General features: G+C 36.2%; 2 protein-coding genes and 1 long non-coding RNA gene across 7 annotated transcripts; 2 read left to right on the top strand and 1 right to left on the bottom strand.

Moving 5' to 3' along the window:
• Positions 1 to 1925: 1925 nt before the first annotated feature.
• Positions 1926 to 3155, top strand: GPR151 (G protein-coupled receptor 151). Its single transcript, XM_058167866.1, has one exon. The coding sequence runs from the start codon at positions 1926 to 1928 to the stop codon at positions 3153 to 3155; it is 1230 nt and encodes a 409-aa protein (XP_058023849.1).
• Positions 3156 to 6837: 3682 nt separating this feature from the next.
• Positions 6838 to 54087, bottom strand: TCERG1 (transcription elongation regulator 1). 5 transcript variants are annotated; one of them, XM_058168421.1, is made up of 21 exons: positions 53929 to 54087; positions 49919 to 50144; positions 45946 to 46089; positions 43343 to 43622; positions 39948 to 40190; positions 35582 to 35644; positions 34072 to 34272; positions 31349 to 31464; positions 29911 to 29999; positions 29465 to 29625; positions 27476 to 27542; positions 27111 to 27246; positions 25015 to 25104; positions 23097 to 23215; positions 20974 to 21124; positions 15546 to 15710; positions 11036 to 11218; positions 10622 to 10801; positions 9535 to 9618; positions 9280 to 9380; positions 6838 to 8108 (listed from the first exon to the last, which is right to left on the bottom strand). In XM_058168421.1, the coding sequence occupies exons 1-21, from the start codon at positions 54033 to 54035 to the stop codon at positions 7907 to 7909; spliced, it is 3108 nt and encodes a 1035-aa protein (XP_058024404.1). In that variant the 5' UTR covers positions 54036 to 54087; the 3' UTR covers positions 6838 to 7906. The 5 variants fall into 5 exon arrangements, with proteins under 5 accessions (XP_058024404.1, XP_058024405.1, XP_058024406.1 ...); XM_058168422.1 differs by lacking the exon at positions 35582 to 35644; XM_058168423.1 differs by lacking the exon at positions 39948 to 40190.
• A 301-nt stretch (positions 54088 to 54388) lies between these two features.
• LOC131193384 (uncharacterized) lies at positions 54389 to 59807 on the top strand. Its single transcript, XR_009153907.1, has 3 exons — positions 54389 to 55120; positions 58299 to 58433; positions 59166 to 59807. It is a non-coding gene; the product is annotated as an uncharacterized LOC131193384 (long non-coding RNA).
• Positions 59808 to 62058: the final 2251 nt, after the last annotated feature.

Here is a 62058-nt window from a genome sequence, read left to right as displayed (position 1 = left end):
GACCAAATGATTTAGGAGAGCAGAAAAGAAGTGAGGTAAATGACTGTCACTTATAAATCTCCCATAAGCTCTGGAAATCTTTCCGATACAGAACAGAGATGAAATCTTCAGAAAAGCAGTTGCTCTTTGTTCTTTATACACCTTGTATTTTCCATCTTAAGTCTAACCACATTCAAGTATACACAACCTGATAATGCCCAATAGGTGAGTGGCCAGGGGAAGTTCTGTTCCCTCTGGTGATGTCCTTGTAATATTACTTATGAGAAGGCATCTCACATATGGTACGTCCATACATGTGCCCTATAGATGTCTACTGAGAAGTCTTCATGCATCCAAGTATATAGCTACTGTCTACTGACTATCAATAAGTGTTGTAACTTATGATTCTTGATGAACGTATCTTTCCCTTTATGTACACTGAGAGCATATGTACCAAGACAAATTCCTTGGGTGCCCAATCACGCTTGGCCAATAAAAAATTCTATTCTATTCTATTCTATTCTATTCTATTCTATTCTATTCTATTCTATTCTATTCTATTCTACTGGCTTCTGCATCCTCCGAAAAGATAATGACTTTGAACAGTCAATATACATTGAAGTACAGGTTTCACTACAGACACCCATCAGCTCACAGCGCTTTTTAAATGACATCATGGTGGACAAAATCACTCATGATGATGTAGAGAGTTTTGCCCTTTTTGAAATGAATACCTGACCAAAGCTTTTGCCTAATAGTATTAAGTTAATATTGTGTTATGGAAATCAGCAAATAAAGAAGATGAAAATGAACGTCTTCAAAAGGTTCTAGAGTTGGAGTTCAGATCCTGGAAGGCTTCTTTATCCCTCAGAATGCTGAAATAGCAGTACAACTAAGAGGAACAAGCTGTAGAATGGGAAATCTCATCTGAAATTTCATCATATGGAATTCACTATAGGTAAGCCCCTTAGCCTTATTTTGCAGGATAGGGATATCAAAGCTACAAGAGTCTTATCATAATTAATTGGATCTTCAAGCATCACTTTTTGTAAAGCAACGTAAACATATTCAAGTTCGCAAGATTTCTGCAATGTTTCTTTTTTAACACTCTTTAAAATCTCAAAACTCCAGCTAGAAATTAGACATTTTCAGACAACCACTTCTAGCCTCTGACTGTATCTCTGCCTAACAAAACAACTCTATATCCTGTTATAATGATCTCCATTCTTCAATTCTTTTTTTTCACTGGACACAGAATTTTGAGGAATAGCAAGCAAGTGTTGCAATTAAAATATACACATCAAACTCCCCCCAAAGATGGATGAAAACATACCTCTAAGTCACAGAAATCTGTGTTAAAGGGATTTTGTACAATAAAGTTCCAAATGCTAAGGCTAATTTCTGCAAAGCTGGATGGTTTGCACATGTAGAATTGGAATGGAGCTGTGCTTTTTTGCTGTACGTTTTATACTTGCGTACAGTTACTTTAAGCCTGCCCCTAATTCAGAATATCACCAAAATTATAGATCTTCTGAGCTTTGATGCTTGCTTCAATCAATATCTAGAATAGATTTCCAAATGATGTTGTTGTTTTTTAAGGATAAAAATCAAGCACTGTAATTCTGGATTTTATGCCAGTTATGGAAGGATGGTTTTAATTACTCCACAGGGTTGCTGTACTGGTTGTCAGACTCACTAATAAGCAGCTGGCTTTGTGCTCCCACCCACTGGGAGACTGTCAGTCAAAGCTTGTAGCAGTTATATAGCAATGAGATGCTCAGTTAAGATCCATATGTAGCAAATTGAGACACCTCGCAGAGGTTCTGTATTATATACAGCATTACCGATTTATCTTAGCCGCAGTTGAACAGAAGAGGCAGAGCAAAACAAGAAGAGACACATCAGGAACCACCAACGCTTACCAGCACAAGGCTGCTTTCAACATCATGAACAGCTCTCTTGCTGAACCTCTCCATTATGCGGGGGGCTACCAACCCCATGACTCCAAGGAATGGAAGGTGATCATTCCCGCTTTCTTGGGGATGATTTGCCTGGCAGGCTTTGCCGGGAATGTGTGTGTAATTGGAATCTTAATGTACAATACAAAGAAAGGGAAGCCTTCGATGATTCATTCTTTGATCTTCAACCTCAGCCTGGCAGATCTGCTCCTCGTTCTTTTTGTCCTGCCCTTCAGGGCAGCGGCTTATTCTCAAGGAGTCTGGTACTTGGGTTGGTTTCTTTGCAAAGCTTCTGACTGGTTCCAACAAGCTTGCATGACAGTGAAGAGTCTAACTATTGCTGTGGTGGCCAAGACATGCTTCATGTATGCAAATAATCCAGCGAAACAAGTGAATATTAAATGGCACGCCATCTGTGCAGTGCTGATGGTTATTTGGCTGGTCGCCTTGGGAATCCCACTACCTTTGTGGTTCTTCAGCAGCCTTTGGGAGCCAGAGATAGGCTCATCTTCGTGCATTGTTATTATTCCAGCCCAAGCTCATGAGTTTATGTCAGCCTTTGTCAAATTTTACCCCTTCCTGGTGTTTTGTGCCCCTCTCACCTTTGCTTTCTTTTATTTCTGGAGGGCGTATGGTAGATGCCAGAGGAGGGGGACCAAGACTCAAAACCTAAGGAATCAGATTCGATCCAGGTGTTTGACAATGATGCTTCTGAGCGTTACCGTTACTTCTGCTGTGATGTGGTTTCCTGATTGGATATCTTGGTTCTGGCTCTGGCACCAGAAGAAGAATAGACCTGCTCTCCCACAAGGTTTCATGGCCACTACCCAGGTTTTGATGTTTGCCATCTCTTCAGCAAATCCTGTTATCTTTGTACTCATGTCTGAAGAATTCAGAGAGGGTTTTAAAGGTCTATGGAAATGGTTTACACTGAAAAAGCCTCTACCTCCTACAGAAGATCTGGAGGAAACAGCAGTTGATAACTTGGAGGGAATCCCGAGCAATGCTCCTTCACCAGAGGCAATGACTCCTAATCAAGAGGAAGAGCCCCCCTCTGTCCCTGCTACCTCAGAAGACTTGGAGATGCCCATTTTGCCAGATGTTGAGCAATTCTGGCATGACAGGGAAGCTCTTCCTGATGCTCAAGAGAATGATCCTGTTCCTTGGGAACATGATGGACGAGAGATACCAGGCTGTGATCAACAAAAGTGCAATTAGGAAGCTGGAAACCAAATTTTACTAGATTGGATTCAGGCATAGTCATGTTTAGGGTAGATTCACTGAAGATCATGGGATGTTCCTTGGATAAGACTAATTTTAAAAATCTATTAATGTTAACATGCTTAAATCTGATTACACCAGATTTCTTATTAGGTGATGTTGAACTGGCAAGTTGTAGCATATAGAAGTTATTTTTATTACTCTACTTAGTTTTTGTCTTAATTGTCTTCATATTTGTAAGTTACTTCTTAAATTATTATGTGATGCACGGATGCAGCTCTCATTCTCATTACTCTTCTGTTAAAGAGTTTATTATTTAAAAATTACATTGCACTTCTGGATGCTAATTGAAAATTTCAAAACATTTTTTTTTAAAAAGGTGTTAAATTTGCAAAATAATATTGCTTATGAGCTGGTTCTATGTGATCTATGTTTAAACTTTAAATATTGGAACAAAGAATTGCAAAGGAAAAGGTATAATATGATTTTCAGTAGTGAAAGTATTCATTATAGATTTTATCAGTACTACAGAAAATGTATATTAAATATGCTGAAAGGTGGATTTAGTTATTATATTAACTGATAAGCTTTCAAATTGGTATTTTCCATTGGTGAACTTCAGTAATGGAACTGAATTTATATTTTAGTGTTCCAAGGAAGTCAATTCCTATGTACTACATTAAGATCATTTAGTAATATAAAGGTTGCAGCTGGCAGTATTCTATTAACTTGTATTTTAGTCATATCAGTATTTTAGTCATTTAGTCAAATAGATAAGGATTTCATATTATGCAATTTAGAAGTTTTTTCCAAAGCTGTATGAGTTACTGATGTATAGAAAATATATTGACTGTATGCTGTTGGCATTTTCATCTTACAGTTTTTATAACTTTTGAAACAAGTTAACTGATTATTATTCAGATATGACAAGCTGTGATATGCCCGTTTGTGACTTAGCAAAACTTCAAGTGGAAACTAATTTCACACACAAATATATAACAGCTGTGGAGTCATATAAATACAGACAGAAAAATTAACAATCTACTTTTGTTTCCTAAACTGTTTAATGGAATCCCCCCCTCAAAATGAACTCAGAGTTGTGTATTTCATAATTTGGAAAATAATTAAATGAAAAGCAGGCGGTTGTTAAAGACATCAACTCCATCAGCAGTTTAAAAATCACTGGCCCTTTTGGTTTATGGTCAACTGTGTGTAGAGGGTGGCATCTTTGTCCTTTTTTTGATTACCCAGTGTTTTTTTTTCTCCATCAGTACTAAAAATTGAGAGAAAAGGCAGTAGTCTGTAGCATCCAAAAACAATATTTGTCCTATGCTTTATCCAGCTATTGTACTGCGTTGCTCTAGCAGCTTGTGTGTGTGTGCATGCGGCACTAGCAGCATTGCATTTGCCACTAAAGCTTTTTTACTAGATAAAAGGTTAGGCAAGAATGTGCCCAGTAAAAAACCACACACACACAAAAACTGGGAGTGGGGGGGAAAGCACTTTGGCATCTTCCGTGACACTGCTGATGAAACGGCTCGACTCATGTGCCATTGTTTTATGAAAGAAAAAAGAATACTATGCCAAGAAGTAAACTGGATTGAACAGCATGCCAATTAAGATAACTTCCGGACACACAGGTAGGGATGTATGCACATTTATTTCATTTCAGATAAAACTCCCCCTTCCCCTCAGGAAACTTTTACCTTAATATTCTGATTTCATCTGTGTTGGTCATTTATTTGTGCAAAGCTTTGTAATTCAAGATGCTAAATTCGAATAGCTACCACATGCTTGTGTTGTATTTTGAAATTCATTTTCTGTGCAAATGTCATGGAACCACAGCAACAACTTGTCATTTATTTTCTATTTAAAGATAATATTACCCAGTCATGCCTTAATTTAACTTCTATGAGCATTAATTGTGTTGTATAAAAATGCCCTCACCATTTATATTAGAATTTTGTTGGCCAATACAATTAATTTAAGGTTAAATTTACAAGATATTAGTCAGGTTAGTTAGATTTTTTTTAAGAGAAAAGAAAACTATGGTCAAGCAATTATATGTGTTATATAAATCACATAAACATATAAACTCACATATAAGCCCATCCACGATAAGCTGACCCACACTTTTCATGGTATTCTGGTTAAAATTATTTGAGGGTTTGCTTAGCCATGAGTACTGCAATAAACGCACGAGGACGAGTTCATCTGTGGATAAGCTGTACCCAATTTTTAAGCTTTATTTTAGCACCCAAATTCTTGGTTTATTTCCAAGTTATACGGTTTTTAATATTTTAAAATATTTTTAAAAATATTTTTTTCTAAGACTATAAATTTGCATTGAGAAGCATCTAAACTGAACATTACCCATAGCCCTTTACACACACACACATCATTTTGAGATAGCATATTATAAAATAATTGAAAAACAATGTTATTGCCATGATTAACAGCTCATTAAGAATCAAAAATTGTTGATGTATTGCAAATTATGTGTTGTTCCACCTGTGAAATTCACGATATAAATGTATTCTGATTCATTTCGAATTCAAAGATGTGGTGAAATTAAATTACAATTTTGGACTATTTGAATTTCTTTCTTTGTCCAGGCCCCAAGATACTTAGAATTAGCACTTTGAACTTTCACTGAAATTAGTGAAGCTGATAACAAAACAGTTCTATTCAGTGGTGGGATTCAGCCAGTTCGCACCACTTCGGGAGAACCGGTTGTTAACTTTGTGAGCAGTTTGGCAAACTGGTTGTTGGAAGAAATCATTAGGGCAGAACTGGTTGTTAAATTACTTGAATCCCACCACTGGTTCTATTCACCAACAAATGAATTCCTGTTGGAACTTTAAACGCTGTTTGTATCAAGTATTTTTCAAATATAGTCCCATATCTTGCAAATGAAGTATCACAATCTTCAGAAATGGACGTAGTTCCAACCTAAGCACACATAGTCTAAACAAAAGTATAGCCTAACTATCCTGGAATATAGACACTGTCCACAAACAACTCTTGAGTGCTTATGGGATTCCTTTTAGAGGTACAGTGGCACTCAAAACTTGTGGGACTCTTCAACAATGCAAATAAATAAGAGAATTTTGTGTGGTTGGTATTGGATTTCAGTCTTCTGACATCCAATTTACTACTGGTCTCAGACACAAAATAAAAATGGAGTGGAGAGGACAGGAGAGAAAACAAAGCCAAAAAGAAAAAGAAAAAGAGAGATGAGGGTGATTTTATTGAATGACATCCACTACCAAACATGTGGATAATTTCATCAATTATTTTCTGAAGTAATGTGGAGCAGTATGGGGGACAAAAACATTGAAGATAAACGGCAAACTAAAATTGGAAATATGGTGAAATGCTCAGTAATTGTTTTATGAAACTACTGTTCGGGAAGAACTAAAAAGACCAAGAAGCATCTTTCCAAAGTTCATTCTGGTTAGAAACATGAGAATATTGATTATTTGTACCAAAAGTCATAAGGATGGCTAGCCAAATCCAAGCACATATATGCACATAAAAAAAGGTCTCAAGCATTTATCAACTGTTTTAAAATGTTCAGAGACAAAATTAAATAGAAAGCTTTACAGCTATACTATTAGTATTAATATAAGGATTGCATGATCTGTAAAGCAAAAATGAGTATATACATGCACAGCAGTTTCAAATATAACTGATTTCCTCCATTTTTAATGGAATTTCAGATGATTATATAATTATATCTTTAGAATGTAACACACAATTACTAATATGTACAATGCATATATAAAAAGGGTTGGTTTATTGTCGTTCAAATACATAAACTGAACAATCCCAACATTTCAAAATTAAACTATAGAAACACAAGTTTAACATTCAAAACAGAAACATAGTTTACAAGAAATAACCAGAAAAAAAAATCCATATGCTAATCCAAAGCAGATAAGAAGACATTTTAATAGTAAATAAAAATGTTTTTGTACAACCATGCTGTCCTGGCAACTTTTTTACCCCTGTATTTTCATTTCAAAGCAAAACATTACCAAACTACCAGGCAAAGCCACTTGATTGTGCCTAACCAGGGATGGGGGGTGGAGGAAGGGAAAGGTGGACAGGAGAGAGAGCAGCCCTCAAGGCAGGTTTGTTAACTAGATCAAATTGTGTTTATATAATTTGGTGGTTGCACTTTTATTTTCCTCTCATGCTGGATTGGACATTAATGAAGTTAGTCCTGATTTATGCAGGAAAAATCACACGAGTAAAAGATTAGGCCCTATCTTTCTAGGTTCACCAAAGGGCATTATCTCTCTATGGTCTTCTGCACTCAATAGATTAATCCACAGAGTGCATTACCTTAGCTCTCCTGTTAGGACATGTGGGGTATTTTTACAGTTCTCAACTTCAAGTCATATGTCAATCTTCCCATGGCTTTGACATGTAACACTGTCAGGAAGAACACTTCCAAATGCTACCAATATCCAAGCCTTGTACATAGATATTGTATTGTTCTAGGATTGAAAAATCACTGGAAATAGTTGCATGGTTAGAATATTTGTCAGTCATGCAACAAAGAGAAAAAGCATAAATAATGCAAATATTCTCTCTGTACAGAGACTGCTTAATGTTCATAAATGTTGCTTCCTGGATGGTTTTGCAATAGGTTCATGGTAATGCATATGATTAGACCTGACAGATGGCTCATGCAATTTTCTTGATTTAACATAAATCTTTTGCTCAAGAATATTTTATAATTATTTTGTTGTTCGCCTTGTAGGTTCTGAAGCTGTAGGAGGTGGAGGGGGACCTCTGCGATCTAAGTCATCAACATAGGATACGATGAGTTTTCGCCTTTCCTCTGGCACACAGTCTAGTACCAGATAACGTTTGTCATTCTGTAATATCTTTTCTATATCTTTCAGGTGTTGGTCAGATTCCTGGATTAACTTTTTGGATCTGCAATTAAGTATAAAGATTATCATTATCATCAAATTAGTGGATGTTACACAAATGAACTAGACTTTTGGTAATACTCATGGACAAGCATCCAGTTAACAAAGCTAGAAACTAGGAAACAGTATTTTACTCCCATCTTAGACATGTAAGCCAACAGAGCAACTTTGGACCAGTTACTCTCCCTTGGTCTAATTTACCTCACAGGGTGGTTGTTGTTGGGAAAACAGGAGGGGGAAGGAATATTAGGTGGGTTCACTGCCTTGAGTTATTTATAAAAATAAAAACATGAGGATTAAAAAATTCTCCGAGTTACCTGTTCAGGCCTGAAGTGAAACAAAAAATTAGGAGGGTAGAACTGTTAAAAAAATTGCTCTGTTATTGCTTATGCTCTATATACAGGGTTAGGCTTCAGTTTTGAGAGCTATAAGGTTTAAAATTAGCACTAATTTAAGCTGTAAAAATGTAAATAGGGAAAAGATTTGTCACTTTGTAATCAAAAAAACACTATAGGAAACATATTGCCATAACCTAATGGTAGTCCAGGTTAATCTTTAGGATCAAATTAATCTCATTAACATTTAGGCAGCATTAGGTTGATTTTTAGGACTGCTGATCTCTTAAACTTGAATGAAAGCAGGAGGAAGCGAATATAATTTATCTTGAGAAAGAAATTGTGTACTGCCATACCATGATGTCATAAGGAAGGTTTAAGAATCTTAACACTTGAAGAAACTCTTTAGGTTTGGGGCCATTTTTTACTTACAAGACTGCTCTTCAGGAAGCAGAACATCTAGATCTAATATTCAGTGGCCACATATAAAGTACCTGCCTTTCCTCATTTATTAAGAAATAAATCCATATCATGCTGAATATATATTCCTAAACTTGTGTATAATTAAAAATGATTTAGTCCCCACAATACACACAAATAAATTTCCCTGTGGATTAAATAAAGTATTCAATTCAATTACCTGAAATATCAATGTTAAACAATATCAATAGTGAATCACTATCACTAACTCATAATCTGGTACATCTATAATTTTTGGAAAAGAGGATAAACCAAAAGTCCTTTCCCCAAAACTACAATATTAGCTAAGTATAATCCCATATTAGTCATTTAAGATAAATTACAGAAATGAAGAAAGCCATTCGTGTACTGATACCATACCTGTATGTTATAAATTTGGTCTCTTTCAAAAGTGTTCTGAAATCAGCTTTGGCTGTAATATATTTGTCTCTGATATATTCTTCAAACTCCCTTTGCTTTTTCTGCATTTAAAGAAATAGAAATAATCACTAGAAATTCCTGCCAGGTTATATATATTTTTTTTCTTGAGGGAAAAAACATATAAAGAGGAGGTTGTTATATTTACTTTTAAACAGTAAGACAAAAAGCCAGAGCAAACCAGTACAAGTTTCTTACTCTGTCACTGGAAGAGAATTTAATGCATCTCGGATCTTCTTTAATTATCTTCTTTACTTCTTTCCATGTTGATGTTAAGGTAATCTTTGAAAGAAAAAAACAGAAAAATTGAAGGTTTAATAAATGAAGTATCCACATTTTAAGTGTACAGGGCCATGAATAAAGGATTATCTGCAATTTAAAGCAGCTGCATCCCCATCTACCCATAATCACAAACCTGTCATGCATCCCAGGAAAAGGCATGGCTCTTTTTTTTAGAGAGTTGTGCACAGGCACTACACTATTTCCAAGTCCTTTTAGACTTAAGTCCGAACTAGCACTATTCAGTGACTAATGAATAGTGACTATAGTGTCACAATAATAGAATATTGAAATAGTGCAAGATACAAGAACTCTCTGCTATGCGAGGCCAGCTTCCACTGCATGGCTTTTACATACACATATTTTATTACCCAATGTTCCCTTTCTATCTCTCCTCACTCCTTCATTGATAGAAAAGCATAGATGGTTCTATTTCATTCAGGAAGAAATTACAGAAGGTACTAATGGAGCTCACAGATCTATGAATCAGGTAATTTGCATGTTGAGCTGAATTTTATTTTACTGTCCAAACCTTTTTAAAAGGATGATAATCTGAGATTATTCATTAACAGTATTTAAAATAAATAAAATGTGAGGCATTTACCTTGATACTATTTATATTAGTATATGCCACTGCACCTATTGGTAAGTTGTTTTAAGTATAGCGATACATACAGGATCAAATCTATTCCCTCTCTTGCCAGTGATTGGTTCATACATTCCTGAGATCTCCAGCCCTTAAAACACTAAAAGGGAACAAAAAAATGTTTACACAAATCCCTCAACTACCTTTTTCCTATGGTTTAGCTCTAGAAGTAGAAGTGCAGTATAGGCTTGCTGTAATCCATCACCAATGGTTTCCAGATTTTGTGAATCTTAAAATGGATAATTGGAAGACACTAATTTCTCTGAAGACTGTCATTAAGATACAAACATAAATTGAGCTAAGGAACCATAAAATTATGACATTAACGTCCGGAGAAAATATAAGACGTATTAGCCTTACTGATGAAGTTTCATCTAGAAGTTGCCGGAAATGTTCTTTTTTCTTCTTTGTAAGTGCCTCAATGTGTTCATTAAAAAGTTTTTCCTTCTCTTCTCTTTCCAAAAGGGAGCCAGATTCCCAACGATGATCTTTTCGGAGTGTCCTCCTCGTATCAGACCATGACACATCTGAAGATCGTACCTAGCAGAGGAAAACAAATATTTCATTACCATATACTGAAAAGTGCTGATACTATATACTAAAGCAGCAGCTAATCTAGATTTGTCCTCCATGCTATGCGATTGAGGAATCCATGTTAACACCAATGTTGCCAGCACTTCATAAATTACTTTCAGTTAAAATTACACAATCAATTTTAATACAAAGAAACCTCACCATATCAGGTAAGTGCGCTTCAACACAAAGAAACCTCACCATATCAGATAAGAGTGCTTTGAAATTCTGGATCGCCTCTTCCCGTTTGTGCTGTTCTCGTTCTCTATCAATCTCTTTTGTCTGCTCTGAACGAGCTTTTTGAACTTCTCTCTCTCGTTCACGCAAGCTTGCCTCAATTCGTGCTTGTCTTTCCAGTTCTTTTTCTTTTTCAGAGTCTACATTCTGAAATGCAATCCAAAGCACATATACTGCATTTGTATTAGGCTAATAGATAAAAGTACTAACAAAAGTAAATTCAAGCAAAAAACCCAATATACTTAAAGTATGATCCACAATGACAGAATTATATTTGTGTTGCATCTTCTACAGTCTTTTTCTGACTAAAAAAAATACAAAGAAAACAGAAAAACCTCTAACATTAATATACTACATTGATACAAATATATACTATTCATTAAATCATATCATAATAAAAATGTCAGCAACACGTATCAACTATCAGAGCCAGTCAATGATATATGTGATACATTTTTAAATGTTCAGTTGACTGAATTTCATGTTTAATGAATAAAAGTTTATAATCGACCGCGAGGCACCTTACTTGTGGGGTGCCACAGGGGTCGATTCTCTCGCCCCTCCTGTTCAACATCTATATGAAGCCGTTGGGCGAGATCATCAGTGGCTTCGGGGTGAGATACCAGCTGTACGCTGATGATACTCAGCTGTACTTTTCCACCCCGGGCCACCCCAACGAAGCTGTCGAGGTGCTGTCCCGGTGTTTGGAGGCTGTATGGGTCTGGTTGGGGAGAAACAGGCTCAGGCTCAATCCCTTCAAGACCGAGTGGCTGTGGATGCCGGCACCCCGATACAGTCAGCTGCAGCCACAGCTGACTTTTGGGGGCGAGTTATTGGCCCCAAAGGAGGGAGTGCACAACTTGGGTGTTCTCCTGGATGCACGGCTATCGCTTGAAGATCATTTGGCGGCCGTCTCCAGGAGAGCCTTTCACCAGGTTCGCCTGGTTCGCCAGTTGCGCCCCTTCCTTGATCGGGATGCCCTATGCACAGTCACTCATGCTCTCGTTACTTCTCGCCTGGATTATTGCAATGCTCTCTACATGGGGCTCCCCTTGAGATGCACTCGGAGGCTTCAGTTGGTCCAGAATGCAGCTGCGCGGGTGATAGAGGGAGCTCCACGTAGCTCCCATGTAACATCTCTCCTGTGCAGACTGCACTGGCTACCTGTTGCCTTTCGGGTGCATTTCAAGGTTCTGGTTACCACCTTTAAAGCGCTCCATGGCTTGGGGCCTGGGTACTTACGGGACCGCCTGCTGTTACCTCATGCCTCCCACCGACCCGTATGCTCACAGAGAGGGACTTCTCAGGGTGCCGTCCGCCAAACAATGTCGGCTGGTGGCCCCCAGGGGAAGATCCTTCTCTGTGGGGGCTCCTACTCTCTGGAATGAACTTCCCCCCCGGTTTACGCCAAATATCTGACCTTCGGACCTTTCGCCGCGAACTGAAAACATATTTGTTTGTTCGCGCGGGGCTTTCTTAAATTGGGTAGATTTTAAATTTAATTGTTATTTAGTTTTAAATTGGGTTTTTTTTTAGATTATATATTTTAATTTATCGGCCTAACTGTATAATAAGTTTTTAAATTTATTTTTAATTGTACATTGTTTATTTTTATCTTGGCTGTACACCGCCCTGAGTCCTTCGGGAGAAGGGCGGTTTAGAAATCTAATAAAATAAAATAAATAATAAAATAAATAAATAATAATAAAATCAAAAATGCAGAATCATATACATATTAGGTTAGTTACATAAACTATATAGAGAGATGTATTAAAAACTGTATTTGGTATTATCAAGCATTTTGATAATCATAAATCCATGAGTAAGGAACCATTTATTCCATCAAAATAGTTAAATAATTATAAATTGTCTAATGCATGTAAGACAGTACTAGGGTTGTAGTTCAGGGTGAGCTAAGTAGAAAATACCATCATATAGCTACAATATGTTCCTGAAGCCAGGATAAGTAGAGCATCACTTCATCAAAGTATATGAAAAATGGTATGAAGACTAGGAGATAACCAAAAAGCCGTTCTCAATCCCAACTGAACATACTGTCTATTTACATAAAATAAGATTATACAGGAGAACTAAAGTGTATATATATATATATATCCCGAAGGACTCAGGGCGGTTTACAGCCGTATTAAAAACACAAAAGTACACATAATATAAATAACAAATTTAAAACACATTTAAAATGAATATTTAATTGGCCAATTTACTAAAACGGTCAAAACCGACATAAAACCCTTTAAAATTTAAAAACTATAATTAAAATGCATTTAGGCTAGCACGATTAAATAATCAAGTTTTCAATTCCCGCTTGAAGGTTCGGAGGTCGGGGAGTTGGCGTAACCCCGGAGGTAACTCGTTCCAAAGGGCCGGTGCTGCCACAGAGAAGGCTCTCCCTCTGGGGGCCGCCAACTGACATTGTTTGGTCGACGGCACCCTGAGCAGGCCCACTCTGTGGGAGCACACAGGTCATTGGGAGGCTATCGGTGGCAGAAGGCGGTCTCGTAGATACCCCGGTCCTAAGCCATGGAGCGCTTTGAAGGTGGTCACTAACACATTGAATTGCACCCGGAAGGCTACCGGCAGCCAGTGCAGGCCACACAGGATGGGTGTTATATGGGAGCAGCGTGGTGCTCCCTCTATTACCCGCGCAGCCGCATTCTGGACTAGCTGGAGCCTCCTGGTGCTCTTCAAGGGGAGCCCCATGTAGAGAGCATTGCAATAGTCCAGGCGAGAGGTAACGAGGGCGTGAGTGACCGTGCGTAAGGCGTCCCGGTCAAGGAAGGGGCACAACTGGCGAATCAGGCGAACCTGATAAAATGTTCCCCTGGCGACGGCCGTCAGGTGTTCCTCTAAAGACAGCCGATCGTCCAGGAGAATGCCCAAGTTGCGCACCCTTCCCCTGGGGGCCAATACTTCACCCCCAACAGTCAGCGAAGGCGAAAGCTGGCTGTACCGGGACGCCGGAACCCACAGCCACTCTGTCTTGGTGGGGTTGAGCTGGAGCCTGTTCCTCCCCATCCAGACCCGCACGGCCTCAAGACACCGGGCCATCATCTCGACAGCTTCGTTGGGGTGGTTTGGAGTGGAAATGTACAGCTGAGTATCATCAGCGTACAGATGATAATCCACCCCAAAACCACGGATAACCTCACCCAGCGGCTTCATGTAGATGTTGAACAGGAGAGGCGAGAGAACTGACCCCTGAGGCACCCCACAAGTGAGGCTCCTAGAAGTCGATCTCTGCCCCCCTGCCAACACCGTCTGCGAACGGTCAGAGAGATAGGAGGAGAACCACCGATGAACGGTGCCTCCCACTCCCAATCCCTCCAACCGCCGCAGCAGGATAGCAGCAGGATACCATGGTCGATGGTTCAGCAAATTATACAACATGGTATCGGAAATAAGAAATATCATATTTTTCGGAGTATAAGATGCACCTTTTCCTCCCAAAAAAGAGGGTGAAAATCTGGGTGCATCTCATACTCCAAATGTAGCCCCACCCAGCTTCTCAAACGGAGGTTTAGAGGCTGAAAAAAGCTCCAAACGGAGGTTCACAGAGCTTAGGAAAAAAGCTCCAAACGGAGCTTCAGAAAAAAAAGCTCCAAATGGAGCTCCAAGGAGCTTAGAAAAAAAGCTCCAAACAGAGCTTCAGAGGCTTTTTTTCGGAAGTTCTATTTTAGGCTTTCAGAGGCAGAAAAAAGTTTTTTTTTCTGAAATGGAGTTTCAGAGGCAGGAAAAAAAAGCCAAAAAAAGCAAGGCACAGAGCTCACAACCAAGGAACCTGTTGCTAAAATTCACCTCTGGGAACAGCGTCTTATACTCTGGTGCATCTTATACTTTGAAAAATACGGTAGTTTGAAGAAGCAGGGATTTCCAAATTGGAGAAATGCCAGAACTCTTATTTCCAGAGGAAGCACTAGTCAGCATAATTAATAGCCTTTAGGACACAATGCTTAGGATGAAAGTTTTTGGCTGCTAGATCACTGATAGGTATCACAGAAGGATCTTTTGTGTTTGAATTAATTTGACATTGCTTCAGGGATTACGCTGATATAATTTACGATTACTGTAACCTTGCAAGAATTTATTCTGCTGACTACTCAAACTATAATTGCAAGTTTGAGGACTTAACTCAAAATCTTTTTAGAAAGTGTCAGAGCATAAAGAAATCCTTGAATCACTATATGAGGGTTAGGCAAAGATCTTCCTCTATATAGGCCCACAAGTGTTCCTAATTATTGCTTTTCCCTTTCAGAATGCATTCTTTCATTTGAAATTGTTATTCTAGCAAAAATAGGATAAAAACACTAGTCTGAGAATACAAACAATGCTTACCACTAATCAATTGAATTCTAAAAACAGCATTCCACAAAACAGTACTTCAAATTCTATACCAATTGATCCAACAGTAAAATACTAAAAAAAATGGAAATAGTGTTGTCACCGGCACACATACTTTGGCTATTTTTTCAATATATTGCTTAAAAAGATCCTCCCTTTGCGAAGAGCTATCCACGGCTTTGTAGCGAGGGTCAGTCTCTACTTTGTCCTTCACTTTACTCCAGCGAGACTGACTATCCAAGTGGTGATTAGATAACAGTTCAAAGAAGTCCATTTTAATCTATGATTTTAAATAAAAGACAAAAGAAAAAGGGAAAATAAAGTTACTTTGCTTTCCAAATATTCCAAAATTTAAAAAAGCAATAAACTTACTGCAATGAAAAATTAGTTTAATTAGAAGCTGGGTCATTAGAGTATTAAGGAACAGTAGTAAAGGCTATGTTTACATGTATGTCAGAGAACTGCTTCAATACTAGAATATTTCTTAACAAGTTTATACTATGCTAGTACCCTACTTTCTGTATTAGCACTACAGTAAGTGCACAAACAAGCCAAGCTGTGAAGACAGGCCTGGCTAATCTATATCATTACTGAAAGAGGCCATATATCTGATATATATGATAAGAATGAATACATATAGCAACTTTCTGCAATCTGGGTATCATTTGGATAGGTGGAGTTAGAACGTGCACAATTTTCTAGTCACTGCTGAGAACTGCAGGAGTTTAACTATAATTTGGGTAACTGTATTAACTATAAAAAATAACTGTATTAATCTGGAAGGTGCATATATTGGGGAAGGCTGATATAAATAAATCATGTAATGAAAATAAATATTATTGTGCTTTTTTCCTTTTTAAGGAAATATAGGGAATGCTGCCTGAGTATCCATACTTGTACTGAGTTTCCTAGAATACATGCATGTGCAAACAGTACTTCTGAATACCAGCTATATAGCCTTGGCTTATTAGTACATTTTTAAATACTGCATTAACCGAGTTTCTGGTTTAGGAATAAAGTATCAACATTTATATATATGCAATAAAATGAGAAAGTTAATCTTTCATGGACATTAGGGATAATAGAAGCTGGAGATTTGGTTTAAAAATCTATTCACCAGTTACAGCTAAATTTCACTGAAGGCTAATAAGACAATATGTGGCTATCTGACTGAAGATTAAAACAAAGAACATAGGTATATTTCTATTTTATTAGAATTTGATAATCATATATTTGCTTTTAAATGGATTTGCCATGATTTTTAAAGAAAATATGGGTAAATTATGACACCTTCTTTAATTGGTAAATAATTAGAAATCAGTAGATACATAGCAGAATTCAGCCTACACTGATGTGTTTCATAAAATAATTATTTTGCAAACAAATACAAGCTTTCTTTCTTTCCTATCCCATACTCTTAAGAATTCAAAGGATTTTCTTCAACAGAGATGCTTGGAAAATCTTAGGGTCTGTATATGTATGTATATATGCATATATCTATCTATACACACATGCCCACACATAAGATACATAATGGATGCTTCTGATACATCCACACTAACTCAGCTTTGCATTATAATCTATCTAAGTCAATGAGTTATGGGTGCAGGAATTTTAATTGCAGTAGAGCAAAGAATTCTTTTTTAGTACATTGCAATTTTATCGTTCCTAAATCACATGAATAGCTTATTCACACGTAATAAAAATCCATGGGACAGAGCTTTTTAGTGAGCTCAGTAATTTTATTTTATTAGCAACAGTCACCTTTCAGAACATTCACACATTTTTTGCTACAAGAGAGAAAAGATTTTACCCTAGCTTTTACATTCAATGAATTAGCCTGATTAGACTATTCCATTTCTCCCATACATCCAGAATTATACAGGGATATAATGATAAAGGTAAACTCCATTTTAATGCGTTGTAATAATTTCCCTCACTGTAGTGTCCTCTAGATTTACTGGGTTTTAATTTCCATTATTCTCAACCATGCTGACTAGGAATGCTGAAACTGTAGTCCAGTACATCCAGAAGTGCAAGGCTGGAGAAAGGCACATTAAGAAAACCAAATCTTTACTGGTCAATTAAAATTTGCATTTGTGATTCCTTTTATCATTAGTTATAATGTCTACATACTAATAGTCTGTTGATATTCCTCAATATTGACATTGGTTATTAACATAGTATCCTCACATACAAGTACATCAATGATTTTTTTACAGTAGAAAATCAAATTAAAGAAGAAAATAAATGCGTTGTATATAGCAATTTGGTAAATCGTCCGTCAATTGCAGAAGCATATAATATAATTAAGAAGATTTGCAACATCCTTTTTTTTTTTAATGTGGCTTGGGTCCAGAGATACCTTGCTTTTTTGTGTTAGGCAACTTTATTTACTCTTCTTGATTTCACTGTCCTACTATAGCATTGGGAGTCTATCACACAGAATTGGAAAGGATCCCTTGATCCCCGGATTGAGTTTTTAGAGAGAGCATATAGGGCTATAGTGGGAGGGAGAGACCAGGAAAGTGGTGTTATCAGCAAAGTTCCACTTTTCTCTCTCTGGATCCAACACAATATCTATTATTTCAAAGTTGAACTTAAACATGTAAGTAGTATTGAAATATAAAGCTTTCTAAGCCAGATGTACAAAAATTACAGTTCTGTCCTATCTTTAAAATAAGGATAACTGAACAGGCACACTCATGAATAAATGCTACTTCTCTTATTTCTTTTTTTATCAGCTCTTGAACTTAATATGCTATGTCGGTAGTTAAATCAAAATAAAACTGGGAGATCATTTTAGAAAGATTCGGGATATTACAACTATAAAGTAAATCTTGTCCATCATTCACCCAGCATGTATCCCTGTTTCTATAGAAACAGAAGCTCTCATCTCCTAGCAGTATGTTATTTTTGTGACCCTGCCCCAAAAGAGAGAGAGTAAAAGGGTCAAAAGTATCTGCAGTACTCAGATCTAATAAAGGAAATCAATTCTGAAAACTAATATTTTAATTTAGTATCATTGCTGAAAGCTCACAAAAATTGTAGTTTTGTGCAGGAGATGTTACTTAAAAGCTGTTCAATTTTAGGATTAAAAGAAGAGCAAAGCAGAAATCACACAGCTATACCCATTCCTGCTTGGGGAAGAGAAGTGAAGTGTTTCAAATCAAAAGGATAGGCTATGAAATTGTTTAGACAGGTATTAATCTGATAATCCTCTGAAGTAATTCCTTACTTTAAATAAGAGTAAGGGTCACATAGTTTGAGAGGGTATAATGGGGTGGGTATAATAATGAAGAGGCTGATGCAATCTTTGCTTTCTCCACTTTAAATCCTAATGTTTGTTGGAAAGGCAAAGATGTTTCTAGGATATGTGGTTGCTGCCCCGTCCCCTATCATAAGCAATATGCAGGTCTTTGTTCATATTATCTAAATCCTATGGTTAAGCAACAGAAGCTTTCAGTGGAACATCTTCAATCTATTTCAACATAAAAATCTGACTGCATGATATACTATTTTCTTTCTTTCACCTTTAATTATTTTCTTTAATTTGAAGATTCTCTAGGAAACAGAATTATAAAATACTGATAAGCAATTAATCAAAGTGTGCTGTTTCCAATCCTTATTTTAAAGGGTTTATGGAGAAATCTTGCAATAAAATTCTTTTCTGATAAACTGGCTGAGAAAGCTTCACAACATTGTGGGGCACATTTCTTGTTAACATTTAGTTATTCTTTGTAAAATAAGAAAAGCAAGGCAGAAAATACTGATGTGTATTTAGAAGGATTGGGGTTTTTTTTTTGGCAGATTACACATTCTGGGTACAACTCTCATCACTTCACAAGGAAAAAAACTGAAAAAAATGTAAAGTACCGGAACTGCGGGAGGCTAAAGTCACCACACAGAGATACCAATTCTTTCCTCACTAGGGAATCCCATAATACTTTGCGTGTCAGTGATTGACAGCTGTCAGACTGAACTGATTGACAGGCCGCACAGCACAAAACTGTAAAATCTATCCACTTGTTACAAAACAGAATACATAAAATGGTTACAAGAGGTTTTGGGAGAAAAGAAATAATTAGTTTCAAATACAAAGATAAATGCAATATTTAACACAAAATATTACTGATGTTGTTCATGCAATATTAAAGAATTTATTGATGATTATGGCTAAGATGCAACAGTAATTTTTAAACTATAACTATAGAATAAAACAAACTAGCTTAGGTTGAGGTTTCAGATTTCACATATTCACCTCTAGACAGCTGATGACTTTGATATTGTATGAAGACTAATTGCTATATCTAGCATTGGTCAAAGGACGATCACTGGGCATTCCTGGGATTCTTGCTCTCCACCCACCTGAAGGTCTCTATGTGTTCCCTCCATACACAAGAGAGCTCCCCACCTCTTCAAATCAGAGTGAGGGAAGTACAAGAGGAAAAGAGAATCCATTGATGGACACTGATACTATCATATCAACACTAAAGTAAATTGTGACTAAGTTCAATAGGCTTTATTCCTAGATATGTGAATCTATGGCAATGCATCAGGAAATTTTCCATTTGAATCTCTTATCTCCCATAAACTAAACCACGAAGCCTTAAGCTAGTCATTCTTACCCCGAGTTCCTTATTTGCAATATCTTAACAGTACTTACATATCCACTTTATAAGGGTGAACTGCAGTGCAATGTATAGAGCACTTCTGAACAATAGGCACAGCAGGAATAACAATTATAGTAATAGCAGCAAATTATGAGAATGAACTACAACTACTATGAAATTTATTTAAGACCTATAAGAAAATTATCTTTTTTTAAAAAAAGAAGAAGTTGAAAACAGAATATGTATCATTTTAACTTACGAAATGTTTATGAATGATAGCTTTTGCATGATATATCACGTCTTTTTGTTACCAGGATCTTATATTGATTTCAATTAAAGGTTAGTTAGATATGTTTTTCCTTCATTCATCTGTTAGCTGGGGTTCTAAAGAAAGCTTCTACACATTTTAATGTTAGTACTGTTGAAAACATTAATGCATCTGCCTTCCCCAGTGATATGCACTTTGTCTCTGGAAGTGACAGTGCAGACAAATGACATTTGAAATTCATTAATTTTTGATAGGTGACCTTTAATTTTGATAACTAGCCAAACTAAAACATATTTAGTGGAAGATTTAAAAAAACCCAACAATAATAAAATATTAGCATTTAGGCAGAATGCGATTTAAAATCTGCCCACAAGGAGGTCTCAGAATCTGATACACAGAACTAAAGATTTAGTTAGCAATGGTTTGATTAGCAAGATGTTTCTTTAACCCCAGCAATTTAAAACTAAGTTCTTGATTCTGGAAGGAGGCAAAATACTACATCTTCTAGGAAATGATGTTCTTCTGAGTTTAGATGCAAAATTATGAGGCCAAAAGGCAGAAGAAAGTAGTGGTAATGGGACTTCCAGCAATGGGAACCTGGAAGCATAGCATGAGTCCCTCTCGTTCATACTGCTTTTATGATCTTCATATGAAAATCTTACCTTCTCTCCTCTGGTCTTCGAATCTTCTTTTTCTTTCTTTCTTGCTGCTGTGATAAATTCATTAAACAAGGCCTCTCGGTCTTTCATTTTTTCAATTGCTTTGAAACGTGAATCTTTAGCATGCTTGGCTGCAAATTCACTAAAAGTAGTTCTGTAAAAAATGGTAAGTGTACTGATTTGGCAGAGCTTTCTTAACTGGAAATGTATTCTAAACACATCTTTGTTCTGTTCCAAAGTGTGTGCTAAACACTATTACATAATTACCTTCCCTTCAGATATACGAGCAAGAGGTAAAATATTTATTTTCATGAAAAAAAGGGCAGGTCTTTTGATTTCATCAAAAATTTGCAAGGGCACCCTTGCAGATTTTTGATTTATAAAGAGTATATATGTAGAATAAAATTTCCAACAACCGCACAATACTTGTTGAATGGAAATTCCTTATTCACTGGTCCTGAAATTCAAGGTTATGAATTAAAAAACTAACAGTACTCATTTGCCATCCAATTGTACCAAGTGTGAAATTAATAGCAGTATCTGCCAAGCTTTACACTTTGTCTTGTAGTTTTGCTACAAGATATTCTCACCTTCAGGGCCAGATTCCAAATTTCAGACGTGCAGTAGATATAATACTGCCACTTACCTTTTAAAAAAAACCATTATTGTGCTTTTTCCAAGATCTGATGCTAATCTGACCCCGAGATTACGTGAGACATTATAATCCTATGAATGTTTTCATCACAGCATGGAAATAATTAGACTTGGGAAATCCCGCCTACTGTTGCTGTAGGGTAAATTAAAACAAGAGAAGAATTTGGTAGCTTATTCTATTATTTAGAAGTGAACTTAAGCCTATGCTAAAGAAAATGACCTGCAAAAACAAGTCTGGGCATAAATTTGTAAGCACAGAAAATATAGAGATGACTTTCAAGGAATGCAAGTGTCCAAAGGGACATCATCATTACCTTGAACTAAAAGGGGAGGGGGGGAGCTACACTATAATGACAAGACATGCAAAAGTTATCTTATTTACTGATTTTCAAAACCAAACAATAAGTATATAGTAATAGATTTAATGCAGACTACTTGCAGTGAAATTCTCCTACTGGAGGAAGTTAACATTTCCTTATATTTCCTCTTTCCAGCAGCAACCCCTCCTTGATTTGGGCCCTTCCATCAAGAAAAGAAGGCTTTCTATTCACAAAAGGACAAATCAGAGCTAACTTATTCTACACCCTTTGAAATATAAAAGGCAATTTGGAACCACTGAGATTAAATTATGAAAAAGGACAACTATACTAAAACAATTATATTCAAATTCAGTATTACAGCTATTCCAAATATTAAACTATTAAAAAATACAATTTTATTGTATTCCAGAACTTCAATGTAAAGATATGCTTACTGATTCAAAATTCAGTTCATCTGTGTTCAATGGAGCTTAATCCCAATTAACAGTATTAAGGATCAGAAGCCTAACAAAGAGGTCTTTGAGGATAGTAAATCAATTCAAGCAAAATAAATGCAACAACTGAAAATAAACCAGTAGATAGCAAAGAACTGAGAGTTAATGCAAACTAACTCCTAATTAGTTTAGGTAAAATAAAATTGAACAGTTCTCTAAAAAAGCAATAATTACATACAATCTAACAATGTATTAAAGGTATCCTGTGTACAATATGATTTATCTGAAGAAACCCACTTGGACATTAACAGTTAGCCAACTAGCTGAATGACCACTTAAGTCTTTCCCTTTGTTGACAATCGGATGGCAAAAGGATCCAGGAATGCAGTTTGTTGAAGTAAGTTAAATAGATTTTTTTAAAAAATACTGTGAAGTATCATCAGCAGTTCTTATAAGGTATTCAGTATTAATACTATAAAAGGGGGCAAGTCGTCCATTACATCATATATTTTCTTTATTACGATTGTCAATGGTTAGCTAAATTTAGGAAACATTATAGTATTACAGGCATGGTTTACTAGAATTAGTAAATTCATCCTCATGAAACAGTAGGATTCTTTCATTTTCTGAAAGTCAACATGTATTAAGAGTTCAGGTTACAATTAAAACTGGGTTTCTGATAAAAGGGGGGAGGAGAGAGAGAAAGACACTGACTTACCTAGGATTAATCTTTGCTTCTTCCATCATTTTCTTGAAATCTTCTTTGGCCTGCATTATTTTATTTTTCTTTTCTTTGCGTTCTTCTTCTGCCCTGGTTTTTACATACTGGTCAAATACCTGAATAAATAGCAAATATAATTTGGAGCATTATTGCAAGACAACAAAGCAAAGACTATGATTACCTATTTGTGATGATGTAACAAAATACCAAAGAATATTAAAAGAATCAGTGCAGTGAATCTCAAACTCACTGAAATGAGTATCTTTCAGTAACAACTTTTACACCAGGCCATTCTATAAAAAGCAGTTTTACTGCTATTTTTTAATGCAACAAATTATAGTAACAGAAAGAAACAGTCTTAAACAGATGTTTGCTTTCAATAAGAAGAATGCATGTAAGTTTATGTGCCAAGGAAATTATCCAAAGGTAACAGATTCCAAAGTCAGATGAATGGAATATTCTCCAACAAGCAAATGTTCCTTCCTCTACTATCTGAAAATGTTAAGAGAGATCACGGGACCCTGACCCATGGAGAGCTGGAGACCAACATGGAAGCAGACAATCTAAAACCTAAGCAGAAATAATTTCTTCTTTAATGCAATAAATAATTGTAATTTAATACATTTATTCAAAATAAATACTAGGCATCCTTAGCAAGCTTGCACAACTGCTTCAAATGCTGTCTATAGTTATCTATGCATACATACACATGCAAAGAAAACACTCCCACTGTGCCTGTCAATGAAAAAAAAATACTTTGAATGCATTCATATGAAAAACCTTCAAAGCAGCTGTTAGCTTTTTGGGAAGGGCACAGCAGCTTTGATACTTTGAGAGATGCTCCTTTTGGGTTAATGCACTTGTGAATCATCTATTTTCATGGCTTTGCACAGTCCTAAGATATATTATTATTGTTGTTGTTGTAATGAATAGTTTGGGTACGATGAAATTACATCTAAGATAAGATCATACGATTTGGCATGAAAGATACACATTCCATCTTGATTCCGAGGTGGTTCTATTAATAACTTTTAGAGTGTGTGTGTGTGTGTATATACACACATACATACATATGTATATACACACACACACACACACACATATATATGTATGTATATTGTATGTTAGAAGATTTCAGTTTGAGACGCAGACAAGAGACTCAGGCCCAATAGCCTGTGCTTGTCTTTAACAGGAAAAGGACAAAGGGCAGAAAACATCTTGCAGCCCAGAAGGCTCCACATCCATTTGCACAACTCAGGTGATCCTGAGGACACAGATAAACCAATGACTCTCTAAAAGGATGCAAATGACCAGCTGTCTGCAAGGAATATAAATCCTTCCATTCTCCATCATCCAGTCAGAGCTGAAGAAGCTTCTTGGATGAATAGTGAAATGTCTTCAAAGAAAAAACAAGAAAGTCCAGCTAGCTCCTGAAAAAAGCATCTTTGGAACAACCATGACCTGGATGACTGGGAATCTCCATAGACATGTTAGAAGAATTTATCCTTCTTTGGAAAGTTTTTCATCTAACTACAGTAATTCAGCATCTTTTGTAATTAAGGTTCGTTTGGTGTTTTAATTTATTTCTACAGATTAGTTTGGTGCAATTTATCTGAAATAAGTATTTTTTGTTTGTAACTATTCAAAGCAGTACCTATGTAATTTGTTGCAGGATGAAGCTTCTATTTCTCAATAGAAAATACTGTTTTAGAAGTTTTCTTCCTTCCTCTATAGAATTTAAATTTTAGTCATTTAAAATTTTCCAGATATTAACGAAAGGAGTCCAATTGAAGAATAAACTGTGTTGTAAAGAGCCTCAAATATTTTCAAACATTTCCAACCTTTAAAAACCCTGTTTTTGTATTTTATTATATGAATATAATACATAATTTATTTAAAAGACCTTTTCTTTTACCTGTTTCCTTTCCTTGGGGTTAAGGAGGAGGTACCGGGGATCAAAAACAATTTTGTGCAGCTCTTTTTCCCATGTAGAAAAAGCAGAAACCTTTAAGAAATAAAGTGGGGAAAAGTAATGATTTTGAAGGCAATTAAGTTCAGGCAAAAAGATACAAGTTGTGCAATTCTGCTTGAAATCTACAGGACTTCTATTAGAAAGAAGCTATAGCTGAAATCTTTACAGCAGTTTCATCACTAATAGATGATGAACTGCAGGAAGTCAGCAGGGCCAATTTCCACACTAATTGGCTCTGAAAACTTCTACATAATTATAGAGAACTAACACATATCTAATTACTCATTAAAATGACCACTACTGTGTGACATTTAAAAACTGCTATATCAAAAGAAAGCCTTGAAGTTCTGTTCTGACTTTCTTTGCTTTCTTAGGTCTCTGCAGAATGATCAAAAATTCCACTTTCTCCCCATAAACTGAAATACTATGCATACAATCAGCTCTGTAGCATGTAAAAAGGAAGATTCTGAAAGCTCAATTAGATTCTGACATTTCATAGAAACCAGATGTTTTCTTACAAATATTTCTTAGTTCTTAGCCAAAGTGCATGCAGTTCTTTCGAAAATGAAAATTTTATTTATTCCCTAACTGCAAACACTATTCATTCAGTACTAAATGTGTTTTTGACAATGGTAGTAGGGGTAGATATGAATAACACATTAAATAATTACCTTAGTACAGCAATATTAACAGTATTATTATTATTATTATTATTATTATTATTATTATTATTATTATTATTATTATTATATTATATTATTAGTAGTATATTATTATACTACTAATAATAGTAGTAGTAGTAGTAGTAGTAGTAGTAGTATTAGTACAGCAGTATTAACAGTATCAACAGTAGAAACCTTTAAATTTCTAGGTTCTATCATATCGCAAGATCTAAAATGGACAGCTAACACCAGAAACGTCATCAAAAAAGCACAACAAAGAATGTTCTTTCTGCGCCAACTCAGTAAGCTCAAACTGCCCAAGGAGCTGCTGATTCAGTTCTACAGAGGAATTATTGAGTCTGTCATTTGCACCTCTATAACCGTCTGGTTCGGTTCTGCAACCCAACAAGAAAGACACAGACTTCAGAGGATAATTAGAACTGCAGAAAAAACAATGGCTACCAACCTGCCTTCCATTGAGGATCTGTATACTGCACGAATCAAGAAGAGGGCCGTGAAAATATTTACAGATCCCTCACATCCTGGATATAAACTGTTTCAACTCCTACCCTCAAAACGATGCTATAGAGCACTGCACACCAGAACAACTAGACACAAGAACAGTTTTTTCCCGAAGGCCATCACTCTGCTAAACAAATAATTCCCTCAACACCGTCAAACTATTTACTAAATCTGCACTACTATTAATCTTGTCATCGTTCCTATCACCCATCTCCTTCCACTTATGACTCTGTTACTGTAACTTTGTTGCTGGTAATCCTTATGATTTATATTGATATATTGACCATCATTTGTGTTGTAAATGTTGCACCTTGATGAAGGTATCTTCTTTTATGTACACTGAGAGCATATGCACCAAGACAAATTCCTTGTGCGTCCAATCACACTTGGCCAATAAAAAAATCTATTCTATTCTATTCTATTCTATTCTATTCTATTCTATTCTATTCTATTCTATTCTATTCTTAATATAGTAAGATTAAAATAAAATTCAAATTAGTGTAATTATATTCAATCAATCAATATAACAGGACCAAGATAGTCACTCTTTCTCCCTTCTGGTCCCATTAAAGGCATAAACAAGAGTGACCAATGTGCTTTGATTTCACACTCTGGTCTAAATCCTGACTGAAAAGAATCCAGATTATGTTTCTTTTAGTATTCTCTAACTGTGGAACAATAGTTTTCTCAACAATAGAGAGGAAAGATTGGAGACCAACCTTTTAGACTATTTTATATTAGAGCATATGGCAATTTATGTATCTCATCAATTTAGGAAATGGTCCTCAGTGATAGCATAAGCAATGAAATACTTTGAAAAATTCATATAAATTTAATCTGAGAATTGTTTCTGACCCCTCTTTCCAGGAGCATGTCTTTGAACTGTTTCATTCGAGCCTCGAGAGGTACAATGGCTCTTTCTCGAGCAGCTTTAATTTCTGCCTCCATGGCAGCCTCTTTTTCCGAATCCATGTCTTTGTTATCTTCTTTCCTATAAAATAAAAACGTATGGTAGGATTCTATTCATTTATTTATCAAAGTTGTATGCCACTAATTCCATCAAAACTCATTTTGGACCAATATTACAATTCAATGATCTGTTCTTTATACTCAGACAACTACTACTTCATTCTGAGTTCAGAAATAAGAAACAGTTAACTTAGCTTTATGGTCATAGAGAAGCTGATCATGTGCATTCTTCCTTTCATATAGAAACTTACTTCCGCTTCTTTGTTTTAATAGGCTCATCATCATTGGCTTCTTCTAACATTTCATGCTCATCTTTCACTGTAAAAGAAATACCTATTTTTACTCTGTAGATCATCATTCAAATGTATTAGTTATGCCTAATTAACATCTACATACAAAATTTAAATAACATTTTCTTCCTCCCATTTTTTTTTTTAGATCAACCGGGTTTTGATCCATTGGATGTGATAGGAATTGACAGAACAACTTGTCACCTGTCTGATATTGTGGGCTAAGAGGCTGTGACTAGCCCAAAGTCACCCAGCCAAGATACAAGATACAAGGACCACCAAAGAACCTCAATGAAAATACTTGTAGAAGACATGAATTTCAGGAAATAAAAAATTAATTAGTGCCAGGCTAATTAATACAGGTAATCCTCACCTTACGACCAGTTGCTTAGCGGCCATTTGAAGTTATGGCAGATCCTCCAAAAGCTACTTACAACCTGGTCCTGAACTTACTGCTGCTGTAGCGCCCCTGTAGTCATTTACTTGTATATCTGAATCTCTCCCACTATATCCCTATGGGCCTGGCTTTCCACCCCACCAGGACCCAGACTCTCCTCTCTTACCTTTCAAAGATTCCCAGAGCTTGGGTTAGGGAAGCATAGCAAGCTGCTTTATTGCTGGGCTTTCTGGAAGGTCTCCATTTTCCAAGCACCACATTGAACCGTGGTAACTTGGAAAATGGTGGCCCCTTCTGGGATCACACCACACTGCCCAGCAACAAAACAACTTGCTCTACTTCTTAAAGAGAGCTCTGCAGCCTTCTGCAGCATTCCATGGAAGAATCGGGTTTCTTTTTTAGAAATACTTTGGGTTTAAGTGCCAACTTTGGCACAGACTTCTTTTAGTCATCCTATGCTAACTAGGTCTGCCACAATACAATATAATAATCTACATAGGCTGATTTTGAAGACATTTCAAAAAGGTCTTACAAATACATTAGCCAGGCTATAATTTCTTTGGTAGATTATGATTTCCAGTCATAACTGAGAATACTGTTTATAACCTTTAGAAACTTAAATTATTTAAGACCAAATTACCTAAGAAGTCATTTTCTCCTGCATGAACCTACTCAGATATTGAAATCTTCTGAAGAAGATGGTCTTTACTTTCCTAGCACCTTAAATGCCTTGTGGAAGTTTGGGAAAAGGCATTCTCAGTAGTTATACACTTTATCAAATGTGGATGATTTGGCTCTGCATTTATTTTATTTGTGATTTCCCCCAAACATTTTGGGCAATGTATAACCAGTATAGCAACTTCAAAATCAGTGTTATTCTGCAATGAAGATGTTTACACACCAGTACTTTGAAACAGTTGCAATTTCTGAATTATCTCCATGTAGATAATTCTCCACTCTACTTCACATAGAGTGTTAACAACAGAGCAAATATGTGATCAATTCAACAATTTCTGTAGGTTAGTAACCAGCAAAATCTGGGCAAACCAAACCCCAGATATAATCTTCAACTGCTGCTTGAGCAGGAGCTTTTAAGTTCAGAAGGATAATCAGCCAGGGCAACCAATGCCATTTCTGTCCCATAACATGACAGTGTTTGATAATGTTACTTTTAGAACCCTTTGTAGATGAATCACTTCTTTCTGAATAGACTTCCACAAAAATGGATGACTGAAGATTAAGCAAAGGGTACTGAGTAGGATGGCTGTTGTTTAATATAAACTATTTTAAAGGTATGTGTTACTCTTTCCCTTAGATAAGCTTTAGCAATTTTCTGAATCAAGCTGTTCATACTATGCCTGGCTACCTGAAGAAGCCAGAAAGGGCACAGATCTAGTTTACAGGTATTAACAAACAATCTTATTTAATTCCCAAAACTGCAGACCAATCACAACTATTTCTAGTCCATATTATATGATATCCCTTCACATCAAACGCAGATTTTAAAAAAGTAACCTGTCAGAATTAATTGAACAAGTGACTTTTAGCCTTACTCAGTTTTTTTCCTTCATCCATTCCTTTTTTATGGGGAGGTTCCTGAATAATTTTATCCACATCTGCTCTTCCTATTAAATCATCTGGTCGATCCCACATTGATAGTCTAGTGGTAGGGTTATAAAAGAAAACCCGTTCATCACCTGTCCATACCACACACCTAGAAAAAAATATAGAGTATATTATATAATTGTTGCAGGGTTTAAATAATATTTAATTTTATATAAGAGTTAACAAGCAAGAAAATTCTTCTTTAAAAATAGACTATGTAGAGTAGAGCTAACAGTAATTTTAAGAAAGTTTTTCTAATAATAAGTAAAATTTCCTTGAAGTTGAGTTCAACTCCTCGAAACTTAGTGCACTTGACCATTTCTTTTCCAACAAAATCAAAGTGGTTGGTCACTGCCTTCTCCACACAATTGATTTGAGAACAAATGTTACATACCAAGGAGTACCAGGTATAGGTGTAGTAGCAACAGGTTTTGCTTTCTGAGCAGCTTTCTCTTCTTCAGTCATTTCTTCTTCTTTGGGCTCCTGGTGAGAAATATTAAGATTGAATATTCAGTCACTATTTATACAACACTAGCAAAAAAAGAACAATAACTTTTTTCCCCACAAAAACATGTTTCCCCCGCAAACATTTCTCCTACTACCTCAACATGTAATCTGTGAAATTAAAAGTTTCTCTGTTATCTCTACCAAAATACCTTATATCAAGGATTGCATCTTCATTACATATTTTTTACTTTTTCCACTGGACAAAGGTGGGATTGCAATGAAACAAGAAATTAAGATGGTAGTTTCAAAGTGCAAGTAGTCCTCAGGACTGCCTTTCCTCCACCTACACAGAAGATACCAAGCTGTTGTTTTAGGAAGAGATCCTAAAGTCCTAACATTTAACATTATCATACACATTTGTGTCTATATAAACTCTGTATCTTGCATAGGATTCAGTTCATATTCCTATACTAATGATTACATAAATGTAACGTAACTTGTGCAAGATCTAGTATAAATAGTCACAAACATATACAAATATTGGATCTGATATATGTGCAATAACAAAAATGTTTTCACAAACATTACAATCAATCTAAATTAGGTTAATTAGTTAATTTATACTGAGACTGAATAAAAATTAAACACATTTTTAGAAAATTATGAGTTAGAGCTAAGCCTTCTTTCCATGAATGAAACAAGTTCCCCTGCATTTGGAAGGCTTCCAATCCAGTGCCCATGTTTCTACAGATAGGACACCAATCATCACTAATTCACTACTTCTTCTGCGGAAGAGTGCTGGAGTGCTTCTCATCAGCATTTGGTACATTTCAGAATGTACCAAATGGTGATGAGAACTGATGAGGAAAATCAGTAAAGGCTGACTTCGCACATGATCCGCAGGAATTTCTAAATTATATTTAGGTTTTTTTAAAAAAACATTTAAACAACCACTTAAACCAATCCACTTTTTATTAAAATCTCAGCAGTAAATCTACCAAAGACTCAAATTTCATAAAATTTAAATTCTGTGCTTCCAATATTCACTTTATTTGTACATTTCAAAATATAATTGGCAAGTTTTCTATATATAAAGTACTGAATACGTATTTTAAAATATACTCCAAATATCTGCAATTGCAATATTTTGCAACAAATCTTAACACTATTCTTTGTTTCTTCATATAATCTGTAATATTAAACAATACTTCTAAATAAGATAAAATATAAAACGATGCAGTTAGTATTAGAAACCATCTAAGTGGCAAATAAGTTCAATAAGTTATTTCAAGGTGTTATTAGTTTAGCTTTCTTTTGATGTCACTTTGTTATTAAAAGAACAAACAAATATCAAATTAGACTTTATGTATATCCAGAGCTTTTACCTCCTTTATAAGTTCCTTGATGGGTTCAATTTTGGGTTCTTCCTCTTCTGTTTCCATAGGCAAAGGATCTTCAACAGGTTCTTTAATGTTATCTTTCATCTTTTCTTCTACTTTTTCTAAGAAAAATGTATAATTTCTTTATTTACTTTCCATCTGCTTTACTTTCCATTAATATACATTCAAGCTCATTTTCTGAGCAAAATTATCAAAATCAGCTTTATAAAACCCTCCCACTCTAAGTTAAAGCCAATGAAGACTATACTTTCAATGTGCAAGAATTAAAAGCAAGATTTTATTTCATTTATAATTCTAAAGCAAGAATTCTTTACAACAGAAGCTACATTACAGGAAGCTATAATAACTACCTAGAAGAATCTCATTTTCCTGTTCTGATTGCTGCAAATATTGTAATGATTTTTTTTAAAACTGTGGTCTTTTTTCATGGCCCTGTGTAGTTTGGTTTCACAATTTTCAATCTGCATAGAATGCAACTGGTTCTTACTCTGTTGAGTTTTCCTACCCTGTTAAACACCTGGTACATTAGCTTTTAAAACCTGCTTTTAAAAACAGATTATTTTACTGAAATAATAATAATAATAATAATAATAATAATAATAATAATAATAATAATAATAATAATAATAATAATAATAATAATTTAATTTGTATACCGCCCTTCTCCCGGAGGACTCAGGGCGGTGAACAGGCAGATAAAATAAAAACAATACAGTTTTTATTTTATCTGCCTGTTACAATTCTTACAATTAAGAATGAGTTATAAGATTTTAAGTTTCCTTACAGGAAAGCACAGAAGAAATAGAACCCAGGAAATCATTATAGATCTACAGTTCTCAAATAATCAAGAGGCAAAACAATATTAGATAGCTAGATAGACAAACAAAGAAAAAATAGCAAAATCATGAGGCAGAATTAGCAAAATCATGAGACAAAATTATTTTTAAATGAAGAGGAATATAGGACTAAGAAAATATTGTCAAACAGGAGAAAATCCTAAAAAGCAGCCTTCAGAGTAAAACATCTATATATTAACCATACAAAACAATTAAAAATGTCCAAAGCAAATTAGATACTCAATATTTACCAGAGGCAATTTGTCATTTGCATATAGTAGAGCAATCCTTGAAAAAAATTCATTACAACTAATGGATTGACTCCAAATTAACATTATGAAAAAGTTAATATTTTAAAGAATTATTTTTAAAAGTTAATGGAGTTGCCTAGACCTTTACATGCACAACATCAATTCATAATTCAAGATAATCACAGGAAAAACATGGTTTTAAGTACTATTTCAGGCACCAGATTTAGGCCCACATTTAACTCATTCATTTTCAAATTGCAAAGGCAATGATTGTAGATAATGGGTTATTTGCAATGACAGTAAATACCAAAGTTACATTAAAATAATATTCAGATATGAGATACATATATAGGAATGAGCAAACTGTCTATTAGAAATGTATACATACACATTTCCTATATAGTTCTATGAGGAAAATTTACTGATGAAAAATAAATATATTCACCAAACAGCACTCAGAGGAGTATTAGTATAGCAATAAATTTCTTGGGAAAAGCAAAGGAATACACAAACACAAATTGAGTTTACTTGTTCTAATTGGTAAAACAAATAACATTCTAAAAAATGGTCTTTTATTAGCATTGCAATGTAAAACATCAAACTAGATAAACACTTCTACAGTAATTATTATTGGCCAAATTCTTTATTGAAGACAATCTTCAACTGTGATGTCTCTTTCCCGCTGCTTTGTTCAGTTCCGCCTTCGCAAATCATTCAGTTACTGCAATCATTAACTACCCAAAAAGACATACTACGCTTTCTAGCTCTGTGAACATTTACAGTCATAAGTCATACATCAAAAACAAAGTATTTGCTCTAAGGACTGTAGAATAAAGAGAAATAAGTGTCATTTCCTTGTGTCAGTTACAATTTTTTTTTCATGGCAAATTGAAATGCTTTGAGAAATAGTGAGTGGCATCAATATTTTTGGCAGTATCTTATGTGAATTCTTGCAGAGAGGTAGAAATACATTAACCACTATACCAAACTGTTGATTTTATCTGCTTTGTAGATAAAGTTTTGTATTTATGAGACAAAAACTGAATTTCAAGGAAGAGAGGAATAAATGCTTAGCAGTAAAAAAATAAATAAATCTGAAATTAGGCCAAGAAAATATATGATCTAGTACAGGAAAATGCTAGACATTACTGTCTGCAATGAACAATTGCTCAAATATTGTGTTCAAGAAATTTCATATGTACATGGAGTGGAATATACATGGAGTGGACCAATTGAAAATAAATGATAAAATCAAGTGATGAATAGCTTTGTCAATGTTGTGAATAGAATGAAAGTGTTTAACAAACTGAATCATCAGTGAAGCTTAAAGTGATTCAACAAAGAAGGCAGTTTTCCAAGATACATAACGCATTTTCTTCAAACTTTTCACTCATCCAATATCATTATTACTGTAAACCAGTCCCCTTCTCTTCCTTGAACTGAAGGTTATTGATAGGTTTTCTTTTTACAAGTGCATTTTTGGTCTTGAAACCACTTATTGTACATTTGGTTTTAATAGATAGCTATCTCAGTGTCCATTAAACTGAGGGTTCACTGCAATTTGTCTTAATTTTCTGAACCAACTTACACTGTATATACAAACCAAAACTAAACATTGTACCTTTCTCTTTCAGTTCTTGAGGTTTCTCCCATGTTGATTCTAAGGTCCTATTATTATAGTAGTATGTCTTCCCATCAGCTGTTTTGTACTCTGTCCATTCAGAGACTGCTGTTGCTCCAGCCAATGCAGCAGGTGAAGCGGCAATAGCAACCTGAGGATGGATCATAGGTACAATAGGAGGAGCCATTCCTGGCAAGACACCTACATAAGAAGGAGCAATAAAAAGGCAAATACTGATGAAAAGTAACTCTATTAATTAAAACCACCAACCTAAAATCAATATATAAAGCAACTGAAAACCGAGCCATTACTAATAGTAGTTCATATATTTCTTCTAAACAGTAAAGTGTGCTTCCAGCACAAATTCTAATCACTATCATCCCTTTATTTCACAATCACCAACTTCTAACACAAACTATAGTCAGCATTCAACATACCATGTGAAATTGTACCATTCATGTTTAAAAAGTTTTCTAATGTTTACATTAGTTTTTAGCATTAAGTAAAAATAATTTACTCTCCTTGAAAAGTAGCACTTTCAACATAACTAAGTAGTAAAGTTTAAAAAGTCAACCACTGCACAGTGAATATCAGTAAATAATCACTTTTAGTGCTTTTTTTTCTAGTTAAAGTATGTGATCTACCAAGTTTTATATATGAAAGCACCATGAAAAAGAAGACACTTGTAACTTCCATTTCCTACCAATGGCAGTAGCCATTTATAGGAATCACTATTTTACTATGTCTTTTCAACCTGAACATTGGAAATATTCCAATTTTGACAGATAGCCTCTGTATAGTCATTTTTAACAGGAAAAATATTTCTGTTGAAGATTAACTTTACAGTATTTTATTTCTAGACCTGATCTTTACTTAGAACGGTTTTGAAATACTTAGTACAATTTTAGATAGCTGTTGGGTTAAATAGTGATAGTTTAATTTGATGAATAATATTAAGGTTTCTTTATAGCTGTGTTGCCAATTAAGAATTTTTCTTTTAAGTACATCAATGTAAAGTATATATGTTAACAAAAATAACAGGCTTAGTGCCACATAAATCTATATTTATGTTTATTTATTTCTAATGAAATATAGGTATGTAGAACAACCTTCATAATATTGGTTTAAAATCAGACATATACATATATACACAAACACAAACACACTAACATGCAAACAAGATCTGATCACTGTACAAATGGCAGGAGAGGGAAAACCAAGCACTGTATCCCCATAAAGAAAAACAAAAACAAAAGATGGACATGGAAGAGATTCACATGAGTAATTTTAACTTGCAGAAAATCCATACTACAATAATTAAACTAATAATTTCAGTTAATTGGGAAAGTTTCTTGCTAGCTACATGTGAAATCTGTACTTATAAATATATTTTGAAAATAAAGATAAATATTCAGTTATTTGGGAAAAAGCAAATAAAAGGTAAAACAACAACATTCACTACCATGCCAACTTACAGACAAAACAGACTAAGATGTTTTTAAAAAATTACCGGTCTTGGTGGTAGCGACTGTCTTTACATACGGGCAGCTGACTATTTGCATCATTGCTACACCTGTAAAATGGATAAGCAAGCATGTTGGAAAGCTGCCACTGTATGTCAGCTACCACTGGGAATCTGAGCAGTATCAATTTTCTGCTAGAAATTTAGCATGCCATTTTTTTCCAATGGCAACAAGAAGTAAGTAGGAAGGTTTAATGTCAGTTTTGTGATAGTATTTTGTTAAAATCATGCCAGAAAATTACTGGTTTTACAATAATCTTGGTTTATAATGAGCAAAATTTGGAAGACACCAGTCCTTTCTATTAAAAAAAAAATATTAATAATGACCCGGGGCTTTAAATTCAATGAGAACACGCTTCTTCACCCCCTTACAAAGCAATGCTATGAGACTAAATTATACTTATTCTGCTCTGTTTACATAATTTTATCAAGTACTTAGGTAAGAACAGCTTATACAAATCAATTCTCTGCATGTTTACTTTGAAATAAGTCCCACTGTGCTGAATAGGGCTATTTATAATGCTTACTGGACTGTTTTATACTTAACAAGAACAGAAAACTGGTGGTGGGAAGCCAAAATGTGATTAGAAAGGTCAAGAAGTATCAGTTTGGATGGGGGGGGAAAAGACCAGATTGAAGGCAAGGAAGTAAACTGAGATTAAAAGTGATAAGATAAACAGGGCGAAATAAAGAAAGAGAAAAGCTGAGTTGATGGCTCATTAGCAGCCTACATTACTGTCTCATAATTTTTTTCACCTCAAATATCTCATCTAAATTTCAAATACGCTCCCTAAAATATGGGAGCTTCAGTAAGATCTGATTAAGCGTATTCGTTGAAAGGAACAAAACTGGTAAATGTTTTATATTTTAAAAACTGATTGGCAGTTCACATAACATTAGGCATCCAATAATGAACAGAGAAGGGAGGAAATAATATACAGAATGAGTTTCCACACAAGAGATTATTTAAAGAAGATAACTGCAACAGAGGTATAGTTATTATATCTCCTAACACTTAATATGAAAAATTGGGATTTTCTTTATCTTTTCCCCCCACATATTTTCACTCCCATCTATTATTTAATAAACAAGAAATTTTAAGTTCAAGAACATACCCAAAAATAAAACTAAATGCTTCTCCACAAGTGTCCAACAGAAAATGTTAAAGTATCATTAAATTAATGCAGAATCTGCATTAACTGCTGTTTTTTCTAATTGTTTATGGCGATTTTCAGACTTCCAGTTCATGGTTTTCCCTAAGGTGATTTTTCAAAAGGCAAATGGACCTTGAAGATGTTTCGGTTCTCATTCAAGAAGCTTCTTCAGTTTACTGAAGAAGTGATGAAGCTTCTTAGATGAGAAGCAAAATGTCTAAAGAAAAACAAAGCAAGACCAGTTACTTGGGATATTTTTGGGATTTGGGATATCTTTGGGGATATTTTTTCTAATAAGATGCAGAACCCTGACTTACGTGTAAAGCAAAACTGTAAAGGTTTTGAATGTATGCTAAGTTGTTTGAACAACTCTGAAAATAAGACCTGTACACTTTTATTAAGAACAAGCCCTTTTCATTTAGAGGAAATTACACCCATACACAACTGTACTTAAAAGTTATTCTAAACAAATATGTATGGAAGACTATTGAATCTGTACAAGATTTTTTTTAAACAAAGTTAAGTTTGTCAACTTTGACATACACATCTATAGCTACCTTTTACAAGAAATATTCAAAAGAAGGACAGTTACTAGTATAAACTGTTTATACATTGGTTTTTCAAATCTGCACTGTTGTATTTACACAAGAGGGAGCCAGTCTGATGTAGTGGTTAAGGCACCAAGCTAGAAAACAGGAGACAGTGAATTCTAATTCTACCTTAGACACAAAGCCAACTAGGTGGCCTTAGGCTAGCCCCTCTGACTCTCAGCCCTAAGGAGGCAAGAGTAAACCATTTGCAAAATCTTGCCAAGAAAACTGCAGGAATTAGTCCAGGCAGTTTCCAGGAGTCTGCATTGACTCAAGGGCAAAATATTGTTTATTTAATTATTCAACAGATCAAATATGTATTTCCCTTAATTATGATTAAAAAATAAAGATTTCAGTTCTTATGATAGCCAAGAAGTTTTTAGGATTACAAAAAGTCAAAACTGGGATATCTCTCAATTGTTTATTATTGATTTTATTTAGCAAAATGCAAGAACATTTTTCAATATCGAAAATATTCCAATCCTGTATTTCCCCCCTCAGTGAAATAGGTCTAACCTGACAGGACTTCAGAGTAACACAGATTGAAAAAATGAACCACTGTGCAAAGATTTTTTTATTTTAAATTATTTTAACAAATGAAGTTGAAAACTATCCTGCTTCAGTTGCAAAAATGCTATTCTGAATATTCCGGAAACATTTCAAGCTTAAGGATAAATGATCATTCATGATGATATTTTCGAGAATACTACTTTACAAAATAGCTACTAGAACATCACTTTGCATGTTATAAAGAGGCCAAGTTTCCACTACAAATTCAAACTTTTTGGCAAGTAGCACAGACCATAACCATTATGAAATGTGACCTTATGTCTCAGCATGACACTGATGGTGTCAAAGTATAAAACTGGCATTATATATATATATATCTATTCTAAAAAGTGCTTCCAGGCAATTGAGAATGGCTGCAATATTAGCAACCATTTTCATAAAAGAGCTAACTCTGTAGTTACATCCATTTTCAAATATATTTCTATGATTAGGTTACTACTTGAGAAGAGTAAGGAAGCCAAGAAAAGCAGCAACCTCTTTACATTAGATTCAAACAAGGAAACTATACTCATAGTTTCCCAAAAAGCCAAGACAATGAATTTATAATTGGACTTTTAAATCTTGCCTTGTCAAAATGCAGTAGCCACAGCTAGTAGCTTGCATGCACTTAATAGCTTTCTAGCCTGTACCCATAATCAGGTAAAGGAAGGAGTAAAGAAACAAGGATTTGAATAAAGAAACATGTTTATTAACAAAAGATTTAATCCCATTAACATCAGTTGCACATCTCCTGTTAGGCACAGCTACCTGACTCTTGAATTCATTTTGCGATTACAAAATTTACATTCTAGTAATTTAAATGGAGGAAAGGATCGATCAAGTGAAATTTAAGATAACAGGTTCTACTCTGAAAAGCAATCTTCCCTGAAATTCCTGAGGAATTTATGGCTGTAATTTGAGATGCAGAATTAAAGTCTATCTCTCTTTCCCAAGCCTTATATAAATGGCTTTTAATTTCTGTTTTCCTTCCGTTTTTAACTGAATGAATTATTTTATACTATTTTAATCTATTGTTTATATTTTGTATTTTAATTTATGTTTATATTTATATTTGCAATAAAGGAAATCAGTAAAAAATATTGAATGGCCAATATGTAATTGAAAACGCTAATGATCTAATAGGGACTTCAGTATATGTAGTGTGTACATATCTAAATATCTGTCCATAATTATGAACTTTCTTGGCCAAATCATATTTCAGAAACAGCTTTACAAAGAAGTAAAAAGGATAGAATAGGAGACTACATAGGCTGTCATGTATTGTGCTCCTTGTTTTTAATCATACATTTTACCAGATAATTACTAGTGAGCAAAATAACTCTTAATGCTTAAAGTGTTCTAAATTCTATAATTTATCAACTTAATATTTATCATGTGTGTATGCATAAAGGGCCTAAATTAGTACACAATGCTGAACTACACTTCTCAGCATCCTTCATTATTGGTCACGATAACTCAGGCTGTTGAAAGTTATGATCAGATAATATATGAGCTCAAAGGTTTTTCTGTTCTCTAATAAATGCTGCTAATAACAAGTATATTTTAAACTCATTTCTGACAATATAATGAACCTTTAAGGTGATTAGTTTAAAATTCTGAATACAGTTTTGTTTAACATGAAAATTTTCTTCTATCCATAACAATATTTTCTCATTCTTAGTCACAATCCTCCATTGGCTACCCAAAAGCATTTTTAAAATCAAATTTAAGACCATTTATTCATAAGCTAAGTTGTAAAGGATTTCAACTTAAGTATACCAGAAAAGGTGAATTTCTTCCAAATATTAGTTGAAATAAATACATTTTAAAACATAAGATGTATTCTGCTCAAGCAAAAAATGTGGCTTTATTCTAATAAAAATAGATGTTGAAAGCTGGGGGAGGGTGCTTTAAATAGCCTATCTAAAAAGTCCAAATTTTAACAATAAATTTTAAATGAAGAGGATTCAGGCAAATTGCATACACAGTGGACACATGAGTGCAAACAAATTGACAACACGGACATGTGGCTAATAAGACAGTCATTGTTTCCCAATTTACCTGGAAGTGGAATAGGCATGCCAGGAAGGGGAACACGAAATGGAGGTACCATAACTGGTGGAAAAGCAGGTATTGCTGCTGTTGGCTGAGGAACTGCATGAGGAACTGCAGGAGGCAGCGTCTGTGGGACTGGCTGGGGTACAGTCTGCACAGGTGTAGCAGAAGGAGCAGAGGTTGAAACACTGACTGAAGGTGTGGCAACTGAAACAGCTGAGCTGGGGGTCTGGTCTTGTGTTGTAGGTGCTGATAAAGAAAACAAACATCTGAAACCCTGAATCATATAATACAAACTGTATATTTTATAGGGTTCACTAAGACTTCCTTGCAAAGCTGGGTATATTTATAAATATATAAACAATTTGCAAAGAGACTGCTTAAGAATTTACACACTTTTTCATCTTAGTAAAAATTTGCTTAATATGTTTAAAAGTTAGAACTAAAATCCTCAAGTTGGACTATTCTTTCAAAGGCATTTCTGCTTCAAAGAATAAATAAGTATTCTGGGTAACTCTAAAAAGATACCTTATATTCATATATTCATCTCAAGAGCGTAAGTGAGCTATACTTCTGAATATAACTAATATTGAGATTTTTTTCAAATGGTTATATTTCACCTCCACGTTTTCTAATAAACCTTTATAGCAATGGCAAAATATGTTTATATGTATATTTACATTATTTTACTTGACTAAATAGAAAAACATCTAGTCACTTAAAAAGTGGATGTAATAATATAAATATATACCAAGGTGATAATTTCCCTGTTCCTTAGATTATTTGAAAATATGAAATACAAATCAAAACATTTCAAACCAAAAGGAAAGTACTACAGGAGTATAATGTACAGTTTTTCAAGCTTGAATTGAAAGATTACAAATTTTATAATCCTATAGCACCTCCAGCTGGCACTAAAAGTTAATACTACATTGGATAGGTTGACATTATATTTCAATACTGTATTGCATTTAAGAAAATAAAATAGATCATACTGAATGAAATCAGGAAAACCAGCAACTTGGATTAATTTAAGAGTTATTTACTCAATACGTTCTTATTTTTATATGGATCTAAAAAGAGTAAAAGGGGAAACACACATTTAGTAATTCAGAAGTTCAATGCCTTTTCAAACTGAAGTATTTAATTTTTTAGCAGATCATATTCATTTTTGCCATCTTAAAAAAATAATTCTACAGTTTATAAGGTAAAGGTAAAAGTTCCCCTCGCACATATGTGCTAGTCATTGCCAACTCTAGAGGGTGGTGCTTATCTCCGTTTCAAAGCCGAAGAGCCAGCGCTGTCCGAAGACATCTCCGTGGTCATGTGGCCGGCATGACTGAATGCCAAAGACGCACGGAACGCTGTTACCTTCCCACCAAAGGTGGTCCCTATTTTTTCTACTTGCATTTTTATGTGCTTTTATAGAAGAGCCTAATAACATTAATAGCACCGCGTCCCTTGACAGTTTATAGAAGAGCCTAATAACATAGTCATTGCTTCCAGAGTGACAAATATAAACAATTGTTGCATAAGAATTGCTACTTTCTACAAATTGTCTGTACTGTAAAGACAGATGGAAATAAAAGTATCGTATTTTTCGGACTATAAGACGCACCAAGATTTCAAAGAGAAAAACTAGAAAAAAAACTTCTTTGCCCTCCCCAGCCCCTAGGAGCACTCTGGAGGCCTCTCAAACCCCCTGCACACCCCATTTTTGCAGAAATGTGGAAACAGGACGCGTGGGGTTTCAGGAGGCCAAAAATAACTATTCTGTATGTAAGACACACCCTCTTTTAAGGGGGAAAAAGTATGTCTTATACTCCAAAAAGTACAGTATACTTTCTATCTATCTATCTATCTATCTATCTATCTATCTATCTATCTATCTATCTATCTATCTATCTATCCATCCACACAAACTGAACTCTAGTGGGTTTTTTCCCTGTCTCCTCCTTGATTTACAGATGGTGAGTAGGAATGAACTCTGGAGAAATGTGTATATGTGTATATACACATGTATAAAGACACAAAACCACATTTAACCACTTCATATTAAAACATATACTTAGGCATCGTAGAAACCTAATACGTTAAATTTCTTATGATTCACTGGCATATATTCATCATACTACAAGATCCATCAGGCATTTATGATATAAGCTGAATATGGTTAATATACTACAATATACAGCACTTCTCACAAGCTCAAACCATTCTTTCTTGAACTGTCATGAGTTTGGAGTGCTGCAGAGTCATCAAACTCAGGAGAAGGAAAAGAAAGAGAAAGAAGAAAGATATACATTTGAAGAGCCATAGGGGCTAAACATATGGAAGAATCAAGAATTTTGCTGTTCTCTATTTTGTAAGCTAAAAAACACATAAAAAGAAACAATTAGCTGTGGTTATTTTGGGACAAATAATGATGTGTTTTTATATTATTAAGCATTATTATTGTTCTTATTCTTTCCAACTAGATATGTACACATAAATATAGTTTAACAGATTAGGACTGTCAAAAGCTGATCCCTTAATAACAAAGGCCAACAGAAGTCAAATATCTATTTGTGAAATATGAAGACCTAAGCATGCAGGTTTTTTCCTCTCTTGAGCAAAAGTGTATGTTCCATTAGCAATTCAGTTAAGGAATTGAAAGGTACAGTGTTTCAAAATGTGCCTCAGAGCATACAGAAGTATAAATATGGTGCTGTTTTCAATACCTTAAAGCAGTTGTGCTTTTCCTAGGAGCAAGCCCAGGTGTTTACAATGTGTTGCAAATCAGTGCTACATTCACATATTATAGTGGTTTCTGAAGATCAGATTCAAAGCACAGTGCAAGCCTAGAGATTACTGTCACATTTCCCTACTAATGACATTAGCTGTAATAAGCAAACAGGGAAATTGTTATAAAATTTTACTCTGAGGCAGAATTTCACCAATTGTATGTTTAAGCCAACTGTATGTGAAGATTTTATTACTTGTATTACCTCAGATTTAGTATCTGTATCAAAAAAGTAAACAAGTAAACAAGGTTGAAAAAAACTTGAAAAAATTTACATTTCCTTTTTTAAAGAGAGGCTTTTCCTGTTAAAAGAATAAAGTTATTTTAAATGTGATACAAATGACCATAGAAACTGTGGAGGTGCAACAATAAGCACATAGGACAGGTATACAACTTAAATAACTTAACTCATTTACAAAGGTACAAAAGCTAGATTGTTTACATCCATGTAGATATACTAAACAATGTTCCACTTAACAGAGTAACAAAATAAATGATAATCCTATACATGAAGACCTACAAAATTATATTGATAAAACAAATTACATAATAAATTATTTCCCATGTTTATAAGCTTCTCCAGTCCTCTATTTTGTTTCATTTTGCAAATTTTACTCACTGGAAACTGTTTGTGAAACCGAAGTTGCTGTTGTAGTGGTAGATGTTGTAGAAGACAAGCTACTCGATGATGTAGATGGAGATACTGCTGATGCAGGACTACTAGTAGTTGGTGTTGACGCACCTACAGCCTGAGCCTGAGCCTGGGCCTGGGCCTGGGCCTGGGCCTGGGCTTGAGCCTGAGCAGCTAAAATTGGGGTTAATTCAGACTGTTGAATAACTTTCACTCCATCAGGTTTAGTCCATGCTGACTCACGTGTCCGTGCATTGTAATAATAAACCTAGGAGAAAATTACATCTTTGTTATTCCACATAATTTTCCATTCAACCTATACTATCTAGCCATTATAATTTTTAATTTAGCTTCAAGCTAAAATTATGGTAATTCGTGTAGGCAGCACATAATATCCTACCCACCCCCCACTCACCCCCAGGATGAGGTCTATTCTACACCCTCCTGTCTTTCTGTAAGAGTCTGAAAATGTGGCTGTGCTGGTTGGGAATCCAATTGGTTATTAATAGCAGACCGGTCTTACCCTCCTGTGCATTCTCCATATATATATGTATGTATGTATGTATGTATGTATGTATGTAGGTCTTTGGTTGTTCGGGTTTTCTCCCGTGTAAAACTGGAAGTGTCTTGGCGACGTTTCTGGAAGTGTTTTGGGAAGTATCTGTAGCACAACCACGAAGTCAAACAACAGCAATGCAGCTCACAAGCTCAAATCCCCCTGCAACACAGACTAAACTGAGCACAACCAAGCCCCCACCCAAACAGGACACACCCCCATCCAATCAGAGCACAAAAAAACCCCATCCAATCAGAGCACAGCCAAGCTCCCACCCAATCAGTTCAAACCCCCACTAGCAGTTAAAAGGAAGAAACAGCTGTGATCACACATTGCTCCCAGAATCACGAAGCTGAAGATGACGAATGAGACTTCGTCGAAACGTCGCCAAAACACTTCCAATTTTACACGGGAGAAAACCCGAACAACCAAAGACCTACATACAAACACCCGTGAAAACCTCAGAAAACAAATACACACACACACACACACACATATATATATGTGTGTGTGTGTGTGTATATATGTATTATGTATGTATATAAATTACACGGGAAAAGAACCGAATACGCCAGGACCTACATACCTATACCCGTGAAAACCTACGAAAACATGTGTGTGTGTGTGTGTGTATTTTCTGAGGTTTTCGCGGGTTTTTGTATGTAGGTCTTTGGTTATTCGGGTTTTCTCCCGCGTAAAATTAGAAGTGTCTTGGCGACGTTTCGACGAAGTCTCATTCGTCATCTTCAGGCTTCAGCTTCGTGCTTCTAGGAGCAGTGTGTGATCGCAGCTGTTTCTTCCTTTTAACTGCTAGGGAGGGTTTGAACTGATTGGGTGGGAGCTTGGCTGTGTTCTGATTGGATAGAGGTTTTTTGTGCTGATTGGCTGGGGGTGTGTCCTGTTTGGGTGGGGGCTTGGTTGTGCTCAGATTAGTCTGAGTTGCAGAGGGATTTGAGCTTGTGAGCTGCATTGCTGTTGTTTGGCTTCGTGTTCGTGTTACATCTTCATGGTGGGTGTCAGTCTGCTGCATGTATGGATTGGAGGGGTTTGAAATGGCTAATGTTGCAGCTGCGGTCTGGCTTCTGGTCCTTGGTTATGCTTTATCATCGGTGTGGGTTTGAGTTTGCTTTCTGGGTGGATTCTTATGGTGGGTTCTTATGTGAGCAAACTTTGCTCACATAAGAACAAAGCCAAAGCCTGAAGATGATGAGTGAGATCTCATAGAAACATTGCCTAAATACTTCCAATCTTACACGGGAAAAGACCCGAACATACCAAAACCTGCATATATATACCCGTGAAAACCTACGAAAACACACACACACACACACACACACACACACACACACACACTCTGTTCTACTGTTGTAAGCACCCAGAGTAGGCCGATGGTTAAGATGGATAATAAATAAATTTAATAGTTAAATAAATAAATAAACCTTTTTAAACTTCTCTTTCTATAGTTTCTTACGAGAATTTAAAATGTGATTTAAAATAATTAAAAGTGACAATTGGCCAATTTTAATAAAATTGATTACCCATGCCAACCAACATTTTTGAGCAACAAAAAGTGATCTTCAGTTATGACTGTTCTCAAACATTTAGAATATAAAACAGAATGCACTGATTGGAATTGTTTAGGCTATGCAAAAAAATGTGAGTTCTAGAGGAAATCAACCCCGACTGCTCTTTAGAAGGCCAGATCCTGAAGATGAAACTGAAATACTTTGGCCACCTAATGAGAAAGAAGGACTCACTGGAGAAGAGCCTAATGATGGGAAAGATTGAGGGCAAAAGAAGAAAGGGACGACAGAGAATGAGGTGGCTGGATGGAGTCACTGAAGCAGTAGGCATGAGTTTAAATGGACTCCAGAGGATGGTAGAGGACAGGAAGGCCTGGAGGAATGTTGTCCATGGGGTCGCGATGAGTCGGACACGACTTCGCAACTAACAACAACAAATGCAAAAAAAAAATTCTATTTTATCTGCTGATATAACAATTACTGTTGTGATTATTAATAGATATAACTCTTACCTTTCCATCTGGAGTTTTGTTTTCTACCCATATCTCTTCACTAGGTGGCATAGTTGGTGTTCCAGGAGCAGACACAGGTGGCATCCCTGGAGGAAACATCATACCAGGAGGGGGTGGCATAGGAGGCGGCATAAAAGGTGGTCTCTATAAATAGAAATAATAGTATTACATCAAGCACTCTTAATCCAGAAATGTTAAATATGCTTGTTCATGTAAAAGAAATAAGGATATCATGGAAGAGGAAATAGTAGCACAGAACAGAAAAATGCATTTCATATTACAGGAAAGTAGATCTTGCCCAAAATAGTTCCAAAAACAAGCACAATTGTTATATAACTATAATAACTATGTTATAGTTGTATTAACAATAAACACAAAGCATAGCAATTCAATGTTTGAAATTTGTTAAATTCATAGAATTGAATGCTGAAAGAAGCAGAATTAATTTTACTACTATATTTAAAATTACAGTACCAGGAAGCGGCTACAAGATCCTGAAGCAATTTTTCATAAAGTCTTCCTAACTTGATATACATCTTGCCTTTCATTCAGCTCAAGGCAAGCTATTTGCAGAATAAAACTCCAATCAGGATGATACTGCAAGACTGACAACTCATTTGGGATCTTCCCAGTCACAGTCTAACTCTGAACAACTGGTCAGATAGCATGAATGTTACTCACTGTGGCCCTATGGATATTCCTAGGACGCATAGCTTCCCAGAAGGCAACAGGTTATCCTAACCAGGACTGCAAGGTGGTTACTGGCAGATGCAAAAAGGGTGAACAAATGACAAATTTCCAGCCCTTATCATCACAAAATACTATAAGCCAAAATGTGCATTCAGACAGATTTATGTTTGTCTTCTGCAAGAGTGCTCTAAACATTCCTTCTGGTGCTTCATTTCCCTGAGAAATTCAGAAAACCAAGATGCACCTCTGGATCTGCACACAGACAAAAGCCTCACTGGACCAATCCAATCTAGAGTCTCATAACCTACCTCAGTGGCCACCCAGTCATCAGCTAAGCTGCCTACCAGATTCTCAGAGGAAATCTTGATGTCCTATTGGAACTGAACAAGATCCTTTAGTCTCCTGAGGAAGGTTGTTGGAGGGAGTGATGCTACCAAACCAGAGGGCAATCAGAGTGATCTGTTCATAGCAACAGACTGATGGCAATACTCTCCAAAATTAGACCATGTTACAAAACCAAATCTAGAATGCCCCATGCATCAGGCCCTCATTTTCTTGGTGCAAGTCCATAACTGACATAGAGGCCATGAACTTCTAAACAACCTTGGACTTAAAATCCCCAGGAGACAGGTTAAAAGTCCAGAGAATAAATATTTTAAAATGTAATTTTGCTTTATTTAGATTTGAATATATTTCTAAACTACTTAGAGACTGTCAAGATTGAGGTGGTACATAAATTGTACAAATGAATAAAATTTGAAGCGCATTAACCTCAATAAAAATGTTAATCGTCCCAATTTAACATTCTGCTAAGACATAGAACTAAAAAGTCTGGGAAATGTGTAAGACCTTCATTACATCAAACCAATGTGGATGTCTGGCAAGCCTTTCCATGAAAGAAATCCCATAACTGTGCAAGATCTTAAACTTTTTAAGAAAATAATTATTTTAAAATAATCCAGTTAATTACCTCAAAATTATATTGTAAGTTCTCTGGCACTGACTAAGCTCATTGATAGCATACAATAATAAACACTGTAAAAGTTCAGAGGGAACAATTAAGCAATTGTGAGGGACCAGTCTGCCTGGAAAATGGGCCTCCTATACCTCTAGCAGATATGGAAAAGATCATTTCATTAAAACCAAACAGCTGATAAGCCAATAAGAATGAATCAAAAATTAAAGCAAGGTTCAGGTAACAGGCCTTAAAAGCACACTCCTGAATGAAGAAGACCTAGTTGGTACAGATAGTCCTTGACTTACGACTAGTTGCTTAACCACCATTTGAGGTTATGGGAGAACCCCTCAAAGGTTATTTATGAGCTAGTGCTGAAGTTATGATCACCATAGCACCCATGATCATTCACCCTTAGGACTGACCAGAGAGATGCTACAACCCACTTATTCCTTCCATTAGGTCCCACAGACATTGGTCCTTCTTCTCACTCCCACTTCTTCCCAGGTCCAACCATCTCCTCCTCACTTATCTTTTAAAGATCTCCAAAGCTTGGATTAGGGAAGCATAGCAAGTTGCTTGATTGCTGGGTCACTTGCTTTCAGGGTCACCTGAAAGCAGCTGTCATTTTCCAAGCAGCTACATGGAAGTGTAGTTGCTCAGAAATGGCTGCCACTTCTGGAGTTGTGCCCATATAGCCCAGCAACAAAGCGATATTTTCTGGGTCCTTATGGTGGTCTGTGCAGCACTGTGAAAAGCTCCAGAGGACTGTTTCATTGCTGGGCTGTGCAGCCACAATTTCATCACTGTCACAAGGAATTGTGGCCATACTGAAATGGGATTGCTTCCTATCCACACTGAAATGTGGATAGACAACCCCGGCATGCTGAGAGATAAAGTGGCCAGCCCTCCTTCCCCAGGGGTGAAATCTAAAAATTTTCCCTACCGGTTCTGTGGGCGTGGCTTAATTGGTGGGCGTGGCTTGGTGGTCAGATGACTGGGTGGGCGTGGCCAATAACAATAAATAATAAAAATAAACAAAGTATAAAAAACAATAAGAGGTACCAAAAACCAACTTTCACACTTTACACACACACAACACAACTGACTCACACACAATGTAAAAGCAGCTGCACTTCACACAGCCACAAAAAGCTCAAACCAACTTTCACACTTTACACACACACAACTGACACACACACACACATACAGCTTTCTGAAACTTTGTGTGTTTGTGTAGTTAAGAGTGAAACACTACAGAAACACACCAAATCTCAGAAAGCTGCACAAATATTTTATTTTATTTTATTTTATTGTGGACTTCAAATCCCAGAGTTCCTCAGCCAGCAAAGCCAGCCAGTTGATCACCGAGGAAATAGATTAGCTAAGCAATTGGCTGCAAGTGAAACTGCTTTCGGGCTGGAAAAAGAGCCATGCGTTCATCAGTAATCAGGTAAGTGCCTTAGAATCTCTATTCTTACTTGTAGAAAACATGTTTTCTACAAATAAGAGTACAAGTAATGCTGATGAGGAACTCAGGTGAGATCGCCAAAGGAGACTTTAATATTTTTTTTAAAAGTTTAAAGTCTCTGCTGATCTCAGCTGAGAGGTGGGATCCTCAAAGGCTTTTTTTTACTTTTAAAGGCATGTTTTGGCTGAAGCAAAACCGGCTTTTAAAAGTAAAAAAAAACCAAACACCTCTGCTGATGGTGTGGCTCAGCAGAGGCAGGGGGGTGGGGCCAGGGATTTTTGCTACCGGTCCTCCGAACCAGCAGCCGCCATCGCTACCGGATCACGCGAGCCGGTCCAATCCGGGAGCATTTCACCCCTGTCCTTCCCTAACACGAAGTCCAGACTTCCAGGGATCTTCAAAAGATAAGTGTGTGGGTGGGTCATGGGGAGGAAGTCCAAACCCTGCAGGGACCCAGTGCAGGGGCAAGATCAGTAGGGAACCAGTGTTGAGGGGGAAGCAGTCCAAGGCCTGTGGGGATGCAAAGGAGCAGGAAGCAGAGCAGAGTGTCTTGGGTGATGCGGGAAGCCTTTGGAAGAGGACAAGTCTATCATTGCCATGTTAATTTTCTCAGGTACCAAGCTGAAATTAAAAAAAAAGGTGGGGAGAGCCAACATCTTATGTTTCCTGTTTCAACAGTGACCAACTTGAAATCTTGTAACCTATCCATGAATACCAGGACAAAATTGGAACTCAGTAAGAACAAAGTCTGCAGTTCAGAAAAGCTTTTCATTGGAAATATATTACAATGACATTTCAGAAGACAGAATAATCACACATTACAAAGAATTAAGGAATAAAACCCATAAACCTTTTACCTGTAAATGTGGAGGTCCCATAGGAGGAGGAATTCCTCCAGGTGGTGGCATCGGTGGCATATTTGGATCAAATGGAGGACGTCCAAAAGGCGGTCGAGGTGGTGGAGGTGGGCCTCTCATCATACCAAATGGTGGTGGAGGACGCATAAGAGGTGGTGGGCCTCTCATAACAGTGTTTGGGGGAGGAGCCGGACCACGAAATCTCAGTGCTTGTTGTTGAGCCATTCTGTCAGCAAAACCAAAAGAACAAAAACTTGTTTATCATCAAAAGCATTGCTGTTATGCATGTAATGAAATAAACTCACAGAAATTCACAAGAATAATCCTGAGACTTTGGGGAGGCTTTGTTTTCACCTTTTAAATTACTATGAAACAATAGCTAGCAGGAATTCCTTAGAATGAAAAGACACTATGCAAGTTTCCCTCGTAATGCCAAAGTATCTCAGACATGAGATAATAATCTCACACCCTTCCTACAGATATCTATGATTTTGAAATAAATTCTCTTAGTACAAAGACACCCAACAATATCATAATGAACACACCCAATATGAATGGATGTGCAAAATATGGCTACATGAGAATGTATTTTCACTTGTTAGTAGAGCAGAATTTTGAGTACAGTATTCTAAACCCAGTATGCAACCTAGTCTTCTTATAAAGATACTTTAGTAAATGTGTCTGTGTGTTTAATTTCTTCAAAATTGAAAGAAAAGGTTATAAGGTAGTAAACAAAAAGACATATTTAATGCCTTCTCATTTCAAATTTGTCCAAATTCATATGCTTAAGAATGTAAATGTTAATAGTAAATTCATAATTTTACACAAAAGATGAACATGCTTTTAGCATTGATGAAGCCAATGTGACAGCCTCTATCCATTTAAACTTCAAGCCCATAAATTATAGCTAGAAATAGAAAATAAAAATGGGAAACAGCGGAACATCTGGTTTATGGCATTTTAAAAATATCAGCAATGCTGACCTAACCCATCTGTCATCCACATGTTTCATTAGATCTCCTTATGAAGTATTTAATTATTTACTTATAGATAAGTACAATTTGCTTACAGTAAATATAACCACCCTGAAATCTGATTGGGTTAGCTCCTCCAAAGAGTAAATGCATCTACAATCATAAGAGACAAACATTAAATGACATGAACTCTTTGAAAAGATAAGTTTAACTCCCAAACCAAAATTTGTACAAAAAGTTAGATTTTTTCCTGTTTGTCACGCAGATACAGAATGGAAAAGTAAATTCTCTCATGACTACCAATTTTATACAAACTACAGTTTGTTCCGCAACTTCCTCTAAATCAATCTTTGGGGAGGGGGAGAGAAATGGACAGATAAACAACATAACAGATTCAACGGAACGTGTCTTATTTTTTCCTATGTTTACACATATTTTCAGTTTAGTTCATAGTAGGCATTTAGAAAAATGTCTTCAGCCTCAGAAGGGACAATGTAATCCCAAAGAATACAGTCCTTTCACAAAATAAAACCCTCCATTATCTTTCTCCACTGTTCCTTGGACATAATCACTGCTAAAATTCTGGCATTAAGGCAAATAGTGTAAGTCAGTGGTAGTCAACCTGGTCCCTACTGCCCACTAGTGGGCATTCCAGCTTTCATGATGGGCAGTAGGGGTTTTGTCCAATACTGAAGCACTTTCCTTTTTTTTAATTTGACTTTTTAAAAAATTTTCATAGCATTATTTAAAAATATTTTCATTAGGTTTTTATAAAATTCCCTGTGACAATTTAAATTTCTGAAAATATACTATTTGTATCGCCTGCGCATAAGTTTAGTTCACATTACATAAGTGAAACTAAATGGCGCTATAGTATGACCGCAAACAAAAGAGCCTCATCCCAGAATAGCTCACCCATCTCCCCCCCCACGCCACCCAGCTGTAACAGACAAGCAGAACTGGTAGCTGGCGCCCCCCCAACCCAATCCATGATGCGTGAGAGGCATGTGCAGATGACGATACACGACGAAATTACTGTGGAACCGGTGGACGGATAGAAAATTTTACTACTAACAGATACAAAAGTGGGCGGTTGGTATAAAAAGGTTGACTACCCCTGGTGTAAGCTAACCGTATCTTATATTGAAGGCTTTTAATTATTGGATACAATACTGCATGCTATAATAATGATCAAGATTTGGGCCTACAAATCTTGTTCAAGTCTACAATGAAAACTACAATGGAAATTCATTATTTCACCATGATGCACTGTTTTCAGTGCTCTCCATCCATGGACACTATTTAAAATGGTAACTGTTCAATTGTCACTCACAAAGATTTTTGGAATAGTGGCCAAAATGGCTGTTATAAGTCACATGTTCTGTTGAACTGTCTAATGCTACTCACTAGAAAAAAATCACCTGCATTGTAGGAAAGACATCCTAGGAGTTAAGATTTAACTATAATTTTAATAAAATTATGGGCGATTTTTTTTGGAAGAGGGGCAATTCTCTTATCATAAAAGTATCCTGGTAAACTCTGGATAGTCTTTTCTGCAGGATACACTAACCATAACCCTATGATTATAGTCCTACATGTTAGTCCTACACGTTGAGCCAATTGCATGTTAAAAATGTAAAGGGCTTTATTACAATCCAATAATAACCGCACTCAAACATCTTCATGGTTGGTTTCATAATATATGGTACTCTTTTTTGAAGAACATTTACTATATGGATATTTAAATATTTTCTAATGGAAACAATACATTCATTCTAACAAAGGGAGGTTTAGTAATATTTTCTAATGGAAATCCCGGTGTGTACCTTATCAGACGACCCTATAACTGGGTAACACTATTTGGTGTTATGTGGAGAAGCTGCAGCTTTCCCCAGTACGCGATCGACAAACCCCGCTACTTAGGTCTCATTTACAAATGGGGAAAACGTGCTTTAGCTACTTGGGATGGAGAAAGAATCCTTGTAGGGGGATTAGTCTGGGAAAGATCTTCAGACAGAAGTGATATATATATATATATATATATATATATATATATATATATATATATATATACACACACACACACACACACACACACCAGTGGTAGTATATACAATACAGGAAAATTGCACAGATGGCGATTATAAGATGGTCTGGGGTCATCTGTGTCGAACGTTAGTAGTATATACACATAGATACATATATGTATATACTACTAACGTTCGACACAGATGACCCCAGACCATCTTATAATCGCCATCTGTGCAATCTTCCTGTATTCATACTAACGTCTCCTTGCCTCCTGCTGAATGACCCCGGATCCAGTCCGCTGCAGCTCCAAAGACTTCGGGAAAGTTTGCGTCCGGCACGCCTTCGAAGACTTCTGGGTCGAGCCCACCACCTAAATGCCTAATATGAAGCCACGTGCCAGGCTTCGGGATTCAACCAGAGAAGGCGAGATCTCTCTCTTTGCTCCCACTTGCTTGACGAGATCCTTGCGCCCAGAAGCCACAAACACGCACCCCCCCCCACCCCGGGAATCCAGCCCTGAGGAGAGCAAACGCTCCGTCCCCGCAACGTTTTCTCTTCCTCGAAGACACCGGATAGCCGTTAGAAACAAGCAAACAAACAAAAAGCCCACACCCAAACGACACACTTTCGGGACTGACGGGAAAAGAACGAGGGGGGCCGCCCGGGAGAGCAAACGTAGAGTAAATCCTCACCGGAGCTGAAGCGAAGACTGAAGAAGGGCGGGAGGGAGGGAGGGAAAAGAGGGGGGGTGGGGGACAGACTGAACGGCCGCTTCCGCCTCGCGCCGAAAGAGAGAGAGAGAGAGAGGTGGGGGGTGGGGTGGAGGCGAATGAACCTCTGAGGAAACAGTGAAGCTGAAGAACGCTCGAGGTTTCGGCGCCCCATGTGCGCAGGCGCACGCAGTCGCGCGCTCGTAAAAGGCCTCGTGCTGCCGGGCGGCCGCTTGTTCCTCCCACCTTCCCGGTGTTCTGAGCGAAGTGGTTCAAGCGGGAGCTTTCTCCTTACCTGATTTCATTGTTGTACCGCTCCGCTGCACCAGCATCTCCTTCGCCGCCGCCGCCAGGGCCAGGGCCGCCGCTACCACCTCCGCCACCTCCGCCTCGTTCCGCCATCACTAGCCGACGCTGACTTTTTTTCACGCCCACGGCCGCCAGGCCCACCTGTTCGTTACTGGCTGCTAGAAACGTCGATCGTAGGACGAAAGGGCTCAGTTTATCTCTGATTGGCCGTGGTCGCCGCCGATTTTGAATGAGAGGCGGAAAGCGCGCGATGACTGGCCATTTTTGTTCCTAGACCGTCAGGAATCGCCCCGTTGTATGCGCCCTCTTGTGGACCAGTCAAGGTGGCGTCACGTGATCTGTAACCCGGAACAGGCCTTTTGAAAGAAAATATAGTGCTATTCCCAAATCGCAGAGATAGAAAATGAAGAAAGGTTTTTGTAATCTCGTACACTTATTTCCGAGATTATGTTGTAGCCCAGTTTATTACCTTTTGAGGTCTTGCTTGACGTGAATCAATTATGATTTATTTTTAAACGTGCCACCGTATTGCTAATTCCAATTTCAATGTAGCCCGTCAGATTCACCCTACAAATCCTAAGTGACGGCATGCCACAATTTGCGGCGTTTTAAGAGAAAATTCGGAGGTTTTTAAAGAAAAATCTAAAGAAGGCATCCGTCTTTGTCACAGTCTTCGTATTAACTTCGTTTTTTTAAAAAAAAATGGTCTTTAGATTTCTGAACATTTTAAGGTATTTAAACTGCAATTTCAGCGATTTCTGGTGGACTTTTATCGGCGGAGCGTTAATACCATACAAACACATTTATTTATTTATTTTATTTATTTTTTTATTTGCATTTATATCCCGCCCTTCTCCGAAGACTCAGGGCGGCTTACACTATGTCAAGCAATAGTCTTCATCCATTTGTATATTGTATACAAAGTCAACTTATTGCCCCCAACAATCTGGGTCCTCATTTTACCTACCTTATAAAGGATGGAAGGCTGATTACGCGTTTCAATTTAAAACTATATTACTGAGCTCGTTTAGAGATATAAAGAGCCTTTCCTTCCTGCTATCTTGACCAACCCAGCTACTTAACAGCTGGATAACCTTGGATTTTGCATTGGAATTCCGTTATAAAGAAAGGGAAAAGCGACTTAAGTAGCCTGTATATCCTACAAATCTGATAAAAAGGTGAGTCTTGCACCCATTCCACTCTATATCAGCATAATACCAAATCACATAACAATTTAATGAGCACGTGGGAAGAGACGTTTGAGCTGCGGGATCCAATCCGCAATAGCGGAGTCACTTGTAGAGAAGAGGCGGTGGTGGAGTTGAGAGGGAAATTTTGATTTAAGCGAGTGTTTGTGTCGGACGGATTCAGCGTATTGTTTCAAGCCCCTGCTCTTTATAATATATACAATGAATGGAGCCTCTGGGGAGGTATTCGGGAGATAGCAGGAATCGCTTTTTCTGCAGCTTTGTTGAAGTTAAATATAGTGCGGGTTATTTAACTTTCAAAACCTATATATGGGATTTTTTCCCACCTTAAGCTGTTTGTTGCACTCCTACCCATGCCAAGAAACAAGATGGATGGCATTCAAATTTAATAAATAAAATAAAGCAAGTACTGTACAATGTGAAACCCTTTCCATTCCATGGGCAGGATTTTAAGGAAGTGGTTTCCATTGACGGATCTCTTCTACTGTATTGATGTATTGAGTCCCTCCCTTAAGAAAAACTGGCAAAATTTTAATAAATTTATTTTTTAATATATTTTATAACAAAACAATGCTTAAATTTAAAAAGGAGGAAACATAAAAAATAAAAAATGCAAACTAAAAATACCATCTAAGGGAAAAAATATGTTTATCAATAGTCACTAGTTTATCAATAAATTCACTACTGTAATATGAACAATATAAGACATAATTGTAAGATATCACAGAATCTGTACTCTAATACATAATGCTGCAGCCTTTGGTATAAAATGTTGCCATTTCCAAAACAAATCATAGGTTGAAAACTTTCATCAGTTTCAATGAAAAGAAAAAAAAATCACCTTTGTGTTTTATAATTGTGTTGTAAATGTTGTACCTTGATGAACGTATCTTTTCTTTTATGTACACTGAGAGCATATGCACCAAGACAAATTCCTTGTGTGTCCAATCACACTTGGCCAATAAAAATTCTATTCTATTCTATTCTATTCTATTCTATAATTGAAAATCTAAACAGCAAGTACAACGGCATAAAAAGAAAATATCCACCAGTATGAAACAAACAAAAAACAACAACAACAGGCAGTCAGTAGTTGAGATAACTTCAAAAATATTGGTACATAGCAAGAAAAGATGGGAGAGATTATTTTCTAGTAGTCTGGGTTAGGGCACGATCCAGTAGCAATGGCAGCAGGTGGTTCGGAGAACCGGTAGGAAAAATTCTTGCCCCCACCCCCCACCCCTGCCCATGCCCAGCTGAGCTGCATGATCATCAGAGTTGTTTTTTTCTTAAACTTTTAAAAGCATTTTTTCTTCTTCCCTCCCTCCAGAAATAGGTAATGGGGTATATTCAAACTGGAGGAACTTGATGGTGCAGATCAGATTTCCGTGTGTATAATTTGTGTTCCAAGATACTGCAAACCAGGATTAGGCAGTTCATTAGTACCTCCTTCATGAAACCTACTTTATTATTTTCCTAAAACAAGCAACCAACCAACCAAACCAAACACAGGAAGCTAGCATTCGGCAAATTGAAAAATTGTAATCTTTAATTACACATAAATACTCCATAAGTATTCTTGGGAAATACCAATGATGGAGGCTAAACCCCAGTGTTATGTTTGAGAATGTACCAGCTCCAGTGGTGGGTTTCAATTTTTTTTATTACCAGCTCTGTGGGTGTGGCTTGGTGGGCGTGGCAGGAGAAGTATATTGTAAAATCTCCATTCCCACCCCACCCCACTCCAGGGGAAGGATACTGTGAAATCTCCATTCCCTTCCCAATCCAGGGGAAGGTTACTGCAAAATCCCCATTTCCTCCCAATTAGCTGAGACTTGGGAGGCAGAGAATAGATTGGGGCGGGACCAGTCAGAATTTTTACTACCGGTTCTCCAAACTATTCAAAATTTCGGCTACCAGTTCTCCAGAACTGGTCAAAACCTGCTGAAACCCTTTCTGACCAACTCGCCTGATAACTGCACATATTGAGCAGTGCAAAAATTTGCAGTCTGTTGTAAACCTAATAGCTATATTATCCATACTGTGTTCTTTATATTACTTTTTCCCAAATTATGTATTTATTATGCTTATATAATTTCCAAATCATTCACAGCAATTTTCAATGCATCAAACATAAAATGAGAGTCAAGAAAAACTGCTTTTTCATGTTAGAATGGGGTGGGGGAGGAAAGCCCTATTCTCCTTTTCTTAGAATTACCTATAGAAAAATGTCTTCCCCTCTCTTGATTTTTTCGTTGCTAACCAAGATCATTTTCTAAGAAACTTCTGTCTAGCATGGGTCTTCAGGCAAATCGTATAATTCTTTTGTTCCATTCATTTGTGTCTGACTGGCTTTCATATAATGTAAACAAATTTATTGTTTTTTTAATAAAAGCATGAAAATTAATTCCCATCTATGTTATTCAAGGTCAGTCCTGTCAAAATAAAATTTTAAGCACAATATTTTTCTGCAGATTTGAATGTATACTTTGTGTTCACATGTTGCTTCTTTCAGGTTAAAAATAAGAAAATTGTGAATATGACAAGTGCAGATATTTGACAATTTTTAATCAGTATTTTGAAACACTTCCTTTGGCCAGAATAACAGTTTTTGTATAATTTCTCTTGCCAATTAAGTTTTTTCCCCCCTATTCTTGTTTTGGAAAATTTAAAATTCTTCAGTCATGTTCTCTGGGTTATTACTTATGGCACACATGACTAGGCTCAAATTATAATACTAGGACAGAATCATTAATAATCATGGTCTTAACATAAACAGAACAAGCATGCATCTAATTCAGGGGTTTGTCTAGTCCTACTTAAATGCTCTCTCCTTGTTTTCAGCATGTTTGTTCCATCCCACCAAAATTATCCCAAATCCAATCATGTTTCTTCCTTTTTACTATGTATTTTATTTATTTGCTTGTGAGAGAGTTTTCTTTAAAAATATGCTACATACTGTGAGAAGAATCCAAGTGGTATCATATGTCAGTTACACTAGCTCCCAGCTGTTTGTTTCTTTATTAGTCCACATTTTTCCCCACAACAATTCCAAATACATTTCTCTATGACCCAGGTAAATGTCATAATTTTACTACATAAGCACAACTAAACTCTGACCCTCTGAAACCATCCTTTTAATTCCTAGCACTTCCTTGGCTCTGCTACATTTTCTGGAATAAATTGCTCATTGGGCCAAGAAGTCAGGGCAATGGTGACCAAGATGGAAAGCCCAGCTACACATCTGTAGAGCATTATCGGTTGGAGTTCTTACATAAAGAAGGTAAAGAACACTCTCGCAATAATGAGTAAATCTTAATGTATGTACAGCAAATTCTAGTAAATAACAATAAGCATCCTCGGAGGTAATCAAATTAGTTTACAAGAATTGAATCCCAGAGGCAATGTGAATAAAAATCACAACTTCTATTTCATCATGTCTATATTTTTTTTAATTATACTGGTTTTATTTTCATTCTTCATTTTGGCCACTAGGAGATCCCCTTCATCAGCTTTAGTTGTTATTCTACGAAGGCACATTTTTTCTGTAGATGTAACAATGCAACCCTTGTTGGAAGCCCTTTACTTAATTCATCCGTCTCTCTTTGTGATTGTCTGTATAACATTGCATTGAAAAAGACACTCATTTAGTTAAACCTATTCTGATAGTTACATCTCTTCAATTTTGCATCTGGGCTTTGGACAATTTTATTACAAATCTGATGGCAAATTTCAGTCAGCCTTGTTTTTTTGGGGACTCCTCTGATCCTTGGGAAGAATAACATTAGCATCCGAATAACATCCCTTTCTCATTTCCATTAAACAGATATTTAGTATTAAGCAAGCTGAACTTGCTAATCACAAGGAGCTATGACCTATGACTTTCTATCTCTCTCTCTCTCTTCCTCCCTCCTTGGTCGCTCTAAAGACTGTCACCACAGCAAATGGCTGTGACTGCTTAACCAAGCCAAAAAGTTTGTTTTAAGTGGACTCATAGCTCTTTGTTTTTTTATAGGTAATAAGGAGTTGCTGATCCAGTTCTACAGCGGAATTATTGAGTCTGTCATCTGCACCTCTATAATTGTCTGGTTTGGTTCTGCAACCCAACAAGACAGACACAGATTTCAGAGGATAATTAGAACTGCAGAAAAAACAAGTACTACCAACACTGAAGACATGTATACTGCACGAGTCAAAAAGAGGGATGTGAAAATATTTACAGATCCCTCACATCCAGCAAGTAGCCTCAGCACTTACCTAAGGATATTAAAAGAGAAAGGGAAAGCAATGTTCAATGTTTCAATGTACCACTAGTGAACGTTAAAAAAACCACAATTTTATCAAGGGTGAAAAAGGCAGTTTAGCATGAAAATGCTCCTTATGAAGTGAGCGGGAATGACAGGCAGCTTGGTAACCCAGATGACTGACATGGAGGGCTGCATCCAGATTCAAAGAGGAGGGGCCATGCTCATCAAACAATAGCTGTTTGGAGCAAAGACATCACCTATAACAAAATAAAGCACAGCATGTGGACTGTTTGGCACAGGTTATCCTGGCATTTACTAAATCTGTACTATTAATTTCATCGTTCCCATCACCCGTCTCCTTCCACTTATGACTGTATGACTGTAACTTTGTTGCTTGTATCCTTACAATTTATATTGATATTGATTGTTTCCTAATTGCTTATTTGTACCCTATGACTATCATTAAATGTTGTTAGGGTTGTACCTTGACGAAGGTATCTTTTCTTTTATGTACACTGAGCGCGTATGCACCAAGACAAATTCCTTGTGTGTCCAATCACACTTGACCAATAAAAAAAATTCTATTCTATTCTATTCTATTCTATTCTATTCTATTCCAACAGATATTTCTTTAAAAAATTCTGAACTGAGCAATTTAGTTCTCGTTCTTTCTTTTCTTCCAGGTGGTGTGCCAGTCAATTGATTAAAACAGGAAAAGAATGCTTGCTTATCAAGGAAACTCTAATTATGAACTGCATTTTCTCCAGTGCTTTTTAGCTTAGAAATATGATAGTTTCCTCCAAATGTCCATGTTTTAAATGTTCTCTACTTGCATTTGTTAAGACACTACACACAGCAATCCTATGTTTATGTTACTTGAAAATCAAGCCTATTGGATATATTTGGGCATCTGTATAGGCTCATAACTTTACCGTTGTTACTGGAATGTACGCTGTCACAAGGCTCTAGGAAGAGAGGCTGTTCAGCAATAGCATAATGATGGTGGGCATGATATTCTTGCTACTTAATTTAAAGAGCTTTGTTCTGACTTCACTAGCAATAATAATCAGTTACCCCAATGTTGGAGTTGGCAGCTTTTTAAACTTTAAACTTTAAACAGATTCATCGCTCTATTCAAAAGAAAGGAAAAAAAAATACTTTGAGATGGAAAATACTTCGGGAGTGGAACAAATAAAAACTTGTTTTGTCCTGCTGCGTGCACTGCATGATATAATAAATTTTCCTTGTAAAAGTGTTTATTTCTGATTATAGCCCATTTAGTCTACCATTCACCATTCACTGATAGCCATTTAGAACCGAAATTCATCTCTCTGTGGCTCAATACTTTCATTTTAATGGCTCTATTCTGTTTCTTGGTCATCGTATGGTAAGACAGAATGTTAGGAAATGAGAAATATCTCTACATATATATCTGTATGCTTGCCAATTTGTGAATAACTGGAAGTGGCTAGCTGCTAGTAGAAGCACACCAACAATAACCAATGTTATTCATTGTACTATAGTTTAAAATATTATGTTTTTCTAAATCACCATTTCTTTTGTTTAATCTAGATAAGTTGCCCACCTGACACCTTGCTTTTGTGCAACTGCTATTATTTTTATTATTATTTTTATTAGATTTTTATCCAGCCTTTATTACTTAAAGGTTACTCAAGGCAGTGAACGTACCTAATACTCCTGCCTCCTGTTTTCCTCACAACAACAACCCTGTGAGATGCTTTATACATTCTACCTGTAAAATAATATTAACGCAGATTCTAGATGATGCAGGACAGGACGGGAGCAGATAATAAAATCATCAAAAGATGCTCAGACAACTAAGTAAGGGGAATATAAAGGAAAGCAAGAAAGATTTTGATAATAAAGAGATTTATTTAAAGGACAGAAACATTCAGCTACTTTAGGTTATATTTTGCAACATTTTTAAGGAAGTGAGTAACCTAACCAGAGAGCTTTGGCTAATTGTCTAGCTACAAAATTAATGAAAATTGTTTTGTGTGTGTTCTTAGACAAGAACATCCTTTGATGTTACTAATGAATGAGTTCTTTTTAACTTGTTCTGATGGCTGATCGTCATGCTTTGGCTCCTGGGCAAAAGTTATCAGTAATGTGGGTTTGTAGAATGGCCCCTGGCATCAAATATTCATAGAGTCACAGATGGGAATCTACAAAGAGTTAGCACAGAAATGGAACATATTCCCAACCATTCTGTGGTGATCACGTCAAAACTTCAAGAGGAACTACTGAGTTGTTGCTAGAAATATGTAGATTGATGACATCTGCATTTTTAGAAACATATAAGGCAGTGTGTTTGCCCACTGCTGTTTCTAATGACAGTAAACCATGGTATGTCCAAAAAATTAGAGGTGGAGGAAACACAAAATAACTCATTATGTGACAATTATGCTCCTGCAGTGCAATTCTTTCATTTATTTCATATCTCAACTCAACTAAATCTTCCTGGGCTTGTGGATCCTAAATATATATTAGTGTTAAGGGTTGTTACAGCAAAGGTCTACTGTTCATGTAATGCAAGAAGGAACACTATTTTGCAGGCTGTGGGCTAGATATAGATGTCCTTCAGAAAGTAGTGGGCAGCAAGATTTAAAATTACAATTTAATTTACCTTTAAATTTGATA

Source organism: Ahaetulla prasina, chromosome 2 (assembly GCF_028640845.1).
Source record: "Ahaetulla prasina isolate Xishuangbanna chromosome 2, ASM2864084v1, whole genome shotgun sequence".
Lineage (NCBI taxonomy): Eukaryota > Metazoa > Chordata > Lepidosauria > Squamata > Colubridae > Ahaetulla > Ahaetulla prasina.
Note: the sequence above shows the minus strand (reverse complement) of the source record. Positions and strands in the feature narration are given on the sequence as shown.

Coding starts and splice junctions, on each gene's coding strand:
- GPR151 (XM_058167866.1), top strand. CDS start 1,926: ATGAACAGCTCTCTTGCTGAACCTCTCCATTATGCGGGGGGCTACCAA.
- TCERG1 (XM_058168421.1), bottom strand. CDS start 54,035: ATGGCGGAACGAGGCGGAGGTGGCGGAGGTGGTAGCGGCGGCCCTGGC. Junction 34,273..35,581: donor AGTCGCTACCACCAAGACCG/GTAATTTTTTAA, acceptor CTTCTTATGTAG/GTGTCTTGCCAGGAATGGCT. Junction 21,125..23,096: donor GAAGCAAAGATTAATCCTAG/GTAAGTCAGTGT, acceptor CATTTTTTACAG/AACTACTTTTAGTGAATTTG.